A 72,089-nucleotide genomic window follows, 5' to 3' on the forward strand; every position below is an offset into this window, starting at 1 on the left:
TGGGCCCTGTTTCGTTCAACATCTTTATCAATGATTTGGATGAAGGAATAGAGGGAATGCTAATTAAATTTGCAGATGATACTAAATTGGGAGGAGTTGCAAACACAGAGGAAGACAGAAACAGGATTCAGGATGACCTTGACAGGCTGAAAAACTGGGCTAAAATCAATAAAATGAATTTTAACAGGGATAAGTTCTGCATTTAGGTAGGAAAAATCCAATGCAAGGTTATAGGAGGGGGGAGACTTGTCTTAGCAGTAGTACATGCGAAAAGGATCTAGGGGTTTTAGTGGATCATACGCTGAACATGAGTCAACAGTGTGATGCAGTGGCTAAAAAGGCAAATGCAATTTTGGGCTGTATCAACAGAAGTATAGTGTCCAGATAACGTGATATGATGGTATCACTTTACTCTGCTCTGGTAAGACCTCACCTGGATTATTGTGTTCAGTTTTGAGCATCACATTTTAAGAAGGATATAGACAAGCTGGGACAGGTCCAGAAGAGGGCGACAAAGATGGTGAGGGGTCTGGAGACCATAGGACTACAAGTCCTATGAGGAAAGGTTGAAGGAGCTGGGAATGTTTAGCCTGGAGAGGAGGCGGCTGAGAGGTGATATGATCACCATCTTCAAGTACTTGAAGGGCTGTCATAGAGAGGATGACGTGGAATTGTTTTCTGTGACCCCGTAAGGTAGGACCAGAACCAATGGGTTGAAATTAAATCAAGAGTTTCCACCTCAACATCAGGAAGAACTTCCTGACCATTAGAGCGATTCCTCAGTGGAACAGGTTTCCTCGGGAGGTGGTGGGCTCTCCTTCCTTGGAGGTTTTTAAACAGAGGCTAGATGGCCATCTGACAACAATGAAGATCCTGTGAATTTAGGGGTAGGTATTTGTGAGTTTCCTGCATTGTGCAGGGGTTGGACTAGATGACCCTAGAGGTCCTTTCCAACTCTATGATTCTATGAATGATAATAGAAATGGGGAAGATCATAATAACAAGTCCACTCTGAGGTTGCTCAGTGTCCTTGTATTGAGGGAAGGATTAATACTACAAGATCGTGCTTTTGGGGTGTGAGCAAGAGAGCATGAGCAATAGAAAAAGGGTACAAAAATGAGGACCTGCTGGGGAAACAAATTGTGCTGTGCTTTCCTTGTCCACGGGACATTGGCAATGAATATAGTTCTAGGCATATTTCAACTTCCTCAAACCTCTCTTGGCTCCAGACTTGCAAAACAATATTTCCCATAGATCGTGTCAATCTGAAGGGAGTCACAGGCGCATGTCTTATTTATTTATTTATTTATATTGGGATTTATACCCCGCCCTTCGCACCGAAGTGTCTCAGGGCGGCTTACAACATGATAATTCAAATACTACAATTTAAAACACTTACAAGTAAAATTAAAACCATAAATTAATAAAAGCAAGATAGATAAAAACCGGCGGTCTACAGATGCATTTTGTTCCATCCAAAAGATTTCCTTGTCAGTCAGTATTATAGGCCTGCCGGAAGAGGGCTGTCTTACAGGCCCTGCGGAACTGCCCTAGGTCTTGCTGCCACTCAGCCATTACACAGGTGAAACGTATTCCTGTTAAGAGCTCTTTTCATGTGTACATTCCTCCTCAGCAAGCAGATGATGCAGCAGGAGCTCGATGTTCATTTTTCTTTCAACGTGGAGGAGGAACCACACCTTTAGGAACGACAAGTGGGTAAAAGTATGTAGGTAGGGCTGCCAGAAACAGGCACCGATGAGGTCTGTAGCGGTAATAAGCACAGAATCTAAACCTAAGAGGACTGATGCAGCAGTGTCCTTGTTCCATGCAAGACAGCAAGATGAGATTCCTGTGGTTTCTGGCATCAGGGATCCATTATCTGTTCTTCCTACTGTTTTCCATCTTCTTAGCAGGTAGGTCATCTGAACACAGGGCAACACAAGTGGTTAGCAACTGGACTAGTCAGGGCCATAGGTTGCTAGCTCTGGGGTGGGAAATTCCTAGATAGTTGGGGCAGGAACCTGAAGAGGATGGGGTTTGGGGACAGGATGAACCTCAGCAGGGTATAATTCCATACAGTCCACACTCCAAACAGCCAGTTTGGGTCAGTCACAGTTCTCTCAGATCTGTTCTCTGAAGAGCAGTTCTCTCAAGAGCTCTCTCAGCCCCACCAACCTCATAGGGTGTCTTTTGTGGGGAGAGGAAGGGAAGGAGATTGTAAACTGCTCTGAAACTCTGAGTGAAGGATGGGGCATAAATCCAATCTCTTATTTTCTTCTTCAAAGTTGCTGGTTTCTCCAGGGGGACTGATTGCTGTAAGCAGGAGATCTCCAGGCCTTACCTCAGGGCCGTAGCCAGGGTTTTACAAGTCGGGGGCTTTTTAAAAAGTCAAGGGGCACCCTTTCCCATTCACTGCAGGGCTTGCCACTTCTCAGAAGCTTTGTGGAGTAGGGGCAAAAGCCGGAGGCTCTGAATGTGGACAAATTGAGACAGCCAACCCTAAAAATTTGGAGTGAAGAAGGGACTGCACCTTGCGTGCTAGCTGGAGGGGGGGGCGTTCCTTCCACTCCTTCTCTCCCACCCTGGCACTTTGCAGCCAGCAGCTCTATCCATCCTCCCCTCCCCAGCTCATTCCACATTGCTTCCTCTGCCTCCCTCCTCTCTGCCTGTTGCTTTTGCTGCCACAGTGGACTGTGCCCTGCTTAGCTCTCCTGGATCTGGATGCCACTGATGATGCTTTGCCGGCTCAGCCATGGCAAAAAGAAAATGAAAAAAGCAGACTGCATGCTGGAGGTCCCCTGGAAGTTGGGGGGGGGGGGGCCTGCCTGGATGTCAGGGGGCAGTGCCCCCACAGGCCCCTCCTGTGACTACAGGCCTGCCTTACCTGGAGGTTGGCAACTCTGGCAAGAAGCAAATCTTACCCTGAGCTCAGGAGTGAAGGACTTCTTTTCTTCCCTCTTCCTTTCTACTGCCTCATACCTTTAGAGCCAGGGTGATGCAGGTGAAGGTAGCTGGACTGTGCCAGGGGAGGCCAGGATGCAAATTCATGCTTGGCCTTGATGCTGACTGGATAGTCCTGGGTCAGTCGCTGACAGACAATGTTTGCTGCTGTGAACCTTTTAGAAGACATGATAAAACTTAAACGAACAACTGGAGGTGAAGAACCCCAAACTAGCATTCTCTGCCCATCCTGAGAGTATATGAAACACAGGAAATGGAGTTAGTGTATATCTGGCAGTGTCTCCTCCTAGTAGTTAGGGCCTCTTCTACTATTTATTTGTTTATTATTGTGAGCATAGCCAAATGAAGGGCTTTTTGTGTGGTCTACAGCAGGGGTCCCCAACCCCTGGTCCGTGGCCTGTTAGCAACCGGGCTGTGAGTTGTATAATTATTTCATTATATATTAGAATGTAGTAATAATAAGAAGAAGAATAAGAAGATATTGGATTTATATCCTGCCCTCTGCTCTGAATCTCAGAGTGGCCACAATCTCCTTTTCCTCCCCACCCACAACAACACACAGCCTATGAGGTGGGTAGGGCTGAGAGAGCTCTCCCAGAAACTGCCCTTTCAAGGACAGCTCTGCGAGAGCTATGGCTGACCCAAGGCCATTCCAGCAGCTGCAAGTGGAGGGATGGGGAATCAAACCTGGTTTTTCCAGATAAGAGACCACACACTTAACCACACACTTAACTGTCACGCCGAAATAAAGTGCATAATTGTATCATCCTGAAACCATCCCCCCCACCCCCTCACCCCGGTCCATGGAAAAAATGTCTTCCACAAAACCGGTCCCTGGTGCCATAAAGGTTGGGGACCATTGGTCTACAGTGTCAATTCAACCGACCAACCTGAGTTTGGATAACCAGCCAGTTTGATGTAGTGGTTAAGTGCACAAACTCTTATCTGGGAGAACTGGGTTTGATTCCCCATTCCTCCACTTGCAGCTGCTGGAATGGTTTTGGGTCAGCTGTAGCTCTCATAGGAGTTGTCCTTGAAAGGGCAGCTGCTGTAAGAACTCTCTCACCCCCACCTACCTCACAGGGTGTCTGTTGTGTGTGTGGGGGGGGGGGAGAGGTAAAGGAGATTGTAACCACTCTGAGATTCAGAGTATAGGGCAGGATATAAATCCAATATCTTCTTCTTAAGGGTTTATTGGCCATTCATCAAGAATGTTCCACTACATCACAACTTTTTCTTCACTTATGCCCAATACAGAAATGAACCATAATTGCAAGGGGTTATTTCAATACCCAGAGAAGTGCTACATCTATAATTGCAGATCTATACACTTTAAATGGAGGAAGCACATTCAATATCCAGTAGATAGCAAAAAACATGACACCAATTCTTGTAAATCTTTAGCTACAGACTTACACCCAGGGTGGGGAAGAGAGAATTTCCAGAGGTACAGAAGGCTGAACTGGAAAGGAAAAAGAGGGAAGACTAAACACTGCATAAGTTGAAATTAGTAGGACTTACTAAATAGTAAATGTGCATAGTAAATGTGAACTTTAAGTGTAATTTTAAAAAAGGGGTTTCTAGGGTTACCAGCCTCCACATGGGGCCTGGAGATCTCCTGCTTTTACACCTGATTTCCAGCTGGCAGAGATCAGCTCACCCAGAGAAAATGGCTGCTTTGGAGGGTGGAGTATGTCATTGTTACGGTTGCCAAGTCCAATTCAAGAAATATCTGGGGACTTTGGGGTGGACCCAGGAGACATTGGGGGCGGAGCCAGGAACAAGGGTGTGACAAGCATAATTGAATTCCAAGAGAGTTCTGGTCATCACATTTAAAGGGACAGCACACCTTTTTAAATGTCCTCATTCCATAGGAAATAATGAAGGATAGGGGCACCTTCTTTTGGGGCTCATAGAATTGGACCCCCTGGTCCATCATTTTGAAACTTGGGGAGTACTTTGGGGAGAGACACTAGATACTATACTGAAAATTTGGTGCCTCAACCTCAAAAAACAGCTCCCCCAGAGCCCCCAAAACCTCCAGATCAATTCCCCATTATACCCTATGAGAATTGATCTCCACATAGGGAATAATGAAGTGCTCAGCAGACGTTTCCCTCCCCTTTCCCTCCCCCTCACCCCGTTTCAGGCGAGTCTGAAGCAGGGGATTGGCCTCTCTACTCACGAGTTGCTGCCAACTTCTTCATAGCAACACAGACACACCATCCCAAGCCTTTCAATCAGAGACTGAAGCCTCCGGAGGTGCAAAGGCACATGGTCCTCTGGGGGTGGGTGGGGCTTCCCTCTGCCAGCCAGCTGACTGGGGGTGGAAGGAGTCTGGGAAAGCGGAAGAACCCCCGCTGGGACCTGGGGATTGGCAAGCCTAGTCATTGTACTATGCTGAGCCCCCCCCCCCCCCAACCTCACCATCTCCCAGATCCACCTCCAAAGTCTCCAGGTATTTTCCAATACAGACCTGGCAACCCAAGTTTATACATATTTAAGACTTATGAACAACTCTGAGATTTAATTATTTTTTAAAAACAAATATTCCAGCCAGACTGCTGATGTGGGACAGTAGTTAGAATATTGAGTTGGTGCTATTCTGGTGGCGACGGCCTTCTTTCACTTCTCTTAAATACTGGTGCCGAGTCAATTGAATGCCAGCTGGAAGAGGACAGTCTTACAGGCCCTGCGGAACTGCACAAGGTTCCGCAAGACCCTCACTTCATCTGGCAGTTGGTTCCACCTGCAGTGGGCTACTATTCAGAAGGCCCTGTCTCTGGTTGATTTCAATCAGGCCTCCTAATAGATTTTGTGATCCCCATTACTAATAGATTTTGTGATCCCGATCTGAGTACTCTTTGGGGAACACGTGGGGAGAGACGGTCCCTAAGGTAGGCAGGTCCTAGGCCATATAGGACTTTAAAGGTAATAACCAGCACCTTGTAACAAATCCGGTATACTATTGGCAGCCAGTGCAGTTCCCGCAGTCCTGGCTGAATGTGCTCCCACCTGGGAAGCCCCAATAACAGCCGGGCGGCCACATTCTGCACTAGCTGCAGCTTCTGGGTTTGGCACAAGGGCAGCCCCATCTAGAGGGCATTACAGTAGTCCAGCCTCGAGCTGACCATTGCATGGATCACTGTTGCCAGGTCACTGCGCTCAAGGAAGGGGACCAACTGCCTTGCCCGCCTAAGATGGAAAAATGCGGATTTAGCAGTGGCTGCTATCTGGGCCTCCATTGTCAAGGCAGGGTCCAGTAGCACCCCCAAGCTCTTGACCTTGTGCGCCATTGCCAGTGGTGCACCGTCAAATGCCGGTAGGGGAATTTCCCTTCCCAGACCACCATGACTCAAGCAAAGGACCTCTGTCTTCTCTGGCCGTCCATCAGTAGATAGAGCTGGGTGTCATCAGCGTACTGGTGACAACCCAACCCATACCTCAGGGCAATCTGGGCAAGGGGGCGCAGATGTTGAACAAGAGGGAGAGAGCACTGGCCCCTGAGGCACCCCACAGTGAAGCGTGTGCATCCGGGACAGTTCACCCCCAAGCACCACCCTTTGTCCCCAACCATCAAGGAAGAAGGAAAGCCATTGCAAGGCCAGCCCCTGAATCCCTGCGTCAGCGAGACAGCGGGTCAGCAACCGATGGTCGACTGTATCAAACACTGCCGATAGGTCCAACAACATCAGTACCACCGAGCCGCCTCGATCCAGAATGAACCACAAAACAGCCATTTTTAGCAGAAATCACAATTCATGCTTCAATTCTTGCCCGTCCCTAGGGAAGAACCAGGGTAGAAATGCACAAAGTAAATAAACTTTTCCCACCATTCCTTCAGAGGCATTAGGGCAGCATACAATGTATCGTTATAGTTAAAGTGTTATGCTTGAATTGGGAAAACCCGAATTCATATTATACCTCAGCAGCAAAACTCCCTGGCTAGAGTCAGTTATCAATTTAGAAACATGTAACTCTATTTAGGATAGAGTTGTTGTGAGATAATAGGGGCAACAGAATCATGTACACTGCCTTTAACTCTTTGGAGGGAGGGCAGAATAAAAATGTAATAAATGAAATGTATGGTTCCTCAGACACAACATAGCTTCATAGTAACCCTGTAAGAGTGCATTAGAGATTTTTGCTTACATCCATTCCAGACTTGCAAATTTATGTTCTGCATTTTCCTCTGCAAATCCAGATACGAAATATGAATTAATCCTGACTTGGAATCCTGTTCTGTCGATATCCCCAAGGATGTCTTGCCACAAAGTCAGAAATCTCTAATTACCCCGTGGCGCAGAGTGTTAAAGCTGCAGTACTGCAGTCCTAAGCTCTGCTCACGACCTGAGTTCAATCCCCGGTGGAAGCTGGGTTTTCAGGTAACCGGCTTGAGGTTGACTCAGCCTTCCATCCTTCCAAGGTCAGTAAAATGAGTGCCCAGCTTGCTGAGGGGAAAGTGTAGATGACAGGGGAAGGCAATGGCAAACCACCCCATAAAAAGTCTGCCATGAAAAAGTGAAAGCAACATCACCCCAGAGTCAGAAACGACTGGTGCTTGCACAGGGGACCTTTCCTTTCCTCACCAGCGAAAAGGGAAAAAAGCTCTACCAAAGGTATCCACTAGATGTCAGTATTGTCTGAGGTGCTATTGAGCTTTCGAGTGTTTTCCCAATTGAAAGAGCTAGTTTGAAACTGTCACTTCAAAAGAATACTTCTTCAATTGAATGTGCTTTTTAAAGAAGAGAAGCTGGGAAGGACACATTTTTAAGAAAGAAGGTTATGGCTGAACCTGTGCCTCTGGTATCTCTTTTTTCATGTCAGATCTACTGCCAGCAACATGAGAAACAAGAGAAGAGCTCTTAGTAAATTCTCAGATTGTCTGCCAATATATGATGTCACATAACTGTAGAGTTGTTGAGTGACTAGTGTCACCACCTTTTTAACTTCAGTTCCTGTGCCTTTTAACAGCTTTTTGCTGTAAGAATTTAGACTGTGAAACTTTTCCCTGTCATTGTGTCTGTAACGTATGCAGTCACTTGGGAGTAAGACCCATTACTCAGGGGTGTCAAACATGCAGCTCAAGAGCCAAATCATGTCCCAAGGGGGCTCCTATCAGCCCCCCGAGCAACTGGCTGTAATCTGCTTCCTTCTCCCTCTCTTGTTTTCTTTTGCATCACAGCTTGCTTTGCCAGGCTTGCTCAATCACTCAGAAGCAAAACCTCCATTTTCTCCATTGCCTGAGGCTCCTCCCTTGGGGAGGAAGGGGGGAGGGATAACTTGCTTTGCCAGGCTCTCTCAATCCCACAGCAGAGCTACTGAGCCAAGCCTCTCTTCCATCTATTGGCTGAGGCTCCTCCTCCTCCTGGTCTCCTGATGAAGGAAGGAAAGAGCCAGAGCTTCCTTTGCCCAGTTCCCTGGATCCCATGGGAAAGATGCAAAGAAAGCCCGTTAAGACCAATGAATGCTAATATTTTAATCATGTTTTATTTTAAGTTTTTTTTAAAAAAACTTTGTATTTTTCTGTGTCCTTTATAAAGTTTATACCTCTGCTATCTGGCATTACATTTTATGACACAAATGGCCTGGCCCGACAAGGTCTCATTTATGTCAGTTTTGGCCCTCATAACAAATGAGTTCAACATCCCTGCACTACATTGTGTCAGACTGCTGTCAAAGGGATAGTGTTTGAAAAAGTGGTAACCTCCTGCCAGTTTAGTGCAGCATGGCTCCCATGGACCGACACCTTTATTGGTGCCTACTGAGTGTTTTTAGACAAGGGGTGGGGCCACAAGGGGATTTTGCCCAACTAGGTTTCTGATTGGTCACTGGAAATGTTGGCTGTGCAAATCTGTGAATATGTTTTTGTATCTGTAAATATGCCAATTTGTGACTGGCTCCACCTCCTGCAGCAGCTATTTTCATTTTGTGAAAGTGCCCATCATGCTGTGTCAAAATTCCAAAAGTAGCTGGAGGTTCAAAAAGGTCAGATTATTGCTATTTAGAAAGGTTTTGCCTATTCCTTTAAAGATAGAACTCAGCTCAGAATATTGTAATAATGATGTTTTATTATCTGCTTCTACATCTGAAACATTTACTTTTATGAATACAGTTGATTATACTTGTAATTATTCATAATATCTGAAAATTTCTAATAGATTTATATTTTCCCTACTCCTTTTTCCCCTTCTGTACCCCACCTTTTAAGAAGAAAACAAACTTAAACATGACAAAAAAACGGTTGGGGACACCTGATAGGGTTGCCAATCCCCAGGTGGGGGCAGGGAATCCCCCAGTTTGGAGGCCCTCCCCCCGCTTCAGGGTCGTCAGAAAGCGGGGGGAGGGGAGGGAAATGTCTGCTGGGAACTCTGTTATTCCCTATGGAGATTTATTCCCATAGAAAATAATGGAGAATTGATCTGCGGGTATCTGGGGCTCTGGGGGGGCTGTTTTTTGAGATAGAGGCACCAAATTTTCAGTACAGCATCTAGTGCCTCTCCCCAAAATATCCCCCAAGTTTCAAAACAATTGCACCAAGGGGTCCAATTCTATGATCCCCCAAAGAAGGTGCCCCTATCCTTCATTATTTCCTATGGAAGGAAGGCATTGAAAAGGTGTGCTGTCCCTTTAAATGTGATAGCCAGAACTCCCTTTGGAGTTCAATTATGCTTGTCACAGCCTTGATCTTGGCTCCACCCCTGATGTCTCCTGGCTCCACCCCCAAAGTCTCCTGGCTCCACTCCCAAAGTCCCCAGATATTTCTTAAATTGGACTTGGCAACCCTAATGCCTGGTCTAGTAAATGGTTTGATCACTTCCTCAAAAATGTACAATTTCCTTTCATTACCAGTCACTGGCACGACAATCTCCACCAATACCGCAGTGCCCCCAGTGGCTATCAATGGTAGTACATCACAGGCTAGAAGTACCACCCTGGCACCAGCAAATCCTAATTCTACCAAGAGTCCCTTCAGTGGCCCAACTGCACGGTCGGTCAGCACTACCATCAGCACTGCTCCTGAACCTTCACTGTCCACCAACACAGCTGTACCTACAAGAGAAGACATCACAGCTGGTAATTCACCTCTTTCTTATTTGTTTCAAGTTTTAACTCACTGACGATCTATCCAGAGGATCCTTGTATGTAGAATGAACTAGGTGGGTGGGGAGGAGAGTGAGCTTATGCCTGCTGGGACCAAGGTGCAACCTTGATGCACTATTTTGAAACATCATGGAGTCTCTCCCAACCTTTATAATGTGCCAGTGAGGTTTTGCTACTGGTACTGGAAGAGAGCCAATTTGGTGTAGTGGTTAAGTGTGCAGACTCTTATCTGGGAGAACCAGGATTGATTCCCCATTCCTCCACTTACAGCTGCTGGAATGGCCTTGGGTCAGCCATAGCTCTGGCAGAGGTTGTCCTTGAAAGGGCAGCTGCTGGGAGCGCTCTCTCAGCCCCACCCACCTCACAGGGTGTCTGTTGTGGGGGGAGAAGATATAGGAGATTGTAAACCGCTCTGAGTCTCTGATTCAGAGAGAAGGGTGGGGTATAAATCTGCAGTCTTCTTCTTCTGTCTTGGGTAGAGAAGACCAGGGCGTTTTTTGAGCAGGAATGCACAGGAACACCGTTCTGGCTGGCTTGGCTTTAGGTTGTGTGGCCTAATATGCAAATGAGTTCCTGCTGGGCTTTTTCTACAAAAAAAGCCCTGGAGAAGACACGGTTGTCACCCAGAAAGAGCAGAGGTCCTTTTCAGTGGCCATGAGGAACTCACTCCACTGTGATGTTCACCTGAGCCCTTTGTTTGGTGGTTTTCAGAGAAAAGTTAAGATTGACTTTTTTAGTTGAATACTTACAATTCAGACCTGTGCTGCTGGTTGTGCTTTGATTTTTGTAGTGTTTAATGATGATTTTATTAAGTTTATTTAATATAAAAGCAGGTCTACATAGCAGAATGGATGAATAGGCTGAAATAAACAAACAACATCACTATGTCAAATAACATTGTCAACGCTATCAGATCATCTTTTGCCACCACAGTTACAGCGCTGGCCACTAATGGCTCCCAACTATCAAGCACAAGTGGCATCACTGCCCCACCAATGGACAACACTGCACTGCCAGAGGACAACATCTCAGCTCCATCAGCTGGAACCAGCACTAGTAACACTGCATCAGGTAAAGAAACTCTTCTACCACTATTGCTGAAGTAAACAGAGAAGATCTATAATGGGGGACAAGCTTCCTAGAAGAACTGCTTCTTTTCTCCCCATGTGCTCCATAGAGGCCTTGTACACCATATATGTAGGTTAAGGGGCCAAAACACATAGGAAAGCAGAGTCAACCAAATGTGCTGGTCTCATCCCATCATTCATATTTCCCTCATTCTATATGTAAAGGACTAAGAACATAAGAACATAAGAGAAGCCATGTTAGATCAGGCCAATGGCCCATCCAGTCCAACATTCTGTGTCACACAGCGGCCAAATATATATATATATATATATACACACACACACACTGTGGCTAATAGCCACTGATGGACCTCTGCTCCATATTTTTATCTAACCCCTTCTTGAAGGTGGCTATGCTTGTGGACGCCACCACCTCCTGTGGCAGTGAATTCCACATGTTAATCACCCTTTGGGTGAAGAAGTACTTCCTTTTATCCGTTTTAACCTGTCTGCTCAGCAATTTCATCGAATGCCCACAAGTTCTTGTATTGTGAGAAAGGGAGAAAAGTACTTCTTTCTCTACTTTCTCCATCCCATGCATTATCTTGTAAATTTCTATCATGTCACCCCTCAGTCGACGTTTCTCCAAGCTAAAGAGCCCTAAGCGTTTCAACCTTTCTTCATAGGGAAGGTGTTCCAGCCCTTTAATCATTTTAGTTGCCCTTTTCTGAACTTTCTCCAATGCTATAATATCCTTTTTGAGGTGCGGCGACCAGAACTGCACACAGTACTCCAAATGAGACCGCACCATCGATTTATACAGAGGCATTATGATACTGGCTGATTTGTTTTCAATTCCCTTCCTAATAATTCCCAGCATGGCGTTGGCCTTTTTTATTGCAAACGCACACTGTCTTGACATTTATTGCAAACGCATAGAATGTTTTCTAGACTATAGAATGTTTTATATTGTCTGTCAAAAATTCAGGTCCTACAGGATGATTTTGAGGCCCAGCATGTCTAACCAGTGTTCCACATACATTATGTGAACAAGAACATGCTGAAAAATCTAATGCTCAGGCCTTTCTGTGGAAGATGCTCAGAGAAGTCAATGTGGAAGTCAGAGAAGTCAATGCGGAAAGTACTTCCTTCTCAAACTTCACAAAGTTTGAAAGTCACTTATCTGTGGGATGTACCATGTAGTTTGGCTTGAGATAAAGCAAAGTCTGCAGTCTTTCCCTGTTCACAAATTACAGTGAACATGTGTCCAGTCTATGTGCAAGCATACATTTATTTTTTTCTTATTTATGTGCATTAAGTAATTCCCATGTTACTTTCAATGCATGTACAGCTGAATGTGTGATTGGAACTGGTTTCATCTGTAAAGTCAGGTCTCATTTTGGCAAGGAGCTCACAGGATCGGAGCTCTGGAACCTCTAAATTGTATTGTGCTCTTTCTTACCCTCCCCGCCCCCCCCAAAAAAACTTGCTTCTGGGCTCCATTGTTCAAACCCCCTGTGAGAATTTTGCTGAACTCTAAGATTTGACAAACTTTCTAATATTTTTCCCCACTAAAAAATGGGAAAATAACCAAAACGTATAAAGCAGATGATTGGAAATCTTCATCATGCAAGTGTGGCCACAAAGTAATTGGAATGTACATGAGACCACTGAGATCACTGTGATGTGTAAACAAAAGGCTACATACAATCTGTGCACAGAGTTCACTTGATTCTTCTTTATACATATGTTGAGTAATTTTCATGTTACATTTAATGCATGTACAGTTGAGCATGTGATTGAAACTGCACATTTATCTAGGCGCTGGTGCCGTTTCATTTGTAAAGTGAACACACATTGACTTTTTCTTACAGATATGCACACATACCTGCAGGATGTGTGGGCATTTCTTCTTTAACAGAGCTCAAGATGGCTTACAATGTTAATAAAATTCATAAAATAGATTACATTTAAAAAAAACCCATAACAACCAAAATATAAAATCACAATTTAACCAAACTCAGCCCTGAATAAATGGTCTCCTGAAAAGCAAAAGCGAGGACGCAGCCGAACATGGTCTGCATGTGATTAAAGCCATCTTAAATTGTGATTTTTAAACTTTGGTTTTATGGTTTTTTTATGTATTTTACTATTACTTATTAATATTGGTTGGTAAAGGGAGATGAGAGCAGAGGGCAGCAGAAAGCAGGCTAGAGAGTCTGAAATGTCAATGGATCCTTATTTGCTAGTTAAAATTTCCAGAACAGGTGCTGGCTTGCCCCAGGAAGGTTCGTTCTGAGGGTCTCAGGAAGACAAAAGGCTTTCCCACATTCTCATTTTACTTGCTGGTTCTTTGGGGAAGAGGGTTTCTTTTCCACACCTGTTTTGCTCCCTCTAGTGGTCGATCCAATATCACACAGGTTTATTTCTAGCATAGAAACAGAATCTGCAGGGAGATATGCTGGAAATAAACCTCTTTGATATTAAATTGAACACTAGAGGCAACAAAATGTGTGCAGAACATTACCTCCCCCAAAGAAACAGGAACTTACCAGCACGTAATATGAGAACGTAGAAAACAACTGGAAAAATCCAGCCACTTAAAGGGTCTTTCAGTAGCCCAGGCAAGCCAGATCTCATCAGATCTTGGAAACTATGCAGGGTTGACCAGGGCGTTTTTGCAGAAAAAGCCCAGCATGAACTCATTTGCATATCAGGCCACACCCCTGATATCATTGGAAGTGTCATCACCTATTCAGTAGGTTGTTTTCTGCATATTGACACAGAACAGTACAGTACCATCAGCTGCATTTCATGAACATAAGAACATAAGAACATGTTGTGGCTGCCACCACCTCCTGTGGCAGTGAATTCCACATGTTAATCATCCTTTGGGTGAAGAAATACTTCCTTTTATCCGTTTTAACCTGTCTGCTCAGCAATTTCATCGAATGCCCACAAGTTCTTGTATTGTGAGAAAGGGAGAAAAGTACTTCTTACTCTACTTTCTCCATCCCATGCATTATCTTGTAAACCTCTATCATGTTGTTAGGAAATTAATAATGATAATTAGAATGTTCATTTATTCAATTGTGTTTCTCTATATAAAACATACATTCAACATAGATGAGGCAACAAGAAGCCCCCCCTTGTAAGTATTTTCTATAGAAGCATTGTTAACAAGTTTTGTTTCAGGAGCCAAAGAGCCCCCACCTTTTTCCTGACATTTGAAAATTAAATATGAAACAAAACCACCAACATCACACCTAGCCTATAAAATAAGACCGCAAACACAAGAGCATCTGGCCTATGCTAGTTTCCTGTGACTTGTGGGCAAACGCCTTCCTCTTAAAGTTTATTAATAGCTTGCTGACATATGTTGCCTACTGTTCCTTTATAGATTTTAGCTCTATATAATCTTAGATAAATAAAAATGCTTCTCATTTGCTTTAAGGCTTGCTAAGAAACAAGGCAGAATCAATATTTAGCATGATAAATGAATAACTAGCAGGGACGCCAAGTATCGCTTCTCTGACCTATTAAAACTGTGTACCTATCCCTCTGCTGGCAGCAATTTCCGGCCTTTGTCTGTGGTTAGACCGTTTCCTCTTGAAAAGTTTCATAGCAACGTAGAAATGAGAGCTAAAGGTCTGTTTTAATTGCTTTTTATTCTCTATGAGTTCAGTTTAAAATGAATAAAGTAAAAAGCATTTTTAGAATCTTAGTAAGCCAAATCAGTATGATTTTGACAAGTAGGCCATTAGGACAGGTATTAGTTGTAGAGTTATATTAGGTTTAGAACTTTGAATTTAATAAAATAAAACAAAGGGAAAATGATGCTGAAGGATGTTTACCTTATATGGTTGTAGGATGTTTATATTTGATATGGTCATAACCTGAGCCAGCGGACGGGAGGAGCTAGACTGTACCCTCTGATTGGCTGTTTGCCACAGGGGAAGGGAGGGCCTATTACGTCGGTGATCTATATATGCTCAGGTTTGACCATGAATTAGCCAGAGGGAGACAGCATTGTACTTGATCTTCCTCTCCTCTTCTGCAGAAGTGAAAATAAAGCTGTTTCTCTGAACAACAAAGCCTACCGCCTGGTGATTGTTCTCTCGGGTGGGGCATTGCCCCAAAAACCGGTTGACAATTTACTGGTGTCAGAAGTGGGATAAAGAAGCCCCTTTTGGGGTTGGGCCCCTGGTCCATTGGAGAGCAGAGCGAACGTTCTTCTCCTGTGATTTTGGAGGGATCCCCGGCCGAGTTTGGCTGCCAACTCACTGTCTGAGGCGCGGCGCCCTGCTCCCCAAGAACCCACACGGAGGCGTTCAGCTGAAAACAGCCCACCGGAGGAGTCTGCTGTGTGGAACCGGTGAGTAGAAAATAAAATTGGGCAAAGGAAATTAAAATTAGTTTTGGGTGTTGAGGCTTGTTTGTTGGTGTGAGTGCTGTGTGTGTGGACTTCCGCAGTTCTCTCTGGTGACCGTGAGCTCCGGGGCCAAGAGTCGGGAGTCGTGTGAAACTGTCAAAACCCTTGTGTGTCCCGGCTTTGAGGAGCCCTTACCTCTTTGCCAAACTCCCTCCCTTGTGTTGTTGTCTGGTATTGGGGATGGGAAATAAGACGTCAAAGGTAAAAAAGGCAGGTACCAAGGTAGGTGGGAATTCCGTTGGGGACGCCCAGATCACTGGAAAGGAATGGCCAGGGTCAGAAATTCCCGGAGGCAGCCCGTTGGGAAGGCTGATCTCCCACTGGGATGAGGTCTCTACAGGACATGAGACAAAAGAGGAGATGGTTCGTCTGTGTACGACCATCTGGCCGTATTTCAATATCACGCCACGGTGGCCCCGCTGGGGGTCTTGCGTGTCTAAGCAGGCATATGATATTTACCGCCTGTATCAAGAACAAGAGCCCCTTCCTAGTGTAGGCAAGGAGGCACCATATATTTTGTTATGGATATATTTCATAGGAAAGGGATTTTGCAATCCCATTAACTTAAAGGCAGTTAAGGAAAAGAAACCTATGAAAGACATACCCGTAGGGGAGATGTCTACCTTTGATCCTCTATGCTATGTCATTCCCACTGCTCCCCCCCCTTACCAACCTGGCCAACCTGGGGAAGGTCAGGTGCGAGAGGGTCAGAGGGACCCGTCGCCCCTGGTACTACCTGACCGACCTGGGGAGGGTCAGGTGCGAGAGGGTCAGAGGGACCCGTCGCCCCTGGAAAAAGGAAGGAATGGGGAGAGCAGTGAGGAGGATGTAGAGGAGGACTCACAGAAGGTACTCCCCTCCAGCAAATTGGAGAGAGAGATGAATAGATTGAATACAACACTCAAAAATTGTACCCCCAGAACAAAAAGGAGAATTTTAAAATTAGACAAGGACACGGAGGAAAAGATAAACCCCGAATACCCACTGAGACAGGTCCCAACAAATAATGGTATTGGCTATGTGGAGGTTCCGTTAACCAGTTCTGATATAAGAGTCATAAAATCACAATTACCTCAGTTAATAGAAGATCCTATTGGATTTGTGCAGGGCATCAAGGATGCCTTGGGACCCTCCATTTATACGCCCACTGAATTAATGCACATTAGCAAACAGTTGGCGGGACCTACATATGCCAATCAAGCATTGATAAAAGCTAGAGAAATCTGGAGGGATGAAAACGGGGATAGAACTGCGGATGAAGCTAACGCAGCCTTCCCTGAGACCACCCCACCAGGTTGGAATGTCCAACAACCTGGAGGGCGGGAGAACTGCGACACTTTTCGGAGATATCTGTTACAGGGGTTTGAGAAAATAATCCCTAGACACATAAACACCGAAAAGGCTTTTGGACACCCACAAAAGAAGGAAGAGAGTGCAGTGGAATATCTGGAACGATTGAAGAAGGGGATGCGCCAATATACTGGCTTGAACCCCGATGAGGGCGCTAATGTGGCCACCTTGAAATTGCAATTTGTTGCCGGAGCCTATCCAGATATTCAGAGAAAATTGCAGAAATTTGATGGGCTCCTTTTGAAGCCAATTGAGGAGTTGGTCAATGAAGCTCAGAAAGTGATAGTTAGGAGAGAGGAGGAGAAAGAAAAACGAAAAGCACGGCTTATGGCACAGGCAGTGCAACAAGCAGTAGGAGCCCAGCAAGAAAAAAGGGGCAGACCGCCCCCATGGGCAGGCAATCCAGACCATAGGGGATGGAATGGAAAGAAATCATATGAGAAAAAAGAAACAAAAAACAAAAGACTTCCTCGGGACACCTGTGCCGTTTGTTTCCGGCCTGGCCATTGGAAAAACGAATGTCCAAAGAGGCTGGACAAAGGAGAAACTGAGGAACTAGTGAGGCAGGCAAGATGTTACGAGGATTCTGAATAGGGGGGTCAGGGGCATTTGGCGTTTGTCCCGCCTTTTGCCGAGCCCTTGTTAACTCTAAAGGTGGGAAAGCAGCAACAACAAATTGAATTTTTAGTAGACTCTGGTGCCACAAAATCTACCCTGGACCGACCAGTGTGGCAAGGACCGCCACCTTTGTCTGGGGGAAAGTGTAAGATAATAGGGGTTGAAAATAAAGAATTGGCCGTCCCTATATTACAACCCCTACCTGTAAATTTGCATCACAAACTGGAATTGCACGGGTTTTTGTGGATGCCAGACTCTGGGGTGTGCTTATTGGGTCGAGATCTGATGTGCAAATTGGGATTAGTTCTTACCTTTCAGACCGAGGGTTGCCTGGTTAAACTAAGGGCCTTAAGACTGGAGATTGAAGAATCAATAGACCCTCTAGTCTGGGCAAGGCCAGGAAACCCTGGAAGATTAGATGTGCCCCCAGCCAAGATAAATTTGAAACATGATGTGCCGGTTTATCGTGGCCAATATCCAGTAAAACCTGAAGCAGAACAAGGGCTTCGCCCAGTGGTAAAAGAACTTCTGGACGATGGACTAATTGAACCTAGCAATTCCCCTTATTGCACCCCCATATTGCCCGTGAAAAAGCCCAACGGCACATGGAGAATGGTTCAAGATTTGAGAGAAGTCAATAAGGTGGTGATTCCCCGGACCCCAGTGGTGCCAGACCCCCACACCATACTACAGGGAATTCCACCAGAGCACAGATATTACACAGTGATTGATTTAAAATCAGCCTTTTTCTGTGTTCCCCTGGCCGCAGAGTCCAGGGTTATTTTTGCCTTTCAGTGGCCCCACCCAGACACTGGTCGGTTGACCAGGTTTCACTGGAAGGTTCTGCCCCAAGGTTACACAGAATCACCAACTATTTTTGGGGAAGCTCTGGCTTCTGTACTTGGGGAATGGGACCACGGTCCAGGGACTCTACTGACTCAATATGTGGATGATTTGCTGATAAGTGGGGAAATAGGACAACAGGTGGAGGCTGCAAGCATCAGCCTGCTAAATTTTCTGGGAAGAAAGGGCCTTCGAGTGACCAAAGAGAAACTTCAGTTCTGTGAACCCGAAGTCAAATATTTGGGCACAGTCCTGAAGGAGGGAAAGAAATATCTGGACCCCAGAAGAGTGGAGGGGATACAAAAATTAGAAATGCCAAAAACCAAAAGGGGTTTGAGAGGTTTCCTCGGGACTGTCAACTTCTGTAGACAATGGATTGAAGGATACTCTGAATTAGTACAGCCATTCCTACAGAAGTTGAAAAACAACCAGCCCGACCCGCTTATTTTGGAAAGGGCAGATCACAAACTTTTTGAAAGGATAAAACAGACTCTGTTGTCGGCACCGGCCCTGGGTCTCACAGACCCTAAGTTGCCCAACCACTTATTTGTGACTATTGGAAAGGGAGTAGCCAAGGCAGTTGTTGCCCAAAAGAGATCTGGTTCCTATCAAGTGACAGGATATTTTTCAAAACATCTAGATGCAGTTGTGTTGGGGTGGCCTTTATGCCTGCAGGCTTGTGCGGCAGTTGCATTGATGGTAAAGACTGTAAGGAAACTTTACCCTTGGGAGAACATTATTGTCCATTCTCCCCACCAAATCCGGGCCATCCTAACACATACTGCCAGGAAATGGATGACAGATGCTAGACTGCTACAAATAGAGGCAACCCTGTTGGAACAGGCGGACTTACAGGTCATCACAACTGACCATTTGGGTCCAGCAGACGGACTCTCTGAAAAGATAAAAAAGGAGTTTGGGGAAAGTCATGACTGTATAGGGATTACTGAACTGCAAACCAAATACAGAGAAGACTTGCAGGAAACTGCAATTGAGGGCGGATGGAACCTGTACACAGACGGGTCCTCCAGGGTGATTGAAGGAAAAAGGTACACTGGGTATGCAATAGTCGAGGATGGGCAAGTGGAAGTCGAGTCAGGAGCACTTCCTCCCTCAATGTCAGCACAAACTGCTGAACTTTACGCCTTAAAAAGGGCACTGGAAATAGGATCTGACCAGACAGTCAATATATTCTCAGACTCCAAATATGCTTGTGGGGTGGTGCATGTTTTCGGAAAGCTGTGGTGTGAGCGAGGTTTGCTAACATCTCAGGGAAAGAACCTGGCTCACCACAACTTAGTGAAGGAAACCTTGCAAGCTCTAGACCTGCCTGCCCAGGTCGCTGTTATCCATGTCCCCGGACATACAAGAGGAAACTCTCCAGAAGTGCAGGGAAACAGGGCAGCAGATGAATTAGCTAAAAGAGCGGCCATGGGTCCAAATACGGTCCCTCCCCAGAGGCTGGCCGCACTAATTCCTACAGGAATTGAGCCTAAACCTCCTTTTAAGTACCAAGAAAAAGAAAAAGAACTTGCTGAAAAACAAGGAGCCACATTAGAAGGTGGTGTTTACCGCCTACCAGATGGCCGCCAGTGGCTGCCTGAGGGGGTAGTGAGGGAGGTACTTAAGGCTTTGCATGAGGGAGGACATTGGGGAACTAGAGCACTAGTGCACACCTTCTTGCAGAAATTTGTGGGGCGCCGGGTGTGGTCATCTGCAAACTCCCTAGTAGCCCGGTGTGTCCCCTGTCAAAAGGCAAACAAAAATAACCCCCGGAAAACTGAAATGGGTGGACGACCGTTGGCCGTGCATCCTTTTGAGTATATCCAGTGCGACTTTATAGATCTCCCTAGGGTGGGGAGGTTGAAACACTGTTTGGTCCTAACTGACCAACTAACGGGATGGGTAGAGGCATTTCCCACAACTCAAGCAACAGCGAAGGTAGTAACAAAGCTTCTACTGGAACAAATCATTCCCCGTTTTGGATTACTAAAAGCTCTAAACTCAGACCGAGGAGCTCATTTTACCCAAAAGGTGCTCCATCAAGTCATGGAGGCTCTGGGAATTAAATGGGAACTTCACACCCCATGGCATCCCCAGAGTTCAGGAAAGACCGAACGCATGAACCAAAGTGTAAAGTTAGGGCTGTTAAAGCTTACAGCCCAGTCTCAACTCCCGTGGACCAAGGTGCTTCCTCTAGTACTGTTTGGCATCCAGACCAGGCCACTTCAATCCACTGGCCTTTCACCGTTCGAGTGCTTGTACGGTATGGGAGTGTGGGACATAGCCCCAGGCTCTGGAAATGCCGACTTGCACTTATTAAAGGATGCCTATTTAAGAAAATATTTGCTGGCACTGTTCTCCATTCTTTCTCATAATAGGGAGGTTGGTGTGACCGTACAGAGGGCACCGCTTGAGGCACCAGTCCATTCGTTTCTACCGGGCCAGTGGGCATACATCAAAGCGTGGAAGACAGAGCCCCTAATTCCAAAGTGGGCGGGTCCATTCCAGATTCTTCTAACTACGGAAACAGCCATCCGGACGAAAGAAGCGGGGTGGACGCACCACACCAGGGCAAAACACGCTGTAGCCCCAGAGGCCGAATGGGAAGCCGTCCCTGTTCCTGGAGAAGCACTGAAAACAACCCTGAAACGGAGGAGTTAAAATAAATGCGGGGAAGGGTTTTCTTTACAGGAAAAGTGTGTGATCACTATGATATAAAAGTTCGTCAATTTAGAGGAAGAGGTACCTGTGGGAAAATTGAGTGGAATATAGATTTTAGAAAGAAAGGAAGGGACGAATGGAAACCTTACTTTTGGGGAGTAACTGATAAATACTTGTGGTATGGTGCTGTAAAGCTTGAAGGTCAACTGCTGTTTTACCAGACAGATATAGAAGGAATCCCCAGCCCATATGGTTTAAAAGGCCGAGTCCCGGGGTGGTGGGCCTGGCAACCGAGTTTTTGGGGAAGATATAAGTGTATAAAGTGCCCTTGGAGTCCGAGGTCCGAATACATTATCAACCCGGACGAATACCATTTATGTGGGCACTGGGTGATCCCGAACCCTTATCCTGGACCCCACAGCAGAGATTAGAAGCCGTTGACCAGGCCTGGATAAGCTCAGAACAGGTAAAAGGGTTTACCCTCTGGAAGGGGAAGTGGTGTGCACATTTAGATCTCAATTTGTTTGGTGAATCGCCAAAGGAGGACCCGAAGTCCTTTTCTGATTTTGTTGCAGGTTCAGTGTGGGTGATTGACCCCACCTGCGCCTGGAAACAGTACAGGGAAGTAGGACGCTTTTGCGCCACTGACAAAAAGATAAGATCAAAATCCTGGAAATATTGGAAAGTCTCAAGTTGGACAGACTTTGGTCCTACTACCTGGTTCCATATAGGGGAACTAGCTACAACTAGAGGGCTAGAAAAAGGGATTGTTAAGACCTCGGATAAGTACTTATACCCCCAAGGGGAAGACTTGTTCCACCCGAGTTATTGGGGAGACCTCCTCTGCAACACCTGCCCTGATTCTTTTGAAACCTGGGCTTCCCGTGTAGGAGGGGATCCGGGTGAACGATGCTGGGACCCAGAAAAGAGACTGCCCTCCATGTCCTGGTACCATTTCTGGTGGCCGTAAGTTGGGCCGCCATTAGAGAGGGTGGAGAGGATACCCCCTCATGCCCAGAAGCCTGTATAGTCACAACACGGAGAGGGTCCCAGGTAATTCAAACTATAACTTATAAGTCTTTATATTTTTGTGAGGGCACAGTAACCCAATGTGAATTTCATGACACGAAGTATAGCGTGTGTGACCTTAAAATTTGCTATGATCCGAAGGAAAGTCCGAGAAGAACATGGGTAGAAATGAGAGCATTTATGTGGGGCCTTACCCTCGCTAGGGGACTTAGAAAAGGAAACAAGCCAGTCAGCCTAAGCTTTGATGCCTGCCAACTTGTAAATTCGTTTGGGGATGATAGCAATGGCTGTTGGGGACTAAAGTGGGAACGAACATATAGCAGTAATGAAAAATATATGGGATTTGACGGAGACGGATTTACCAGTAAAGCCATAGACTCTTCTGTCCGTCTTGGATGGGGTGCTGCGGTATGGAATACTGGGAAAAAACAGTGGAACGACTGGGGGGAATTAGGGAGGTCAGTAAAAATGGAAAAACTCCTTGCTAAGGACACTTGCCGGCTGGGCACTTGTAATCCGGTAAATTTCACCATCCTACGGCCAGCCGTGTGGGATAAAGATAAGATCTGGGATCGGAAATTGGTATTACTGATTGCCGGACAGGGAACAGACCCCTCCGTACAGGTTTATTTTGCGCAGAAGGAAGAGTTCATAGTTGGCCAGGATTTAGTAAGGCACCATGCCTTTTGGGCTGAAATTAAAAAGAGCCCCTGGAAGCAGAGCCTAACTGACAAAACTAAAAACCTATTTATAGACTTGGCAGAGAAAATAGCAAAAACAATGAATGTGAAGAATTGTTATGTTTGCGGAGGGACCTTAAAAGGTGACCAATGGCCATGGGAAGTTATAGAATTCGACTATAACTCGCCTTACAATGTGACTGCTTACCCAAAACATGGGGCTAAAGTCCAATGGGAAGTAAACGATCAGTCAATAGGACAAATGTGCGTTCAGCGCACACCCCGGGATTTGGAAACCCCCATTGTTATGGGAGATGCAAACTGCCAGGGGGTCAGAATAATAAATGGGACTAAGGAAAGAAGTTTTTGGGGCAATGTAACTGAATTGCAGCCTTGGAAGAATCTCACTGAAGCTGCACAACAGATATGGCTCAATGGGACAATAAGTGAGGAAGGAGAGGCTCCCCCTGGACTGTATTGGATTTGCGGTTGGAGGGCTTACTCACATCTACCCCAAAATTGGACAGGAACATGTTTTCTGGGTCACATAAAACCAGCTTTTTTCTTTATTCCTCTAACTAAAGGTATTAACTTAGGAAGGTACGAGCTCAGGGCAAAAAGAGACCTCCTAATAGGTAAGGAACTCACAATCGGCCAATGGACCGATGAGTGGCCCCCTGAAAGGATTGTGCAGTACTATGATCCAGCCTCTTGGGCGCAAGACGGCACTTGGGGTTACCGAACTCCAATCTATTTGTTGAATAGGTTGATAAGGTTACAGGCGGTTGTGGAACTATTAACCAGGGAAACGAGTGTGGCACTTGCAGTACTGTCAAAGCAAGGAACCCAGATTCGGACTGCTATTTATCAAAATCGCTTGGCTTTAGATTATTTGCTTGCCAGCGAGGGAGGGGTGTGCGGGAAGTTCAACCTGACTAATTGCTGTTTGGAGATAGATGACACTCAAAAGGTGATATCTGAAATCACCACTAGAATGAGGAACCTGGCCCATGTCCCTGTCCAGAAATGGTCTGGCATTCTGGACACTGGAGGATGGCTGGGGGGAATGTTTGCCAATTGGAAGCAAGGTCTATTTTTTCTGGGAATTGCGTTGTTAGGACTAATGATGCTTCCTTGTTTAATTCCGCTCATTAGGAGAATAGTAGATTCTGCAGTAAAGGCCGCCATGCCTTCTAACAAAATGGAAGTACTACTGACTGAATATCGGCTACTGCCAACACCTCCAAAAGAGAGTTCCTCCCATGTGTATGAAGTACTCGACTCCACTTGGGTGTAAGAAATAAGGCGTGAATAAATGAAGAGTTTATAAAAATAAAAGGGGGGATTGTTAGGAAATTAATAATGATAATTAGAATGTTCATTTATTCAATTGTGTTTCTCTATATAAAACATACATTCAACATAGATGAGGCAACAAGAAGCCCCCCCTTGTAAGTATTTTCTATAGAAGCATTGTTAACAAGTTTTGTTTCAGGAGCCAAAGAGCCCCCACCTTTTTCCTGACATTTGAAAATTAAATATGAAACAAAACCACCAACATCACACCTAGCCTATAAAATAAGACCGCAAACACAAGAGCATCTGGCCTATGCTAGTTTCCTGTGACTTGTGGGCAAACGCCTTCCTCTTAAAGTTTATTAATAGCTTGCTGACATATGTTGCCTACTGTTCCTTTATAGATTTTAGCTCTATATAATCTTAGATAAATAAAAATGCTTCTCATTTGCTTTAAGGCTTGCTAAGAAACAAGGCAGAATCAATATTTAGCATGATAAATGAATAACTAGCAGGGACGCCAAGTATCGCTTCTCTGACCTATTAAAACTGTGTACCTATCCCTCTGCTGGCAGCAATTTCCGGCCTTTGTCTGTGGTTAGACCGTTTCCTCTTGAAAAGTTTCATAGCAACGTAGAAATGAGAGCTAAAGGTCTGTTTTAATTGCTTTTTATTCTCTATGAGTTCAGTTTAAAATGAATAAAGTAAAAAGCATTTTTAGAATCTTAGTAAGCCAAATCAGTATGATTTTGACAAGTAGGCCATTAGGACAGGTATTAGTTGTAGAGTTATATTAGGTTTAGAACTTTGAATTTAATAAAATAAAACAAAGGGAAAATGATGCTGAAGGATGTTTACCTTATATGGTTGTAGGATGTTTGTATTTGATATGGTCATAACCTGAGCCAGCGGACGGGAGGAGCTAGACTGTACCCTCTGATTGGCTGTTTGCCACAGGGGAAGGGAGGGCCTATTACGTCGGTGATCTATATATGCTCAGGTTTGACCATGAATTAGCCAGAGGGAGACAGCATTGTACTTGATCTTCCTCTCCTCTTCTGCAGAAGTGAAAATAAAGCTGTTTCTCTGAACAACAAAGCCTACCGCCTGGTGATTGTTCTCTCGGGTGGGGCATTGCCCCAAAAACCGGTTGACAATGTCACCCCGCAGTCGACGTTTCTCCAAGCTAAAGAGTCCCAAGCGTTTCAACCTTTCTTCATAGGGAAAGTGCTCCAGCCCTTTAATCATTCTAGTTGCCCTTCTCTGGACTTTCTCCAATGCTATAATATCCTTTTTGAGGTGTGGCGACCAGAACTGCACACAGTACTCCAAATGAGACCGCACCATCGATTTATACAGGGGCATTATGATCCTGGCTGATTTGTTTTCAATTCCCTTCCTAATAATTCCCAGCATGGCGTTGGCCTTTTTTATTGCAAACGCACACTGTCTTGACATTTTCAGTGAGTTATCTACCACAACCCCAAGATCTCTCTTTCACATCTCATGGATGTGTGTTCTCACTCAGCCCAATGAGAGATCTTGTTTTTCCCTGCCCCAAACATGGCCAAAGAGAGAGAAAGCCACGTGTGGCAGAGCGGGTAGCAGCAGGTCCAGCATCTCCCAGGAGGGGGCATTCCTGGTAGTGGGATGGCTCTGTGTCTCTTGCTCTCTTTGCAAGCCTCTTTGGAGCTGGATGCAGCATAGAGGACAGAGCACATGGTCTGGGAGCATGTAGTTTGGGAGCTTGTGGCTGCCTAGTGCCTTTCTTCTGCTAGAGTCCTGTTTTTGAGCCAGAGCCCGGCCTGGCCAGGCCTGCCAGAACTGCATTCTTGTGCATTCTTGCTCAAAAAAAGCCCTAGGGTTGACTCTGGTTGCTACCTTCTTGAAATACCAAGTCGGGAGGCAGGGGCAAGATTTATTCAGCCACTTCTCTGAATATCCTCCAGGCTCCCAGTAGGGGTCAGTCACCAAAGGTCAACTTGACTTCCAGGTGCAAACACACACATACAAATACAAAATACCAAAAAAAGGGGAGGGGGTGTCTTCCAGGTTGGCTGAGTCCAGACTTGTGTTCTAGTCACTATGTGAAGGACAGCATCTGTCTATGCCTTTCTAATGCAAGCCTTTGCCTTCTTTCATTTGTAGGCACAAGTCCACAGGAACGATCACTGAAGTACTGGGGAATCATTCTGATTTCATTGGTGGTGACTGCAGCTGCTGTTGCTGGATTTATTGGTTGTTGCTTCTATTGTAGAGTAAGGAGGGAGTTCCAGCTTTGTTCAAATCAATAGTTGGGTTGACAATTTAATCAGAGCTTTATATAACTTTATTGGGCAAAAAGAAGGCACCATTTTTTAGGCAGTTTGCATCTCTATGTCCCTTACAGCAGTTTTAAAGCGTTTTGTCATCTCAAGCAACGTATAACACTACTCATGCACCTATCCTCCTTCACCCTCCTGTTAGTTCCTGCACAACACGGGTTCATGAAAAATAACCTACAGTTTCCTGGGATATAAAGCAAAGCAGAGAGAGAGATTACCCCTGTATTGCTGATGTGAAGGAAAGGAACAGTGAACTTGCACAAGACCTGCGATTTGAATCAGGGTCTTTACCAAGTACATACAGCCACTAAAATAGACTAGCTTTTTAGATCACAAGAATCCTGTAATTTTAGGTAACAAAAAAGCACAAAACATTATTCCATTTGATTTTGAACCAAGTCACCTAGCTACCCTGGAAACTTCAGGAGCCTAACAAGATCACAAGATCACTAAATTAACAACCTCTGGTTTCTTTACACATCCCAGAAACTAGCTGAAAGGCAGCCTTCCATTTCAGATCAAGATGATCACACAAAATAAAAGTAATCAACAACTGAGGTGGGAAATATCTGAGACTCGCACAACTTTTGCGCGGGTAATAAGTGTGGATAGTCATTTTTACCACTGCGTTACCTTCCCAAAGTTGTGTAAGCCTGCAGCACCTGAGAACTGAATTCTCAGCATGGAACTGGTAACAGACCTTTGAATTGGAAAAGGCCAGAGGGAAAACAAAGCATGTAGTTACAGCCCTGACTCCCATCACCACATCAGAGCTCTCCTCATTTCTGTATTTCCTTACCAAGGAAGGTTGTGTGCCTTTCCGGTAGCTGCTGAAGGCACAAGTGACCTCCTAGCAAAACAAAATAATATTGTTTTATATTTTGACATTGTTGCCCGACAAGACAGCCTAAGTTCCTCATCTGAGACCTAAATCCCTGATTGTGGGTCCTTGTAAAATAATCTGTAAGTCTGATCATAATGGGTGGAAGAAGGGAGTCATATGGGATGTGCGGTATAGCTGATCCTGATCTAGTGTCATTTAGTTACTGCTATGTTTTGCATAAGTTTGTCAAGAGACATGGAGAAAAATGTCCTGTCTCTTTAATAAAAAAATAAATATGTGGAAATGGGCAGGTGCAGCCTTTCTTCGCACAGAGGGAATAACACCACCTGGTAAACAGCATTCTGTTAAACTTCTATTAAATGGACAGGACTTTATTTTTTCTCCAGGCAGTTGACAACTCTAATTCAGCATTTGAAATTCCACTTTCCTCTCTGCTAACCAGAATATGTCTTTGTCTTAATTCCAGAAGAATTAAGGCATATGCAAGTCCCAACTCTTCTCCTCAGACCTTCAAATTGTCTCATTCAAGAACATCTTACTTTGAATACAGAGGCAAAGGGATACAAAGAGAGGATCTGCTGTTTTAGAGACGCCAGCCTTCATGTGGGACCTGGGGATCCTCCAGAATTACAGCACATCTCCAGACTACCGAGAGCAGGAACCCACAGGAACGCAGATCCAGCTGGCTTGGTGTCAGGGGGTGTGACCTAATATGCAAATGAGTTCCTGCTGGGCTTCATGTGAAGAAAGCCCTGTGTGGAATCATGGTGACATCAGGGGTGTGACCTAATATGCAAATGAGTTCCTGCTGGGCTTTTTTAACGACCCCCCCCCCCGAAAATCCCATGAAGAGGAGAAGAAGAAGACTCTCAATGTCTTTGGGAAATTCAATTTGATACCTTGTTCACCATAGGAGCAATCCTAAGCATGTCTATTCAGAGCAGGGCTTTTTTTGTAGCAGGAACTCCTTTGCAAATTAGGCTACACCCCCCTGATATAGCCAATCCTCCAAGAGCTCACAGGGCTCTTTAGTACAGGGCCTACTGGAAGCTCCAGGAGGCTGTGGCCTAATATGCAAAGGAGTTCCTGCTACAAAAAAAGCCCTGACTCAGAGTTATTCTATAGAACTTACTCTGAAGAGAGAATCTTTGAAGCTCATTCATGATCTCAGACAAATCAGTCTCTCTCAGTTTCACAGAGTCACAGTGATAATAGAATGGGGGAAACCATATATGTCTCCCCAGTGCTTCTTGATGGAAGGACAGGATAAAAATAAATAAGTAAATAACAGTTTGGCTGCATCCAAACATTGTTTGGGATATTGCACTATTGCTGCACTACAGCAATTGCATGCATCCAGATGCTATTGCATAACAACATTCCAGAAGCCACTACTAATTCTGTTGTTTGTCATCCTTAACTGTGGGTTGTTTTTTTTTCTAAGGTATAAATCTGTACATGAATTTGTACATATGAAACTGGGCGGGGGGATCTGCCTCCTAATAGTAATTGTATAGATTCAGCTTGCAGTACGTGGATTTGTATTAACACAAGGTGCTGCTCGAGTAGAATTCTTGGCCCCTTTTAAAAAAACCATGGCAGCAACTGCACCATGTGGCTTTGTTGTTGTTTTTAATTGTTTCTTCAAGTTGAGTAAAATGTTCTTGCAGTCTCTGTTAAGCACTTACCTACAAATGAAACAGGAACATTATGTAATAACTATTTTAATTTCAGTACGGCATGACTCTTAACTGTGATTGTTCTCCCTAACAGGGAAATATTTCAATGACCCTACTGAGAAATTAACTTTCCATAACAATATATTATAACTGCTTTTTAAGAAGATCATTGTATTCTTTAGCTCGGTTCATGGTGTTCCATTTAAATGTTCTGTTTTCTTTGTGTATGCATCTCTGTTTTCAACTTTAAATGCCATTACTTTAGTGAAGGAGGGTTCTTTGTTAAGCTTACAGAAGACAATCTTAATTTTAATCCTTATAATTTAATCAAAACATTATCAGAATTGAGCATGCCTATCAAATATAAATTATTAGCAGCTGATAATATGATCTTATTTTATTGGTCCTTTATTCATGACATAGCTGAAAAAGCAAAAGTAGCAAGAATGACATTCTTCTCGAGAATCTCTAATCAAATGACTTTTATACTCATTTTTTACCCAAAAATTTGCTTCAGATTATAGGATACTAAAGCAATCTCCAAAAGCATCTCTAAAATGTATTCCATTCAGATGTATTAAGTGCTTTCTCAGTAACCAGGAAGAGAAAAGCAGGATGGATTTTCCAACTTTTAATGACATAAACCTGTCTCCTTGTTTGATCTATGTCAAAATGTCTTGCTGTCATTTGATTCAATTTACTAAATAAGTATGGTGCTAAAGTAAATTAACCCTAATCTGGGAGGTTGACAAACTACTACATTCCTTTGCTGATAACATTACTTATTCCTGTTTTTGTTGCTTTATTCATCAATTCATGATTCATGATAAATTGCCAAGATATTGGGGGCAATCACATCAGAGAGTAGGCGCTGCAGTATCTCGGCTCTGAAAAAGCAAGTTCTCTTTGATCCATGCTCCAGCATTCACACAGCCCCCGCCCTGCTGCCAGGAGAGGCACAGAAATTTGGATCTACAAGACCTAGGTTCAAATCAAGCAGTTTACTGGGGCCAGTCCCTAGCCTAACCTACCTCACTGGGTTGTTATAAGGATTAAACATGGGGGAGAAAAAAAATATATGCTGCCCAAAGTTTCTTGGAAGAAGGATGAGATTTTTAAAGAAATGTGCTAGAACTGTAGGCAAACAAAACCCTCTCTCCTCGCCTTTATCCATGCTTTCCCTCCAATGTGCCAACCTTTTCTCTCAGTTCAGATCCCACTTGGCATAACATCTTCCTTAAGGCATTCCTATTTTACTTTTTAAAATGGTGATTTTTAACAAGAATATACTTCTAGCCTTGGATTCCTACAATGAATTCCAGTCACAACACAAAATCTTTTTTTGCTAACTAGAAATGAAAATAGCTCAAAACTCACTGTGTTCTTCACAAGACCATCAAAGGGAAAAGGCTCTGTTAAAAATATTGCCAGATGGCTGGGTATGTGTTGCAAGATGTCTGTAAAGTTTCATTTCAAGTGGCAGTATTCAGATGGCAGACTTTGATCCCATGGTTTATGCTCACCATCTTTATTCTCACCCAGTCCTAAGACATGGATTGGTTTCTTTAACATAAGCACACTTTCTGACAGGAATGAAGGTGCAGGGGCTTTAAACCAGAGACCATGGTATTAGAAAAATAATGGCAACGATGACTTATGAAAAAAGGACATTTTGCTCCCTTTACCACCAGAGAAGCCTAACTGCAGTATAGAGCAGATCTTTGGCCTGGTCTCAGGTGCTCAACAGCATCTCCTAGTCCTTGGATGACCACTGTAGTTTTTTAATCACAACATGATCAGGTGAGCTGAGGAGCCTGTAAGGTCCCATCTGACCTTTCCATTTCAGCAACTTCTTCTGTGTTATAAAATTCGCTGATACTCATTTGACTACAAGGCTGAAGACTTGTCTGAGGCTTCTGAGCTTCCTTCTAGAAGAAGGAAGGCCATCTCTGAGAGGGGATTAAATCCAGAATCAAAAGGACTCCCAATGGGGCACAGCATCTTCTTCAGGACTCAAGGGCCACAAATGACTCAAGGTTGGCTACTCAGAGTCTGCGTCATCCTGTGCCTCAGACTTACAGGTAAGTCTGAGAAGAAGAGGAAAGAAGAGAATTGTCACTAGTGCACAGTTGCTGGTTCCAATTAAAAAGCGAAAAGCCTTTTCAAAATGGGGAAAGGGATTTAGGAAGCTCTTCTGGAACATCTCAAAATAGGTGTTCTGGATTTTTTACCTCCTCAGCCATTAACAGGGATCTGCTTTATCCCAAATAAATGGATAGCCATTGTAGAAATGAACAACAATGACATAAAAGCTAAAGTATTACAGTAAATTGTGTTATTTATTTAATTTTCAAAATTTACAGTCTGCCTTTCTTGCTAAGGCTCAGGGCAGACATTATATGAACTGTACATCAAATTAGACATCAAATAAACAGAATAATAAATCAAAATATTAGATGTGATGTGTTAAACAGTGCAGGAAAACAGTATATCCTAGGTAAAAAACAATGCAGTGAGAACAGAATCATGCAACAGATACTACATATCATACACAGTGGTACACTCCATAGTTCCATTCCCTTCATAAAAGTGCTTAAGACCCTATTACCTTGACTGAGCGACAGCAGAGAGAGAGAGAGTTCAGTAGTTGGGCTCTGAGCAGGGTTGACAACCTCCAAATGGTATCTATGGTGTAACGTACTGAGACGGGAGACGTTGGTAGGGCAACATGCTTTAATGGAGGCACGTTACAAGAGAGCGAGCATGCGGCCGGGTCCCGCTTATATACATTCCCGGAACTTCTTCCCCGACAGGCCAGCCCAATCCTGGCCTGTTGAACTTCCCGCCGCTGCTGGTGATTGGCGGGCTCAGTGCTTCCCGCGGAGTCGCCTGGGTGTCCCCAGTCGCCTCCGCGGCTACGCGGACTAATGCTATTGCTTCATAACGAAATGGTTGCTGTATTGTGTTATAACGAAATGGTTGCCGCCTTATGCTATCGCAATACGCTACATATGGAGCTCCCAGAATTACAGAGATCAGTTCCCCAGCAGAAAATGGCAGCTTAGGGGGTGCGGGGTGTGTAATTATATCTGCTGAGGTTCCTCCCTTCCCCAGGCTCTACTACCAAATCTCCAGAAATTTCCCCTCCCACAAGATGACTTTGTCAGACAGACTGCCTTATGTATATGGACTGGGAAATCTCATTCCATTCTGTCTGATGAAGTGTGCATGCACCCAAAAGCTCACACCCTGAATAAAACTGTGTTGGTCTTAAAGATGCCATTGGACTTTGTAACATAGCACTGTTATCCACAAGAGCAGTGTCCCCCAACCATTTTCTCCTGAGAACGAATAGCAGATATTCAATTGTGAGAAAAAGAAAAGGGGTGCACTGTGGAGACATGCTTGGTTTGTTGGAGATTAAAATTTGCTCCCGGGCGTGCTGTTCAAGGAAGTGGTTTTGCTCCCTCTTAGCTGCTTTTTCCAGGCAAAATTCAATCTGTCCTAAAGAACCTCAGTAGAGATCTCGGAGAAGTCAGCCTTGACTGATGTGTCCTTGTTCTGGTAGGCTGAATCTCACGGTGAATTAAAGGAGGGATCATCTGGCTAGTGGCAGTGTTTGCAGGGATTCATTAGAATAAGAAATGTTTGTCTTTTGCAGTGGATGCCATAGTATGCACTGAATGTTTTTTCCCAATGCCAAAGGAGGGATGTAACAAGGTATGTGAAGTTACTGGTGCATATTCAGGCTGCATAATCCGGCACATCGTTTCAGGTAAGGACAATTTCCTGGCTTTTGGTTGTTATAGATTTTCCAGGCTGAGTTTCTGGCTCTCTCCACGTCTCTCTCCACTCCTCTCTCCATGTCTCTCTCTCTGTATGTGTGCGTGTTTATACTCTTCCACTGTGGGGACAATGCTCAGAGTGGTAAGTTGTGAAGGAGAAGAGGGATCCCCTATCTTCCCCACTTCTGCCAAGAGGGTTACAGCCAGTATTCCCTCTAAGCTGAGTTAGTGTGAGCTAGCTCACAGTTCTTTAGCCTTTTGCTCACACATTTTTGTCTTACTCAGGAAAAATGCCACCCCCCCAGAGCAAACTAATTTATGCAGTAGCTCACAACTTTAATGCCAGTAACTCACAAAGTAGAATTTTTGCTCACAAGACTCACAGTTTAGAGGGAGTCAGGGCTGGCGCTTGGGGTTCTGCCACTCGAGGCAGCCCCCTGTGCCACGCCTCCCTCCCCCCACAAAGCTCCCTCTATGGTGCTCAAAAGTGACATCATCGTGCAGGGCAGCAGGGACCAGAGAGTTACGGGCAGTGCACAACAGTGCTGCCGTGCCACCGCTTTCCCCCTGCAGTAAGCTCAGTGTGCTGTTTTAGTGGCGCCAGTCACTTTTGGGTTGAAAGCCGCCAAACGGCGTCTTTGAAAGCTTTCAACCTGAAAGTGACCGGTGCCGCTAAAACAGCGCACAGAACTTACTGCAGGGGGAAAGCGCTCCTCCGATCCTCCCTTCAAGGCAGGGTTGGAGGAACGCTGTGCATGAGTAAGGGGGCTCCTGGTGGCACCCCCATGTGGGGTAGCACCCGAGGCCGCTGCCTACCCCACCTACTACCACACGCTGACCTTGGAGGGAGTATTGGTTACAGCTGCTGCATTCCCCATAAGTGTATATAAAACAACCAAAAGGTTATAATGACCAGATAACTAAGATGTAATTCATCAGATGAATTACAATTTGTCCATTGCATCTGATGAATTACATCTTAGTTATCTGGTCACTACAACTTTTTGGCTATTTCATATATGACCTCTCTCCTGCATTTCTCACAAGCTGTGTTCAAGATGCAGATCCCAGAATGGGACTACATAGCAAGCAAAGACAGACTTGATTCTGCGGGTTGTGGAACCTGCAGACATCCAGTGGGAGGGTGATTTAGCCCCTACCCTGTGCTCTTCATTTTTCCTCATGATACTCAGGTGCCCAGAGCTTGCTGACACAGGTCCCCATAACACACACTCCATTTGCCATGGGAGGAGGCTCTTCTGGGAATTAATGTTCATAGTTAATCATTCTGCCTTCTCTCCCCAGTCCCAGAAGGTAAATGGCACAAAACTCAAATGACTTGCCATAATATTGATGACTTCGACAAATGTGGAAATGCTTTGCTTATGGTTGATGGAAGACTGCATCAATTCCAGTGCTGTTCTGACCGAGACTACTGCAGTGACAAATTTGTTTGACTATAATTGAAAAGAAGTACTAGAAGAGGAAGACTGGTACCTGCTGAGTAGAGTGGGTACCAGCATTTCCCTGCTCCCAACCTCCTTGGAATGATCATGAGGGTGGGAGGAGCCAATTGGGGCCTGATGTGGTCTGGCGGTGATAGTTTCCTTTAGGCCAGGGGTGTTGAACTAATTTGTTATGAGTGCCGAATCTGACATAAATGAGACCTTGTCGGGTCAAGCCATGTCAGGCCAGGCCATGTGTGTACCTATTTAAGATGAGGTAGCAGAGATATAAACTTTATAAAGGACACAGACAAACAATTAAATATTTTTTTCAAAAAAATCCTTAAAATAAAACACGTGTAAAACATTAGCACTCATTGGTCTTAAAGGTGCTTTCTTTGTTTTCTCCCAAGGGATCCAGGGAAATGGGGAAAGGAAACTCTGGCTCTTTCATTCCTTCCCCAGGGAATCAGGAGGGGAAGGAGCCTCAACCAAGGGAGGAGCCTCAGCCAATGAAAGAAAATAGAGGCTTTGCTCTGTAGCTCCTATGCAATTGAGCAAGCCTTGCAAAGCAAGCTGTTATGCAAAAGGAAGCATGAGAGAGGGAGAAGGAAGCAGATGACAGCCAGTTGCTCAGGAGCCTCATAGGAGCCCTCCAGGGGCCTAATTCGGCCCCTGGGCCACATGTTTGACACCCCTGCTATGGGCAGTCCGGCTCCCTGCAAGCTCCTCATCCACCCACCCCTGCAAGCTCCTCATCCACCCACCCTCTTTTGAAACCATGTGGGACTAGCTGGTTGCTGGTTTGGGGGCTGAGCAGGATTTTTTTGGCCTCACCATTTCTGCCAAAAGTGTTACAGCTGCTGCATTTCCCAAATTAGCTGGGGGAAGCCTTTTTTTGCCTGCTCAGCATGGTCAAAAAGAATTGAGGTATAAATAGGCCTGGTGAAGCTGGTTAGGCTCTAACTGGGAAGACAGAAAAAGATTTAGGGTTGCCAAGTCTAACTCAGAAAATATCTGGAGACTTTGGGGGTGGAGCCTGGAGACTCAAATTCCCTAAAATAAATAAGTAAATATATAGCAGTGCAGTTCCCCTGAATAGCCTTCATTTCCTAATCCCAAGCAGCTGCACATTCCTTGTACACTCTCTCTCTTTCTCTTACACACACACACACACACACAGAGCGAGAGAGAGAAGCCAAAATAAACAGTTTGCAATCCCACACTTGTGTGGTCTCCCTGTGGCAATTTACTCACAAATTGCTGAAGTTCCAAGTTCTTCACACTAACACAGGAAGCCAAAGGTTCTAGTTTACCCTTTACTATGCAAACAACATGGAGGGTCTGGGCTCCTTTCACAGCTACTGGGAGCAGCCATGTTGTTCTACCGGCTCACACCACCCCCATTCAGCCTGGCTTCTAGATTTAAAGGCACAGACACACTGTCTAAACTATAAGTCTTTCCAAGCCTCTTCTTAAGCCTTCTGAAATGGAAAGGCACATTGTGGCTGTTGGGGCGGGGCTTCCCACCGCTGACCAGCTCATTAACCCCTGGAGAAGCTCACTCCACCCTTTCTCCACTTCTTATGTGATTGTGGGTGGTGGGTGGCTTGCTGGTATTTTGACTGGGGGGGGGGCTGTCAAGGAGAGCCCCAGACGAGCGAGGCCTGCTTGGGTTGGCTGGATCTCTAGCCAGCCCGAGCAGGCCTCGCTTGCCTGGGGCTCTCCTTTCTTGCATCGGGTTGCTTTCGGCTGGTGGGGGGCAGCATATGCTAATGAGTTATGCTAATGAACTCCACCACCTATTCTTCTACAATACAAACCCTGGGGGAAAGCCGACAGGAGATGAAATGTCTCTGGTTCGGGAGGACTCGTCTCAAAGAGATGAAGGGTTGGCTGCTATTTTTATACCGGGTAACGGACCAGAGTTTTCCACTGTAAAGGTGACAAACAGTATGGACTGTCTGCCAGAGTCTCAAGGCGGCAGAAGGAAGGTGGCGGGACTAGCTTGCCTGGGAAATTATAGATGTTTGTATGCAAATGCTAGAAGTGTTCGAAGTAAGATTGGTGAATTGGAATGTTTAGTGTTGGGAGAAAACATAGACATTGTGGGAATTTCAGAAAGTTGGTGGAATGAGGAGAATCAGTGGGACACGGTGATTCCTGGATATAAGTTATATCGGAAGGATAGGGAGGGAAGGGTTGGAGGTGGGGTGGCTCTGTATGTCAGAGAGGATATACGGTCCAGTAAGACTGAGGTCAGAGAATTAGATTCCCTTTTAGAAATGCTTTGGGTTGAAATAGAGGGCCCAAAAGGAAATTTAACTATGGGAGTTTGTTATCGCCCACCAAATCAAAAGAGAGAGGACGATTATAATATGACGGAAGGCTTAAAGATAGCGGCTAAACATAAAAACTGTGTTGTAATAGGTGATTTTAACTACCCGCAGATTGATTGGGTCAATATGTTTTCTGGTCGAGAGAAAGAGATTGAGTTTCTTGATGCTCTCAATGACTGTGCTATGGAGCAGATGGTCTCTGAACCTACCAGGGGTGGGGCGATCCTGGATTTGGTCCTAAGTAATGCCCAAGACTTGGTGAGAGATGTAAAAGTGATTGCGCCACTTGGGAGCAGTGACCATAATGTTATTGATTTCACCGTTTGTATAAATAGGGAGTTGTCCAAAAAGACTGCCACAACCACATTTAACTTTAAAAGGGGTAAATACACTGAGATGAGGAGGCATGTGAGGAGGAAACTGAAAGGAAAGGTACATAGGGTCAAAACCCTTGGGGAAGCTTGGACACTATTTAAAACTATAATCCTAGAAGCTCAGATAAAATACATACCACAAGTTAGGAAAGGCACAAACAGGCATAAGAAAAGGCCTGCATGGTTAACAAACAAAGTAATGGAAGCTGTAAAAGGTAAGAAGGACTCCTTGAAGTGGTGGAAAACCAGTCCTAGTGAGATTAGTAAAAGGGAACACAGGCAGTGGCAAATCAAATGCAAGACTGTGATCAGGCAGGCAAAAAGGAGGAGCATATTGCAAAAAACATAAAGACCAACAATAAAAATTTCTTCAAATATATTAGAAGTTGGAAACCAGCCAGGGAGGCAGTGGGGCCCTTGGATGACCATGGGGTAAAAGGATTACTGAAGGAGGATAGGGAAATGGTTGAGAAGCTAAATGAATTTTTTGCCTCCGTCTTCACTGTGGAAGACGAGAACTTTTTGCCCGCCCCAGAACCACTAATTTTGGAAGGGGTGTTGAAAGACCTGAGTCAGATTGAGGTGACAAAAGAGAAGGTCCTACAACTGATAGACAAATTAAAAACTAATAAGTCACCGGGTCCGGATGGCATACATCCGAGAGTTCTGAAAGAACTCAAAGTTGAACTTGTGGATCTTCTAACAAAAATCTGTAATCTTTCATTGAAATCTGCCTCCGTTCCTGAGGACTGGAAGGTAGCAAATGTCACCCCCATCTTTAAAAAGGGTTCCAGAGGAGATCTGGGAAATTACAGGCCAGTCAGTCTGATTTCAATACCGGGAAAGTTGGTAGAAACCATTATCAATGACAGAATGAATAGGCACATTGATGAACATGGGTTATTGAGGAAGACTCAGCATGGGTTCTGCAAGGGAAGATCTTGCCTCACTAACCTGTTACATTTCTTTGAGGGGGTGAACAAACATGTGGACAAAGGAGACCCGATAGATGTTGTTTACCTTGACTTCCAGAAAGCTTTTGATAAAGTTCCTCATCAAAGGCTCCTTAGAAAGCTTGAGAGTCATGGAGTAAAAGGACAGGTCCTCTTGTGGATCAAAAACTGGCTGAGTAATAGGAAGCAGAGAGTGAGTATAAATGGGCAGTCTTCGCAGTGGAGGACGGTAAGCAGTGGGGTGCCGCAGGGCTCGATACTGGGTCCCATGCTCTTTAACTTGTTCATAAATGATTTAGATTTGGGAGTGAGCAGTGAAGTGGCCAAGTTTGCAGATGACACTAAATTGTTCAGGATGGTGAGAACCAGAGAGGATTGTGAGGAACGCCAAAGGGATCTGTTGAGGCTGGGTGAGTGGGTGTCAACGTGGTAGATGCGGTTCAATGTGGCCAAGTGCAAAGTAATGCACATTGGGGCCAAGAATTCCAGCTATAAATACAAGTTGATGGGGTGTGAACTGGCAGAGACTGACCAAGAGAGAGATCTTGGGGTCATGGTAGATAACTCACTGAAAATGTCAAGACAGTGTGCGTTTGCAATAAAAAAGGCCAACGCCATGCTGGGAATTATTAGGAAGGGAATTGAAAACAAATCAGCCAGTATCATAATGCCCCTGTATAAATCGATGGTGCGGTCTCATTTGGAGTACTGTGTGCAGTTCTGGTCGCCACACCTCAAAAAGGATATTATAGCATTGGAGAAAGTCCAGAAAAGGGCAACTAGAATGATTAAAGGGCTGGAGCACTTTCCCTATGAAGAAAGGTTGAAACGCTTGGGACTCTTTAGCTTGGAGAAACGTCGACTGCGTGGTGACATGATAGAGGTTTACAAGATAATGCATGGGATGGAGAAAGTAGAGAAAGAAGTACTTTTCTCCCTTTCTCACAATACAAGAACTCGTGGGCATTTGATGAAATTGCTGAGCAGACAGGTTAAAACGGATAAAAGGAAGTACTTCTTCACCCAAAGGGTGATTAACATGTGGAATTCACTGCCACAGGAGGTGGTGGCGGCCACAAGTATAGCCACCTTCAAGAGGGGTTTAGATAAAAATATGGAGCACAGGTCCATCAGTGGCTATTAGCCACAGTGTGTGTATATATAATTTTTTTGGCCGCTGTGTGACACGGAGTGTTGGACTGGATGGGCCGTTGGCCTGATCCAACATGGCTTCTCTTATGTTCTTAAGTTCTTAATCTGCTTCTATAGTAGCATGGAATTGTAGTGGTAGGGACTCTCCAGGGACTCAGGCTGAGGTCTTTCACTTCATTCGTGACCTGATGATTTTTTAAAAAGTTTTCAGCAACCGCAACACCCATTTTTGTGTCCATTCCATGATATGTTCCTACAATAAAGTCTACTAGGATAGCACTACAAGACAGATTAAGGTTCATATCTTTGAGCACCATTCTCATATTAAAAATCATAATTTAGATGCTCTGCAGAGTGTTAAAACTGCAGTCCTAAACTCTGCTCACAACCTGAGTTCAATCCCCAGTGGAAGCTGGGTTTTCAGGTAGCTGGCTTGAGGTTGACTCAGCCTTCCATCCCTCCAAGGTCAGTAAAATGAGTACCCAGCTTGCTGGGGGGAAAGTGTAGATTACTGGGGACGGCAATGGCAAACCACCCTGTAAAAAGTCTGCCGTGAAAACGTTGTGAGAGCAAAGTCACCCCAGAGTCGGAAACGACTGGTGCTTGCACAGGGGACCTTTCCTTTCCTGATGGAACATTTTTTCCCTAATGATCACACTGTGGATTATATGAAATTCTGTATACTGTATAGACATCTGAGCATACCTGGTATGAGTCTGGATGTTCACAGAGTTCTTTAAAAAGAGTCCTTCTGGATTCATAAATTAAATTCTATTGCTCCAGTTGGTCTGAATTCACATATAGGGCGTTTTCGCACTGACCTTCAAGTAGCGCGACCACCCTCTTCACACCGGAGGATCTGCCCGGATTTCGCACAAGAAGCGCCGGCGCACCCAAAAGAGCCGGCTACTTCCGTCGCGAAACCCGCTCCAACCAAACCGCCAAGAAGCAGGAAAACATTTGAGCGGGTTTCGCGATGGAAGTAGCCGGCTCTTTTGGGTGAGCCGGCGCTTCTTGTGCGAAATCCGGGCAGATCCTCCGGTGTGAAGAGGGTGGTCGCGCCACTTGAAGGTCAGTGCGAAAACGCCCATAGATTACACATATTAGATGGTATTACATGATTATGTTCCTTTAAGAAATTGTTCAGGTGTGTTTAATTAACATAGGTCTATATGTTGCAATTGCTAACTGAGATTTTTCTCCACTAAGATGCTTGAGACTTAGCTGTCTGTATTTGAATGGCAAGACCTTTCACAATATGATGGGTATTGTGTATTTATAAATTGCATATTTGTATACTGGCATGGCTCTCTGGTTGTATTTTGTAGAAATAGACTCCAAATGGTGCCTCTTCAATAAAGACAGAAGGAGAAATGGTTATTTAGTCGGCAATACCTCCAGAGGCTTATAGATCTGGGCCCATGCTTGTATTTCAATGTGAAATTTACAAGATACAACATCAAATTGAACTTTGTAAGAACTTTACTTAAAGGCTGGAGAGCACAAGCAGTTTTCTGAAAGAACAAAGGAGTGGAAGGGAAAACCTACTTACTTCAGAAGTCGGAAGAGTGTTGCCTTTCTTGAAGCTTCATGAGGATTTCTGTTATTAGGACTTGGTACCTGTGCTTGGCAGAATGACAGTTTGCTTTCCTCCCCTACTCACCCACCTTTCTCCCTTGGCTCTTTATATATTTTTAGTTAGTTAGTTTATTCAATTGGTATCCCGCCTTCCCTGCCGAAGCAGGCTCAGGGCAGCTAACAGCACGCAATAAAATCACAACAATTAAATTGATCATTAATTAAACAGTTTAAACAGTTTAAAAACAATTCAGTACTAATTACCATTTAATTACAGATGGTGTTCAGTATTCTTAGGCATCCTATAAAGCTAATATATTGGCAGTTTCAGTTAAAGGCTAACTGAAATAATGTTATCTTGCAGGTCTTGCAGAACTGCGTAAGGTTTATATGTATGTAGAGATTTTTATTTAACTGGGGGGAAATCTGCCTACTGATAGTAATTGTATAGATCTAGTTTTCAGTATGTGACTCTGAATTAGGGTAGGGTGTTGCTTCGCTGGACTCCTTGGCCCCTTTTCAAAAACCGTGGCAGTGGCCTGCTTCTTGTGCTTTTTCTTTAATTGTTCCCTCAGGTTCAATAAAAAATTCTGGCAGTCTCTTTTAAGCACCTACATACAAATGAAATGGGAACATTGTGCAATAAGTATTTTACTTTTAGTATGACATGACTCTTAACTGTATAAAAGGGATATGCTTCAATAGCAATACTGAAAAATTAATTTTCCATATCAATACATTCATTTTTAAGGCAATCTTTATGCTCATTTGCTCAGTTTAACATATTGCATTTCTGTGCGTACATTTTTATTTGCTATTTATTCTTTTCTGTGCATACATTTTTATTTGCTATGTGTGGAAGAAATTTTCCCTTTTCCAGTGAATATGCACTTTTCCAAACCACGATTCCCAAACAATATGGCATTCCCATGGAACCAGTACGTGAGACCCAATAGCAAATTTCATAAACAACTGATAAACTTTATTATACTGCAGATCTTCTCACAGGACAGCAGTCCTATACTATTAGGAAAGCAAGAACAATTAGCAAACAAATTCACATTACACTTCCAGTTAGCTCGAATACATAATTTTCAGTTAGGCTAAATTCTTATACAGGCAAAATCCAGTTAATACAATTAGAAAACTTCCCAGTTTCAGTAGTTAGCAATTTCAGTAGTTAAACTTACTCTATGTCTTAATTAAATACTACTTATATAACCATATATCTGCTATCACTGAATTTTCTAAAAATTCTAAAAATGCTCAATATCTGTTAAAGATCTTTAACCCAGTTTTGTGGCTGACTTGCTCAAAAACACCATTTTGGATTATCTGACTCAAGCGAGTTAGTGCGAGAATTCTAAACCTTATATAGTTCTCTAGTCTAAGAATCTAAATCCCTAATAAAATCTTTTCCCATAGTCTGCTACCAGCAGGACACACAGAGATGGTGCTGGCTCGTGCCCATGGACCCTCTTACCTATATTTCCATCAACTCCAACTCATCAAAACCCTGTCCTGAAGTTAACTTTCATTCTACTTCCTTTCTACTGACCTAATTTTCTATTTCAGCAGCTAAAATCTAGGAACTCCTAAGCATTAGTGTAACTTCTAAATGTTCTAAACAATATAAAGACATAAATTGTGAAATAAGTGAACCAATTTTAATTTTTTCTGCAACATTATGTAAACTGCCACCTTGTGGACCCTGGTTGGGTTGGAAAGGCAACATTAAAATATTTAATTTTAAAATATTTAATCCAGCTTGTGGGATAGGACAGGGTATAAATAAAAAATTAAATTAAATATTTTAAATAAAATAAACAAAATTCCAAGACCTTGGGGCATTTTCTTTATTAATCTTACAGCTGAGTAACATACCAAAAATCCTTGTAATTCCACCAAGTAGATTATTATTAGAATTAATTATATCTATCAAACACAACATCAGCAGCAAATAAAGTGATCTTTTATTATTTTCCTTGATGGAAATTCCTCCAGAAAGAAGAGACATAGTGAGTTGTTCAACAAAGTGATTTTTTTGATTGAAATAGCAAAAGTAACAAGACTGACATCCTTCTCTAGAGCCTCTCAAATGACTCTAATATTGAGCTGTTAGTCAAAACTCTTGCTTCAGGTTATGATTCTTATAATATTTAAAGCAGAACTCAAAATCATGCCCAAACATTATTCCATTCCAGTGTATCAAACACTTTCTCAGTATTCGGGAAAAGAAAAGCAGGATGACTTTTTCAACTTTTAATGCGATTATAAAACTGTCTTTCTGTTTGATCTATGTCAACTTCTCTTGCTATCTGTATACTTGCTCTGTATTTTTGGTGTGTGAGAGGGGGGGAGAGTGGGAGGGTTTCTCAGGTTCTGGCCCCACTGGTGGACTTCTGAGGGTATCTGCATTTTGCTCACTTTGTGACACAGAGTGTTGGACTGGATGGGCCTTTAGCATGATCTAACATGGCTTCTCTTATATTATCATTTGATTCAACTGAATAACTAAGAACAGAGATAGAGTTATATAATCTAATTGCAAAACTGGAAAGGACTATTTCACATTAATTCATTCTTTCTCTGGTGTCCCTATTAATATTCTCCATCTCTGTTTACATTTCTCTATTCACCCTTTCTCATTTTTGTCAAAAGTGACAAATTCTCAAGAAGAAGTGCCCTTTCAAAGCTCTGCCTCCTGGTATTCCTGGAGGACAAACAGTCATAAAAGGAAAGAAGAATGTTACATTGGGATACCTAAAGCCTGAAGGAGTCAAACCCACCCTTGCAAAGTGCTATCTTACTGGCTCAAATACTCCTCAATTTTGCAAGTTTGGATGAAAATTAAATATGTCTCAACATACTCTTCTCCCTTCCAATCAATAGATCAAACTTACATTTTTTTTAAAAAAAAGAAGAAGCTATTTTCATTGGAAAGAACAGATAAATGAATAAATAGATAGATGCATGAAAGAATGTGTTCGAACATTAATTGAAAAAACCATGGACGCAGAATAAGAATGCTTGAGTCAGCAGGTATTGACGTGAAGTTTAACTGGTAACTGTGGGAAGATGGGCTTGGTCACCCAGTCCAGGGATAAGGATTTTCCTGGTACTCTCTGCACTTACAGAGGAACTACATCTTTGTATTGCAGAAGTCCTCATCTGAACAGCAGTGGGTTTTATAAACGTCTTTAGGTTTGGGTTTTTTACAGTGTTTCAAATGGTCCCGGTCATAGCAACCCAGCCACTTTGCTATCTCAACAGAACCTGCAAAATATTTATTTTGAACACTTATACACCCTATTTTCTCCCGAGTACCACAGGACCCCAAGGCAGGTAATAACAGTATCAAAAACACTCTGAAAATAAACACTAAAACAACTTATATACAATATCTTTAAACCATATTAATATCCTATCTAAGAGCATTACTGGTTAAATATTTCCCCTTGGCCAGGCTCAATCTGCCCCCCCCCCCCCCCAAGCTCTCCAGAATGAATGATAGGAGCCTTCCTGACCTCTTCTGGGAAGCTGTTTCACAGGCATGGGACAACAACAAAAAAGCCCAAGCCATGACTGTTGCGGAAGGCACGTTAGACAGAGGGGTTGCTGACAGTATCCCTTCCGTACTGGCTTTGTCTCTGTGTTGGCTGTTAACCGTAATCATGCATCAGATGGTGAATGGACTGTATATTACAGGGAGGGATCTATGCCAGCACGAACCAGGCCTTAAGTGTCAAGGCCTTAAGTGTCAAGGGAGAAAGTGAAGTGGGCTTTGGTGGGAGCTGAAGGTCTCTTTTTCCCAGGTGTCCCCAGTGCTCACAGCCTGCGGGATCAACCTTTTTTTTTTCTTTCTGCTGCACTGTCCCTTTCTCAGTTCCATTTCTGGGATGCAGCTTGCCAAAGGAAAAAAAAAGAGTGACACATGTAGCAGTGTTCTTTTTTGCACAGGGACAGAACCTGTTCTCCTGAGCATGGCCTCCACAATGGAAAAATGTTTCTTTTTAAAAAAACAAAAACAAACAAAAAATTCCGTGCCGAGCCAATCCATACTTCTTAGCTGTCAGACCCTTCTCCTCATTGAGGGTTAGTTTATTGATAGAAAACCAGAAATGCCCTTCCAAATATCATTTCAAATAAATGCAATGCAGTGCCTGGCCCAAAATGGCTGTCACCCAGAGACAAGCCCAGAGAAATACATAATTTGGACAATGGGACTCCCAAGAAAGATACTGCCTCAACGCAGATTAACCTGGTCTCCACCTGATCTCACTTCTCCTAACCCATTTATCCTACTTTAGCAAAGCTTAACACTATTAACGAAACCTGGTAGTTTTTCCTATCTGGTATTAAAGAGTTATCAACCACCTATAGCCCACATCAGGTAAACCTTTCAACCCTCTCCCAAATATTGTTCAGCTCCGAAAAAAAATAAAATTATTCTTTCAGGGCCAGAAACACCCACATTGCCCCACGGAGTGTTTTCCCCTATAATTTTGGGACCTCACTCTATAGCATTCTCTGTGTGTTCTTGGATTTATACATGTACCTCCAATTTCATTTGGGTCTTCTCTTCTTTGCTCTGTGAAATGCTGGTTGTTTGCTGCTTCTGTCCACCTCAAGACTGGTAACTATTGCCTTCCTCGATATTGCTGTTTCCTCTTAACTAGCCTTATATGTTTTTATGTGTATTCTGCCCTCTTATTCTATTTTCAATAAAACGTCTTTCTGGTGAAACATCTGCCTGTTAATTTTTAGAATTTTCTAAGGGAAAGATCCCCATATACACAGGTGGAGAATCCCAGTTAACCCTTCTTGCATAGCTTGTCTCCTTTAAAAAGCTAATTTTTCCCAGTCAAGTAGGAGACTGCCTATTTGGGTAACATACCTTCATATTTTTTCTTTGCAAAGCAGACCGCATGTTTATCACTGGTGTCACATTCGTTATCACATTCATCCTTTGGATTATCAAGGATACACTTTGAGCATTTAAGAGCATCTGCTGCAAAAGAACAGAATTTTAAAATTCTAATGTATCTCTGCATGAATTGCTCCTAGCGGAAAGGCCACCAAAGTTAATGAACATAGTTTCATTGGGTAGCCATACTGGTGTGCAGTAGATCAGCCAGACGAGACCTATAGCACCTTAGAAACCCACAAGTGTTGAGAGGTATAACTTTTCAAAAGTCAGAGCTCTCTTTGTCAAATACAAAGCAAAGGAGATCTCTTTAAAATAACTGTGGCACCCAATGTACCTTGATTAGACATGGCTAAGTCTGTTAAGCATCTGTGAGGACGCAAAATCAGTTGCTTCTTTGATCTTCCCATTACTGCAAACAGCAGGAACAAGCAGCGGGTTGAACTCCAGAATCATTTGTGTCTCCGCATTCTACCCTTTTCACAATTGTCTGCCTGGTATTCATTCTTGGGAGGGAACGGGTGGTGGTGGAGTTGCTCTTGGAGACAATATGGCAGTGTGGGCCACACTAGCCAGTTCCCACTGACAAAGACATTGGAAGAAAGCCCATGTCCCTCACAAATGCAGCTGTAGGATAATAAAGGAATAAGTTACTGTGGATGACTCTACTGGTGCTAAAGAGGAGAGATCTTGGAGTCAAGATAGATAACTCACTGAAAATGTTGACTCACTGTGTGACCAATTAAAAAAGCAAATGCTATCCTAGGGGTTATTAGTAAGGGCACTGAAAACAAATCAGCCAGTATCATAACACCCCCCTATTAATCATTTGGTACACTGAGTACAATTCTGGTCACCGCATCTTTAAAAAAAGATTATAGCATTGAAAAAAAGTGCAAAAAAGAGCAACTAAAATTATTAAGTGAATGGAACATTTTCCTACGAAGAGAGATTAAAGAAGTTAGGACTCTTTAGCTTAGAGAAACAATGTCTGAGGGGTGATGCGATAGAAAACAAAAAGTATGCATGGGACAGAGATGGTAAAGAATGAAGTACTTTTCTCCCTTTCTCATTATACAAGAACTCCTGAACAATCAATGAAATTGATGAGCAATAGGTTTGGAACGGATAAAGGGAAGCACTTCTTCACCCAAAGAGTGAATTCACATGTGGAATTCACTGGCACAGAAGCAGTGACAGCTACAAGCACAGACAACTTCAAGAGGGGACAGGATAAACACATGGAGCAGAGGTCCATCAGTGGCTGTACACCACAAGGTAAAGATGGAACACTCTGTCTAGGGCAGTGATGCTCAGTATTCTTGGTGTTCTGGGGGCCACGCTGTGAGGGCTGCTACAGTTCTGGCCCCACTGGTTGAGTTCCTGATGACACTTGGGGTTTGGCCACTGTGTGGCACTGGGTGTTGAACTGAATGAGCCCTTGGCCTGATCCAGCATGGCTTCTCATCTTCTTATGTTCAGCTTCCTCAGAGCCAGGTCAGCCCTAAATGGCAGAAATTTGAAGGGAAAAGAGCTGGATGTGGGAACTGGATATCAAATTGGAAAGGTGGGATAGAGATATACGTGACAGAAGGGAAGGGGAAGAGAGGAGGGATAGAGATTTACAATTCTCATAAAATGATTCTACACGGATGTTGGGGGTGGTGTTATATTTAGAATCAGGAAATGGTGGTATTTACATTTTTGTGTTCATATTGTAGTATCAGTTGATATTGTCAGATCTTGGAAGCTAAGTATAATATAGTGGGTTCTATGGATCGATGAGGTGAAGTGGTAGTGAAACATCAGCTCTTTATTGATGTCAGCATAGTAAAGGCTAAACATAAGACTGGAGACTGGGCCAACAGAGTCAACTATATATACACGTCAGAGTTCCCATGCAAGCACTCTATTGGTCCATTAAACCAGCTGGGGGGCCGTGATTGGAGCAGGGGAGCAGGGATTAGGATCCTGCTGCCCATTGATCCCAAGTCCCCAAGTCTGGATCCTGCTGCCCATTGATCCCAAGTCTGGTCATCTGGCTCCAATGAGCCAGGCAGGCACACCCCATTCAGTTCTCACTTGAGTCCACATACATAACACTAAACAAGGGCTTTTATTGGTGCTAGTGATCCTGTCCTGAGTTTTGCCGTCCCTTAACACTAAACTACCACCAAGCACTTTTGCTTTCCCCATAGCAGCAAATTGTTGTTGCTATCCCTTTATTTCTGATCCAACCAATACCTGCTGTTCCAATAACGGTGGTGGGAGGTTGTTAAATATTGCAAACCTGCAAACAAACTTGTTTCAGATATTCTTACCTCCCAGTATGAGGCAGAGGAAAGCACAGACTCCAAGTAGCCAAGCCTGCGCCATGTTTGACCAAATTCTTAAGAAGAAGCTGTGTTATACAGGCTGTCCTTTTGGCTCTGGTTTTAATTGCACCTCAGGGATAGCAGCTGATCTCTGAGAAGGAAGCTCAGTAGCCTCAGAAGAGTCTTCCAACTTCTGTCCCATCAGTATTAGCCCAATACTGATGGACGGTTCAAATGGAAAGGTCAGGCCTGAGACATCAGTTATATAAGGATAGGAGGCCCTTACAGGCTTCTGAAGTCACCTGATGTTGTAATTGAAGGTTGCAGTGGCCCTTCAGTTAACTGAAGGGGAGGTGCTGCTGAGACCAGGCCAGAGATTCCCTCTTTAGTTAAGCTTCAGGTGATACAGGGAGCACAATGTCCTCTTGCAGAAGTCATCTTTGCCATTACAATGTGCCAGGATGTCCTGATCCCGGAATCAAAGCTCCATGCATCTTTCATTCTTGTTACGAAGTGTGCTTCTGTTCAGGAAACCAACCTGTCCCTTAGGACTGAGTAAGAATAAACATGGTGAGCATAAACCATGAGATCAGTGCATGCCATTTTAATACCAGGACATGAAATGAAATGAAATATTAAAATGCCCTGGAACTTCACTTGCTGGCAATGCATGCTTGCATATTGCTTCCAAGGGAATCCTTAAACCAACAGAGCTCACAAGAAAGAAGAGTTGAACATGGGGCCTGTGGACAATGATAGATTTACAGTATCACCTTCAGATATTTGATGAATCCTATCACTACACACACCCTATTCCATGCTCATCTAGAGGTTTGGTTAGATAAGTGCTAACTGAAATCCAAACAAATCATTCCCTTTCTTTAACCCAGTGCTGGGGTGTCAAACATACGGCCTGTGGGTCAGAACCAGCCCACCCACAGCTTTCATCCGGCCATTGAGCTGCCTCCCTCATATGTAGTGTTATTAAGAAAAGAGTTAAAATCAAAACATGGTTTCCTCCCCACTCCTGGCAGCAAAGTGGCATCTGAGAAATAAACAAGGCATTGCAAGAATATTAATATTTTAAACATATTTTATGTAAAAATAATGTAATTTTTTTGTCTGTGTCTTTTATAAAGTTTACCCTCCAGTACCTGGCTTTAAGATTCCCATGGTGCAGAGTGGTAAAGCTGCAGTACTGCAGTCCGAACTCTCTGCTCATGACCTGAGTTTGATCCTGGCAGAAGTTGGGTTCAGGTAGCTTGCTCTAGGTTGACTCAGCCTTCCATCTTTCCGAGGTCTGTAAAATGAGTACTCAGCTTGCTGGGGGTAAAGTGTAGATGACTGAGGAAAGCAATGGCAAACCACCCCATAAAAACTCTGCCGTGAAAACGTCGTGATGCAACGTCACCCCAGAGTCGGAAATGACTGGTGCTTGCACAGGGGACTACCTTTACCTTTTTACCTGGCTTTACATTTTATGACACACATGGCCTAGCCCAACAAACCCATTGATGTCAGATCCAGCCATCATAATGTATAACACCCTGATCTAGTGAATACAGCTGATTCAATATTTGCCAGCAATTGCAGAAACATATCTGATCCTTTTTATTTAGAGCATTTTCATAACATTAAAGAGTTGGAAGGAACTTCCAGGGATATGTAGTCCAATCCTGTGCACAGTGCTGGAAATTCACAAATACATTCCCGCCCCCGTCCCACACACACATGCATACCGAGTGACCCCTGCTCTATGCCCAAAAGATCCAAAAGAACTCCAGGTTCCCTGGTCTGGAGAAAAATTGTTTCCTGACCCCAAAGGGGTGATCAGTATTTCTTGGGCATATAACAGAACACTGATGCAACCCTTCCTGCCCTCCCTCTAATGATCCATCTAAGTTCACAGAATCATCATTTCTATCAGATGACCATCTAGCCTCTGCTTAAAACCTCCAAAGAAGGAGAGCCCACCACCTCCCAAGGAAGCCTGTTCCACTGAGGAACCGCTGTAACATAAATTCAGCTGGCCTACATCTCATTAAATTTTGCTTTCAGTTCAATAGAGTATGGCTGAATGGACTTGCCTGTTTCCCTAAAGCCAGAGAATTCACTTAATAATAGGAAGTAGCGTAATTGATTACTTTCTAGTGTCTCTTCTTTTGGAATCTTGCGTTTTGAACTTTGAGATTGGGGATTTTGTTATTAGTGACCACTTGAAGAAGAAGATATTGGATTTATATCCCGCCCTCCACTCCGAAGAGTCTCAGAGCGGCTCACAATCTCCTTTATCTCCCTCCCCCACAACAGACACCCTGTGAGGTGGGTGGGGCTGGAGAGGGCTCTCACAGCAGCTGCCCTTTCAAGGACAACCTCTGCCAGAGCTATGGCTGACCCAAGGCCATGCTAGCAGGTGCAAGTGGAGGAGTGGGGAATCAAACCCGGTTCTCCCAGATAAGAGTCCGCACACTTAACCACTACACCAAATTGGCTCTCACTTGCCTCTGATCCTAACACTCAGAACCAGCCTTTTTGCTGCCCCTTTCCATCCACCAGTTTCTCTGACCTCTGAACCAGAAATCTTACCTAAAATTGTATGGAATGACCATTCTATGCACATGGCATCTCAACTACTTCAACTCAGATCTTTTTCTGATCTTAGAGTCTCTATAATTGATAGTATGGATCCCAAAGATCTCAGCTTACAATACTCTGATTTCCCATTTTTCTCAGTCACTCAGTATAAAACTTAATCATTCCACAAAGAAGAGCAATAGGGGCATCAACTCTTGGTTCACTGAAGACTGAAGAGTATTAAAAACTCAATTACATAATATCTATAGCCAATTCCGAATCTCTAACAACCCCTCTTTTCTTTTAGAGTACTTCCAGGTAAAAAAAATAGCTAAAGGAGAGCATGACAAGGAAAAAATTAGAGTATTTGCACCATCAGTGGGATCAACTATACCAAGCCACTATTCTAAACAATTCTAAGACGTTCTGGGCTATAACCTCAGGGTCTGAATGTGTGGGGCCTCTCCCCATGACTGTGATTCCATCATGTGTATGGTTTCAATATTTCTCTGACTTGTTTCAGCAAAACCAAGATCATACCATTAAGCCATGTGATTTTTATGATAAGGACTTACCAGCTTGGCCACCTGTGACACCAGATGAAGTAATAGAATTAATCAACTAAACTGGGAAAGCTCCTGGGCCTGATTTGATTCCCCCAGAGCTCTTAAAGTTAGATCCAAAATGGTGGTTTGTCCCTCTTGCTTCCCTTTTTACCATGATTAATCAAATGGGCCTTATTCCTGATGCTTGGCGAAATGCAATTGTAGTCCTGATCTACAAGAAAGGTGACTACAATTCCTTCTAATTACAGGCCAATCAGCCTTCTTTCCATTATAGGCAAACTATACACCAAGCATCTATTAACTAAATTAACTTCTTGGATGTCTCAGCAAGGAGTCTTCGGCCCTGAACAAATTGGGTTTAGTTAGGGTAAATCTACTGTAGATCATTGTATCACTCTAGCACATCTGGTTGACAAATATACTACCCCTAGGAATTCCAAACTTTATGCAGCTTTTTTGGACCTTAAAGGACCATTTGACTCTGTAGATAGAGAGTGACTATGGATTAAACTGCATCAACTGGGCATTGATAAGAGACTTCTCAAACTAATCATAACTCTACATTTCTTCACCACTTGCCAAATCAAAACTTCAACTACTGGGGAACTGACACCTAAAATTCCCTTCAATAAAGAAGTTAAACAAGGATGCATACTTGCTCCTTTTTTATTCAATCTATTTCTCAATTATTTGCCTCCTGTACTAACAGAAATAGACTGCCACCCCAAAAAATTGGGCTCTAGGCGCGGACCCATCTTGCTATACACGGATGACACAGTACTCCTTTCTCGTACAAGGATTGGGCTTAGACGACTGTTGAATAGATGTCTCAGTTTTTTTCAAGAAAAACTGCATCTGAATTACGAAAAATCTAAGATTCTGGTTCTTGCTAAGTCTTGTAAAATCCACAAATGGCTATTCGATGGGAAAGAAATAGAACAGGTCAGGAATTTTAAATACCTAGGTCTCCATTTTAGTTATTGTATGTCCTGGTCATGTCACCGTAAATCTGCAGTTAACTTAGCAGCCATTACTGAATCAGCCATTTCCCGGTTTTTCTTTAATAGAGACAACCAGTTTTTCCCAGCGGCTTTAAAAATGTATAAGGCCAAAGTAATCCTGCAGTTATTGTATGGTATTCCAACTCGGATTAGTGCCTTTGGGTCTGATATCGAAAGAGTTCAGTCCAAATTTGCTAGGAAAATTATGGGCATACCATGCTGTGTCTCATATGCCACTCTTTGTCTAGAAACAGGCCTCAATATGTTAGAAACTAGAGCATGGCTTATATCAATCAAATATTGGCTACGTTTGCACTATTCTGCCAACTGTGGGAATTATTTATATCAAATGCTGTCTGAATCCTCCTCGTCCAAATGGATTTCCTGCATAGAGAGAAAAATAATCACCTTAGGTTTGTCTATGGATTCTCTTTACATGCTTCCTCTTACAAATGCATACTATGTAATTAAATGCAGAATTTTAGATAACGAATTACAAAAACTAATGAGTGCTGCGAACAAATCTTGCTCCCCTCTGAATTTTGGAATTTCCCCAACTATTGGTCATCTGCCTTCTTATTTATCAACTCTTCATGTTCCAAAATTGCATAGAGCATTTACCCTTGCTAGATGCAATACAACCATCAGCAGTTACCTATGGTAGATATAAAAAAACCCCACTTTCATTAAGACTATGTATATGTAATTTAAAACAAGTTGACTCATTGTCCCATATTCTTCTTTATTGTCCCCTATATGATACTGTACACCTTAGGTTTCTAGATCCAGTTCTGTTCAATATGACAGGCTGCTCAGACGTTGTAAAGGTCTGTCGCCTTCTGAATGATTTGTCATCTGAAATAACTGAAAGGGTTGCTTTATTCTTGAGTCTGGTAATCAAGGATCAATTGTCCAATGTATAGCTGCATATGACTGTTTTATTATTTCTGTAGCTGTTTATTTATTTGTTTATAATCTGATATATGCCAATAAAGGCTTTTGATTAAAAAAAAACCCGCTGTAACAGTCAGGAAGAGGTTCCTAATTTTTGTTTGACCTTCCTGATTCTAAGTGGGTTATAATGGTGTTAAAAGTAACATACATTTAACAGTCCGTACAAAGTTGATAAGAAGAGGAAAATGGTGTGTGTGAATGATGTGACCTCAGTTCCAGGCAAGTACCCAGAAGTGATCTCACCACTACCACAATGCTCTAGGAATCCTCTCCATCTCTATGGTAAAAAGAGTAGCGATATGGGGAAGCTCCTAGAGCATCACATATGCAGTGATCGGGTTCTACTACCACCCTATTTTTCCCCTGCTACTCCATCAAGCAAGAGCAAGAGATGGGTGTGTGGGTGGCCTATTCCCCCACCACCAGGGGGTTGGGGGGTTCTGTAACTTGGCAATTGAATACAACATTTAAAAGATGATATATAACAATATACCTCATAGCCTAACATACTTCACAGGGTTGTTTTGAGGATAAAATGTTGGAGAAGCATGTGCACTGGCCTGGGGTCCATAAAAGGGCATTCAGTACAAAATAAAAATACCTAATGGCAGCAATTATGGAGACAAAATGCACTGTACAGTTTGATTTTGTTGCTTTAAATGTTTCTATCTTGCATAGTCTTATAGCTCAAAGCAGCAATCAGCAGCAACAGTATGGAATTATGTGCTGATAACAGGAAAATTGGGAAATTCAATTAGATACCTTGCTCATTATAGGAGCAATCCTAAACTCATCTGCTCAGAGTAAGACTCTGTGCTTTTGAAGCTCATTCATGATCTCAGACAAGTCAGTCTTTCTCAGCCTCACACAGTCATAGTAATGATAAAGTGTGGAAAGCCATATATGCCCCCCCCCCAGTGCTTATTGATGGAAGGACAGGGTAAACAAAAAAAATAAGTAAATCCTAGTTCAAAGCATCTTATGCTGTTGTTTTTGAATTTTTTTCTGATAATAATAATAAATAATAAATTTTATTTATATCCCGCCCTCCCCGCCAAAGCAGGCTCAGGGCAGCTAACAGGACATGGTATATACCATGATTATTATACAAAGCAATTGTAAAATACGGTTAATAAATACATTTAAAAACAGTTACATAAAAAAATTTTCTAAAGAGATCACCTTGACTACTTGCAGTTTTTGATACGATAAACATGGTTTGAGGCATATTAAGTTGTTTGGGACCTTCTGTTTGTTTCTGGATTTTTAAGTTCTGGATACTGATACATTTTTGTTCTTTTTCTCTTATCTTCCCCCACCCTCCCATTTGAGATGAGAATGTATCAAAGGGGGACTATATATAATGCATGGATAACAGTGGCTGCATCCACACATTGTTTGGGATATTGTACTATTGTCACACTACCGCAGCCGCATGCATCCAAAGGCTATTGGATAACGATATTCCAGAAGCTGCCATTAATTCTGTTGTATTCTTTGTAATCCTTAACCATGGGTTATTTTTTCATATATATGTGTGTATCTATGTGTATAAATTTCCATAAAACTGGTGGGGGAGGAATCTGCCTCCTAATAATAATTGTATAGATCTAGCTTGCAGTATGTGCTGCTTTGGTGGACTTCTTGGCCCCTTTTTTAAAACCATGGCAGTGCTGCAACTTATTGTTTCCTGAAGTTGAATAAAATGTTCTGGCAGTCTCTGTTAAGCACTTAACGATAAATGAAATGGGAACTATTTTAAGTTCAATACAACATAACTCTTAAAACTGTTCATTCTCCCTAAAGAGAAACATTCCTATGATCTTACTGAAAAATTAATTTTCCAGGTCAACTTATTCAAATTGCTTTTAAGAGAAGCGTTCTAGTCCTTTGTTCAACTTTATAGTGTTCCATTTAATTGTACTGTTTTCTGTGCACACATCTTTATTTTGGGGGTCAAATGCCATCTTGTGGACCCTAACAGAGTGGAAAGGTAGCACTAATGTTTTCAATGAAATAAATAATTAAAATGTGGTCACTGGAAGGCTTTTTCTCTATTAAGCTTGCAGCTGACTATCTTACTCTAAATCCTTGTAAGTATGAGAATTTATGACTATCAACTATGACATCTTCAGTAGATAATATGATCATATAATATTTTCCTAGAATGAAATTCCTCCATAAGCCTTTAAACTTCATGGCAGACATAACCAATCATGTTATCTATTGAAGTAAATATTTCAACTGAAGTGACATAATCAGTTCAGCATGAGGTTCTAGGATGCACACCAAACTCTAGGGTTAAACTACAGACATTTTGGTGAATTCTAGATTGTTGAGCTGGCACAATGACATAACTTCTGGTCCTCTCCTCTTAGGGGTTTTTGGCAGTGATTGCTGCTGTTTGTGTTATTTGGAGTGGTTTGTTTGCAAGAACTTTACACTTCGAATGCTGCAGTTGTCTTGATCTCAGGTCCCAGCCAAGGCCTATATTGGATTTGGCTGGATGGAACAGCAGAAAATTTCACTCCATTTCTCTCTTTGAAAAATGACTTTTATCAAAATGGCTTTAGGTCTGTCTCATTGGTTTTAGGCCTTCCTTAGTCTAATGGTATGTATAGAAAATCTGAGTCCGGTAGCACATTGGAGACCTACAGAATTTACAAGGGTATGAACTTTTGTGAATCAAAGCTCACTTTGTCACATCTCAGTACCCGAAGACAATGGCTATGCCCTCTGCAAAGGACTGAAACACTAACTCTAATTTAAATACCATTCTTTAAAGACCAATGGTCTTCAAAGTGTTTCAGTCCTTTGCATAGGGCATTGCCAGTAGACTCTAAGAGGTTTTTGCATTCAGCAGAGGCACAGAACTGGCCTGCTTAAAATCATACACTTAAGTGGCTTTGAGCTAATTTATCGTCAAAAGAATGGCTTGATCAAAATTAAAATTAAAAATAAATAAATAAATAAATATAGAGAGTAGAAGAGCGATTGGCCATCTAAAAGAACAGCTTGTTTCTAGTAAAAATATTGTAGAGAGCTATAAAAGCCAGCAAACTCCAGAAGGCTTGTGCATCTGGTTAAAAGAATAAATCTGGATGCGCTTAAGCTCCAAATATAAATACATGCACTTAAGTGTCATTGAGTGGATGAGAAAACTTGACGTAGAAGATGTTGCAAAAGAGCATTTACATTGTGTTGTTACAAGAGGCTGGGAACCCTGGAAGGATTACTTCTGAGGAAGTCCACTGACTAAATGAGACTACATCCAGGTGATCATAGGACTTTTCTTGTAATATTGAAATGTGAGAATGAACCTCTGTTATAATATGAAGTATAAAAAGATAATTTACAAAGGTTTTTAAATGGTTTTATTAAATAGTTAGCCAGCACATCACAGTATTTAACTCCCAATTCTTGACAGAGCACCCCTGTCACTGGCACCATCAGGAGCCTGGATATGGCTCTGGAAGTCAACCTGTCAATGGAGACTCAGGTCATGAAAGTTGCCAGACTGGCATTCTTTCAACTGCACCAGGTTCAGCAACTGGTACCCTACCTGGCCCACTCTGACCTCACTATGGCAATCCACACAACGGTTACCTCCAGGGTAGACTACTGTAATTCGGTTTTCACAGGCCTTCCCTTGGAGCTGACCCGGAAGCTCCAGTTGGTCCAGAGTGTGGCTGTGTGGGTCCTAACTGGGACCCCTCCAGCAGCACATATTCATTCTGTGATACATGAGCTGTACTGGCTTCCAGTGGGACACCAGATCAAATTCAAGGTGCTGTTTTTGACCTTTAAGGCCCTTCATGATCAGGGATCTGCATATATTCAGACCACCTCTCTCAATATGCCCTGAATACAGTGTTAAGCTCAGGTACTAAAAATCTCCTGGTGATCCCTGGCCCAAGAGAGATCTGGTTGTTGATATGACTTGATTTAACTTAGATCACTAAATTTTGTTCTGATGTAAGCTGCTCTGAGCCCATTATTAAAGCCCAAATAATAAACAAACAAATAAATAGACAACAGACAGTGGTTTGTTATTTGTTGCTTTGTATATGTTTCCATGTGTACAAATTTATACAAAATGGGGGGGGGGGGGAATCTTCCTACTAATAGTAACTGTATAGATCTAGTTTGCAGTATGTGAATCTGCATTAGAATAGGGTGTTGCTTTACTAGACTCCTTGGCCCTATTTGAAAAACCATGGCAGCGGCCCATTTCTTCTGCTTTTTCTTTAATTACCTCAGGTTGAAAAAATGTTCTGGCAGTCTCTGTTAAGCACCTACCTACCTACAAGTAAAATGGGAACATTGTGTATTAACTATTTTAATCTTAGTGTGACATGACTCTTAACTGTGTAAAAGGGAATATTTCAATGACAATATTAAAAAATTAATTTTCCCTATCAAAATATTCCATTTGCTTTTAAGACAATCATTATGTTCCTTTGCCAAGTTTATGGTGTTCAATTTAATTCTCCTATTTTCTTTGCGTACATCTTTATTTTCCAGTTTAATTGCCTCCTTATGGATCCTGGTTGAATGGAAAGACAGCATTAAAATATTTTAAATAAAATAAACATACTGACCTTGTGGCTTTTTCTTTATTAATCTTACATCTGACTAATGTACTCTAAATCCTTGTAATTCCACCAAGTACATTATTGGAATTGATATCTAGTAGCAGATAAAGTGATCTTTTATTAATTTCTTTTATGGAAATTCCATTGGAAGGAGGAGATGTAGTGAATTGTTCAACATAGCAAATTCTTCTATTGAAATAACAAAAATATAAATAAATAAAACTCTTGCTTCAGGTCTAAACATTATTCCATTCCAGTGTGTCAAATACTTTCTCAGTATCCAGGAAGAGAAAAGAGGGATGAATTTTTCAACTTTTAATGTGATTATAAAATTGTCTTTCTGTTTAATCCCTGCCAACATCTCTTGCCACCTGTATTCTTGCTCTGTATTCTTTTGCATAGGGGGTAAGAATGGGAGGGCTTCTCAAGTTCTGGCTCTGCTGGTGGACCTCGTGATGTCATCTGGGTTTTGGCCACTGTGTGACACAGAGTGTTGGACTGGATGGGTCTTTCACATGTTCCAACATGGATTCTCTTATGTTCTTATCATTTAATTCAACTGAATAACTAAGAACAGAGATAGAGTTATATAACTGTAATCTAGTTGCAGAATTGGCAAGGACAATATCACATTACTTAATTCCTTCTCTGGTGTCCCTATTAATAGTATTTATCCCTGTTTCCATTACTGTATTCACCCTTTCTCTTTTTTGTAAAAAGTGACAAAATCTCAAGAAGAAGTACCCTTCCAAAGCTCTGCCCCGATACTCCTAAAGGAAAGAAGAATGTTACATTGGGATACCTAAAGCCTGAAGGAGTTAAACCCATCCTTGCAAAGTGCTATCTTACTGGCTCAAATGCTCCTTAATTTAAAGGGTGGGGAGGTGATTCTGCCAGCTTGTATAAAAACTAAATATGTCCTGACTGCTGCTCATGATATAAGAACATAGAGCATAAAAGAAGCCATGTTAGATAAGGCCACTGGCCCACCCAATCCAACACTCTCACACAGTGGCAAAAAACAAAACAAAAGCACAAGAGGTGCCATCAGGAGGTCTACCAGTGGAGCCAGGACACTAGAAACCCTCCCACTGCTGCCCCCACCACATTTTGAAAGAAAGACAGAACAAATAAATGTATAAATAGATAAATGCATGAATGAAAATGTTCAGATGTCACTAAATGCTACTAAATGGCAGACAGTCTTGCTGAAGTAAAACCAATGATTGAGTCAGCTGGTATTGACATGTGACGTGTAAGTAGCTGGTAACAATGGGGAAAAAATGGCTCACCTCTCCCCACTGTCCAAGTATGCGAATTCTCCTGGTAGACTCTCTGCACTTGCAAAGGAACTACAGCTTGCTGCTGCAGAAGTCCTCATCAGAACAGCACTGGTATTCATGACGGCTTCCATCTGCTGGAGTCCAGGTGGTGGAACACAGGTGGAGATCGTGGATATCATAGCAATTCAGCCACCTTTTAATCAAATTATCACCTGCAAAATATTAATTTAAAATACTTATACCCCCACCTTTCTCCAAAGCACCACAGGACCCCAACACAGGTAATAACAGTATTAAAAATAATTGGACAAGAAACACTAAAACAACTGATATACAATATCTTAAAACCATATAAATGTCCAGTCTAAAAGCACCACTGGTTAAACATTCCCCCTTGGTCAGGTTCAATCTTCCCCCAAAGTTCTCCAGAATATCTGTGTCTTACAGCCTCACTTGCAAAGCCAGGAGGGTAGGAACCTCTCTGAGTTATGCATATGGAGCAGAGGTCCATCAGGATAAGCATATGGAGCAGAGGTCCATCAGTGGCTATTAGCCACAGCTTATTGTTGGAATTTGCTGTCTGGGGCAGTAATGCTCTGTATTCTTGTGCTTGGGGGGGGTGGGCACAGTGGAAGGGCTTCTAGCCCCACTGGTGGACCTCTTGATGGCACTTGTGTTTTTTGGCCACTGTGTGACACAGAGTGTTGGACTGGATGGGCCATTGGCCTGATCCAGCATGGCTTCTCTTATGTTCTTATTTTGGGAGACTGTTCCACAGGCATGGGACAGCCATTAAAAAGCCCAAGCTAAGACTGTTGCAGAAGGCACACCAAACAGAAGGGGTGCTCACAAGACACAGTATCTCCTCCACACTGGTTCTGTCTCTGTACTAACCTTAATCCTGCAGCAGACACCCTTATGTTGAACAGATTGTGTATTACAGGGAACTATACCAGGAAGTGCTAGGCTTTGAGTGTCAAGGGAGAAAATAAGGTGGGCTTTGGTGGGAGCTGAAAGTCTCTTCTTCCCTGATGCCCCCAGTGCTCATAGCCTGCAGAATCAATCCTGTTTCTGTCTGCTGCACCGTCCCATTCTGAGTCCAGTTTCAGGGACACAGCTAGCCGAAAAAGAGTGAAACATGAAGCAGTGTTCTTTTTTGCACTTGGCTATCCTGAGCATGGCCTCCACAGTGGAAAAATGTTTTAAAACACACACACCACACCTGGCCAGAACATTCTCCATACCTTCAAAGACTTTCCTGACCATGCAGCCCGAATATTCCCCATTGACTTCACACGTTTCTTCACATGTCTCATCTGAATTCTGGAGCATACAGTGTGAGCACCTGAAAGCATCGGCTGCAAAAGGGCAGAATTTTAAAATTCTAATGCATCACCTCATAAATTGTTCCTAGCAGAAAGGCCACCAAAACAAATGAACATAGTTTCAGAGGGTAGCCATGTTGGTCTCCAGTAGAACAGCCAGACTTGAGTCCAATGACATCTCACAGACCCACAAGTTGGAGAGGGGGCATGTGTATTAGAGTCAAAGCTCCCTTTTGCCAGATACAAAACAAAGGAATTCTCTTTCAAATAACAATGGCATCCAATATACCTTGATTAGACATGGCTGGGTCTGTTAAGAGTCCACCCCCTCAAGGTTTTGTTATTTGAGATAACTATTGAGTTCTTTAGGACTGATTGAAGTCTTACTGGAAAGCAGCTGTGAGGGGGCAAAATCAGTTGCTTTGTCTAATTAATGCAAATGACAGGATCGAGCAGAATCACTTGTGTCCCCGCAATCTACCTTTTTCTCAGTTGTCTACTTGGTATTCATTCTTGGGAAGGAACGAGGTGGTGGTGGAAGTGGAGTTGCTCTTGGAGACAATATGGCTGTGTAGGCCACACTATCCAGTTCCCACTGACATAGACAGTGGGAGAAATCCACTATCAGATCCTTGGAAACTAAGCAAGGGCTGTAATTGGTGCTAATGATCCTATCCTGGGTTTTGACCTCCCTCAGCACTAAACTATCATCAAGCACTATCGCTTTCCCCATAAAAGCATATTGTTGTTGTTCCTCAGCCATCCCTTTATTTCTGAAAAGACAAATACTTGCTGTTCCAATAACAGCTGTGTGGGGGGGGTGTTAAGTTTTGCAAACCTGCAAACAAAGCTTGTTTCAGATGTTCTTACCTCCCAGCATGAGGCAGAGGAAAGCACAGACTCCAAGTAGCCAAGCCTGAGCCATGTTTCCTTCGAATTCTTAAGAAGAAGCTGTATTGTGCAGGCTGTCCCTTTGACTCTGGTTTTAATCCCACCTCAGGGATAGCAGCTAGTCTCTAAGAGGGAAGCTCAGTAGCCTCAGAGAAGTCTTCCAAATTCTGTCCAATCAGTATTAGCACAATCTATGCTACAGAATGAACAGTTCACATGGAAAGGTCAGGCCTGAGACATCAGTTATATAAGGTCAGGCGGGACCTTACAGACTCCTCAAGTCACCTGATCCTGTTGTGATCCTGTGGAAGCTGCAATGGCCCATCAGGAAAGTGGAGGAGGAGGGTTGCTTTTATATTCTGCCCTTCACTACCCAAGGGAGTCTTAGAGCAGTTTAAAATCACCTTCCTTCCCACTACACCCCAATAGCCTGAAGAATAAGCAGAGATTGAATTTATACCCTGCCCTTCACTTGGAATCTCAGAACGGCTTACAATCTCCTTTCCCTTCCCCTCCCCACAACAGACATCCTGTGAGGTAGGTGGGCTGAGAGAGCTGTGACTGACCCAAGGACACCCACAGCTGTCTGCACGTGGAGACATGGGGAATCAAACCTGGTTCTCCAGATTAGAGTCCGCTGCTCTAAACCACTACACCAAGGGTGGACAGCGGTAGCTCTCCAGATGTTTTTGCCTACAACTCCCATCAGCCCAAGCCACTGGCCATGCTGGCTGGGACTGATGGGAGTTGTAGGCAAAAACATCTGGAGAGCTACCATTGGCCACCCCTGCACTACACCACAGCTGGTCTCTCAGGTGTGGAGAGATGCTACTGAGGTGAGCTGTTACCGAGCACCTGAGACTAGGTCAGAGATTCTCTCTTTAGTTAGGCTTCTCAGGTGATACAGGGAAGACAATATCCTCTCATATAAGCCATCTTCGCCATTATAACACGTCAGGATCAAAGCTCCATGCATCTTTCATTCCTATTAGAAATATGAAATAATAAATAAACAAATATTGGGAAGTGTGCTTATGCTGAGGAAACCAAGCCATCCCATAGGACTGAGTGAGAACAAAGATGGTGAGCATAAACTATAAGATCAGTGCTTGCCATTTGAAATTGTCACTTGAAATTCAATATTAAAATGCCCTGAAACATCACTGGCTGGCAAACCCTGCTTATGTATTGCTTCCAAGGGCATCCTTAAACTAGCAGAACTTACTAGTAGAATAGTTGACAACTGTGGACAATGATAGACTTACGGTATCACCTTCAGATATTTGAAGAATCCTATCACTACACACACCCTATTCCATGTAAGAGCTAACTGAAATCCAAACAAACCATTCTGCTTCTTTAATCTAGTGAATACAACTGATCCAATATTTGGCAGAAATTGCAAAAACATATACATTTGTTTTAATTTAGAGCATTTTTGGTCTACCTTTCTCCCAATCCTGACTCTAAGTGAGTTATAATAATGATAAACTTTACATTTAATAGTCCATATACAGTTGACAAAGATGGAAAGTGGTGTGTATGGATGAGGGGTTGTTATTTGTCCTATGCATTTGTTTGTATGCATACAAATTTATGTGAAACTGAAAAACAAACAGCCTAGTAATACCAATATAGATCTAGTTTGCAGTATGCGAGTCTGCATTAGGGTAGAGCGTTGCTTCAGTTGATTTCTTGGTTTCTTTTGGAAAACCATGGCAGTATCTGTTCCTTTTATTTTGTTTTTAGTTGTTTCCTGAAGCTGAATGAAATGTTCTGGCAGTCTACAAATGAAATCAGAACATTATGTAATAACTCTTTTAATTTCAGTACAACGTGACTCTTAACTATGTTCTCCCTAAGAGGATATATTTCAATGACCATACTAAGAAATTAATTTTCCATATCAACGTATTCAAATTGCTTATAAGAAGATCATTATATTCCTTTGTTCGCTTTATGGTGTTCCATTTAATTGTCTTGTTTTCTGTGTGCAAATCTTTATTTTTTTAGGTCAGATGCCAACTTGTGAACCCTAACTGAGTGGAAAGTCAGCATTAAAATGTCTTCAATAAAATAAATAATTAAAATGTTTTCATCTTGAGGGTTTTTCTCTATTAATATTGCGGTTCACTATCATACTATAAACCCTTGTAATTATCAGAATTTATAATGTCTATCAACTATAACATTTTTGTTAGATTTGTATATTATCTTCTTGGATTGAAATCTATAATAATAATTCCCGTATGGTGGTGGCCAAATAGAGCTCTCCCATTGGCTTATGGGTGCATTCCATGCACTCAACAAATAAATGACCCATCATAGCTCACTCAGCATCTCTGGCCTCCCATTGGCTGACTCCCCTGTCCCCACCTAGGAATGATGAACAAACCACCAAAACAGTCTTACCTCAGAGACAGACACATCTCCTCTGTGTCCTCCCTGTTAACCGGCCTCATGAAAAGCATCACCGGCAGCAAAACTCTGCCGCCCATCAATGGCCCACAGAAACAGCCTCCCAGCACATGCATCCTTCAAAGGCGCCAAAATAGCCACCGCCTAGTAATGTGACTAGGCAGCCAGGCCTGGCCGCACCAGGAGTGTTTCCTCGCAGACCATGGCTCTTTTCTGTCACTCCCTCTCTCCCTCTTCCCCTCAGCCTTGCCGCTAGCCAGAGGTCATTGCTAGGCAACCAACTTTTGTCACTTAAGGGAGTGGCCTCATGTGAATAGAATGTCATTCAGTACACCCTCACCAGGATGGGGAGAGATTCCTGTTGTCTGGAGTTCAGTTGTGATCTCAGGAGATCTTCAGGCTCCTCTTGGAGGTTGGTAGTATTCTCTGGGTGACTTAAGAACATAAGAGAAGCCATGTTGGATCAGGCCAATTGTCCATCCAGTCCAACACTCTGTGTCACACAGTGGCCAAAAAAACCAGGCACCATCAGTGGGGCCAGGACACTAGAAGCCCTCCTTGACTTGATATCACCTGATTGGCATGACTTAACTGAGCCTGGCTGCTTGCTTCTATTCAGGGTGTCAGGGGGAAATGGCCTGTGTATTGTATGTTGTTGTTATTTATATCCCACCCTTAGAGGAAGGAAGGAAAGCAAATAGATGGGGAGGGAAAGGAAAAGGAGATTGTAAACTCCTCTGAGACTGAGTGAAGGGTGGGGTATAAATCCAATCTCTTCCTCTTCTCTTCTTCAATGCATTGTTCCCATCTAAGGTGTCTATTATCAGAAGTGTCAGTGGTAAACATGTTGGGCAAAGTTTATTTCCCTAACCTACCTTGCAGGGTTGTTATAAGGATTACAAATTGGGGGAGGGAAAACCATGTATGCTGCCCAAAGTTCCTTGGAGGGAAGGATGAGATTTTTAAAATGTGCTAGAAATACAGGCAGACAAAATTCTCTCTCCACCTGTGTCCCACACTTTCTTCCCTTCTCTCTGCTCATATCCCATTTGGTGTACCATCTTCACTGAGGTATTCCTATTTTATTTTAAGGCCTTGGCTATCAACAAAGAATTCCATTCAAAATTAAAATGTCTTCAATCAATTGATCAATGAAAATAGTTCAAAATTCACAGGGCGTTTTCACACTGACCTTACTTAGGAACGACGTAAACTGGCCAAAAGCCAGTTTACATTTGCGACGCAAAAGCCGCGGGACTTTGCGGCTCTTCCGGGTTCTGCGAAGCAATTAGTGTGAAATCCACGCAGATGCTGCGCGGTGAAGAGGGACGTCGCTCCCGAGTAAGGTCAGTGTGAAAACGCTCACAGTGTTCTTCACAAGGCCATCAGAGGGTAAAGGCTCAGTTAAAAATATTGCCAGATTGCTGTGTCCACATTCCAAGATGTCGGTAAAGTTTCTAACAAGCAGCCTTTCCTTTAAAAAGGTAAAGGTAGTCCCCTGTGCTTGTTTCCCAGTTGTTTCCAACTCTGGGATGACATTGCTTTCATGTTTTCATGGCAGACTTTTTATGGGGTGGTTTGCCATTGCCTTCCCCAGTCATCTACACTTGCCCCCCAGCAAGTTGGGTACTCATTTTACTGAGCTCGGAAGGATGGAAGGTTGAGTCAGCCTGGAGCCGGCTACCTGAACCCAGATTCCACTGGAATCGAACTCAGGTTTTGAGCAGGGAGCTCAAACTGCAGTACTGCAGCTTTACCATTCTGCTCCATGGGGCTCTTTCCTTATCAGGCTGCAATTTCTCAACTCATCCATTTTATTACTAGGTAGATCAGTGTTGACTGCCTGGCACTCTCCCCTGCCCACACAAGCCTCAAGCTGCTCTTTGTCCTGCGATTTGCTTTTCTTGCCTGGGTGAGACTGATATCCTTAAGGGAAGAGAACTTTAATGTGATAGAATTAGCTGTGTCATTTGTGTGCAGGGCTTGCCGGCAGCATCATATAGGTAATAAACAGGCATGTGTTTGAAAATATGATAGCACCTTGTAAAGTCCCTTCTCCAGCATGGAGGTGAATGACCCCTTGGAGAATGAAAGATTCAAGTGTTATCAACTCCAAGGCCAGCTTCCCTCTTTGACACTTACCATCTGGCCCTCTGTTTTGTGAGGTATGCCCTGCACATGGGTTGCCAGCCTCCAGGTGGGGCCTGGAGACCTCCCACTTTTACAACTGATCCCCAGCTGGCAGTGATCAGCTCCGCTGGAGAAAATGGCTGCTTTGAGGGGTGGATTCTATGGCATTGTACCATGCTGAGGCCCCTCAAACCCCACTAGGGTTGCCAAGTCCAATTCAAGAAATATCTGGGGACTTTGGGGGTGGAGCCAGGAGACATTGGGGGCAGAGCCAGGAACAAGGGTGTGACAAGCATAACTGAACTCCAAGGGAGTTCTGGCTATCACATTTAAAGGGACAGCACACCTTTTTAAATGTCTTCCTTCCATAGGAAATAATGAAAGATAGGGGCACCTTCTTTTGGAGCTCATAGAATTGGACCCCCTGGTCCAATCGTTTTGAAACTTGGGAAGTACTTTGGGGAGAGGCACTAGATATTACACTGAAAATTTGGTGCCTCTACCTCAAAAAACAGCTCCCCCAGAGCCCCCAAAACCTCCAGAACAATTCCCCATTATACCCTATGAGAATTGATCTCCACATAGGAAATAATGAAGTGCTCAGCAGATGTCCCCCCCCCCCCAATTTCTGGCGACTCTGAAGCGAGGGATTGGTCTCTTTACTCACAAGTTGCTGCCAACTTCTTCTTCCAAGTAACACAGACACACCATCCCGAGAGGAAGCCTTTCCAATGGGAGACTGAAGCCTCCGAAAGTAGAAAGGCACATGGTCCTCTGGGGGCAGGGCTTCCCTCCGCTGGTCAGCTGACTGGGGGTGGGAAGGAGCCTGGGAAAGTGGAAGAACCCCCACTGGGACCTGGGGATTGGCATGCCGAAACCTCACCCTCTCCTGGATCCTCTCCCATAGTCTTGAGGTATTTTCCAACACAGACCTGGCAACCCTGCCTGCACTAAATCGTGTGTCCTGTCCTGACTAGTGCTCCAGACTTCTGATGGTGTCAGATATGTGTACTACAATCTGATATCAGTGTGATATCAGATTGTCATGGATCTCTGAAAGAATTCTGGAAGCTGTACTTTTGGTGGGAGTATACTATCAAATTCCTTCACAGAGCTATGATTGCTTGATTTTCTGAGGGCCATACTAGACATTAAATCTGGAAATGAAATGAAATAAGGAAATCTGGGTGGTGGACAAGGTGTAGGAAGGAACAGGGGAATTAACTCTCTCTCCCAATCTGTTGTGATTGGTGTCCCCTTCCTGGGCTTCTGTTCGCTAAGCATACATGTGTTTACAAACATACGTCATAACTCCTGTCCAGATCAGTCAGAGACCCAAGCCTGGGCCCCCTGGGTTATTGCTCCTTATCCTTTGAATAATACTCAACCTCGTGGAACCATGAGGTCAAATGCAATTGAATAAAGCAAACCTTTTATATATATACTCTGCTCTGCTAAGACCTCACCTGGATTATTGTGTTCAGTTTTGGGCACCACATTTTAAGGATACAGACAAGCTGGAACAGGTCCAGAGGAGGGCGACAAAGATGGTGAAGGGTCTGGAGACCAAGTCCTATGAAGAAAGGTTGAAGGAGCTGGGCATGTTTAGCCTAGAGAGGAGGCAGCTAAGAGGTGATATGATCGCCATCTTCAAGTACTTGAAGGCAGCAGGAGGAAGGTGGCGGGCCTAGCTTGCCTGGGAAATTATAGATGTTTGTACACAAATGCTAGAAGTGTTCAAAGTAAAATTGGTGAGTTGGAATGCTTAGTGTTGGGAGAAAACATAGACATTGTGGGAATTTCAGAATCTTGGTGGAATGAGGAGAATCAGTGGGACACAGTGATTCCTGGATATAAGTTATATTGGAAGGATAGGGAGGGAAGGTTTGGAGGTGGGGTGGCTCGGTATGTCAGAGAGGGCATACAGTCCAGTAAGACTGAGGTCAGAGAATTAGATTCCCTTCTAGAAATGCTTTGGGTTGAAATAGAGGGCCCAAAAGGAAATTTAACTATGGGAGTTTGTTATCACCCACCAAATCAAAAGATAGAGGATGATTATAATATGATGGAAGGCTTAAAGATCGTGGCTAAACTGTGTCGTCATAGGTGATTTTAACTACCCGCAGATTGATTGGGTCAATATGTATTCTGGTCAAGAGAAAGAGATTGAGTTTCTAGATGCTCTCAATGACTATGCTATGGAGCAGATGGTCTCTAAACCTACCAGGGGTGGGGCGATCCTGGATTTGGTCCTAAGTAATGCCCAAGACTTGGTGAGAGATGTAAAAGTGATTGCACCGTTTGGAAGCAGTGACCATAACATTATTGATTTCACCGTTTGTATAAATAGAGAGTTGCCCCAAAAGACCAGCGCAACCACGTTTAACTTTAAAAGGGGTAAATTCTCTGAGATGAGGAGGCATGTGAAGAGGAAACTGAAAGGAAAGGTAAATAAGGTCAAAACCCTTGGGGAAGCTTGGAGGCTATTTAAAACTACAATCCTAGAAGCTCAGATAAAATATATACCACAAGCTAGGAAAGGCACAAACAAGTATAAGAGAAGCCTGCATGGTTAACAAACAAACTAATGGAAGCTGTAAAAGGTAAGAAGGACTCCTTTAAGCGGTGGAAAGCTAGTCCAAATGAGATTAATAAAAGGGAACACAGGCAATGGCAAATCGAATGCAAGACTGATCAGGCCTGCAAAAAGGGACTATAAGGAGCATATTGCAAAAAACAAAAAGACCAACAATAAAAATTTCTTCAAATATATTAGAAGCAGGAAGCCAGCCAGGGAGGCAGTGGGGCCCTTGGATGACCAAGGGGTCAAAGGATTACTGAAGGAGGATAGGGAAATGGCCGAGAAGCTAAATGTATTTTTTGCCTCCGTCTTCACTGTGGAAGATGAGAAGTGTTTGCCTGCTCCAGAACCACTTTTATTGGAAGGGGTGTTGAAAGACCTGAGTCAGATTGAGGTAACAAGAGAGGAGGTCCTGCAACTGAGAGACGAATTAAAAACTAATAAGTCACCAGGTCTGAAAGAACTCAAAGTTGAACTTGTGGATCTTCTGACAAAAATCTGTAATCTTTCATTGAAATCTGCCTCCGTTCCTGAGGACTGGAAGGTAGCAAATGTCACCCCCATCTTTAAAAAGGGTTGCAGAGGAGATCTGGGAAACTACAGGCCAGTCAGTCTGACTTCAATACCGGGAAAGTTCGTAGAAACCATTATCAAGGACAGAATGAGTAGGCACATTGATGAACACGAGTTATTGAGGAAGACTCAGCATGGATTCTGTAAGGGAAGATCTTGCCTCACTAACCTGTTACATTTCTTTGAGGGGGTGAACAAACATGTGGACAAAGGAGACCCGATAGATGTTGTTTACCTTGACTTCCAGAAAGCTTTTGATAAAGTTCCTCATCAAAGGCTCCTTAGTAAGCTCGAGAGTCATGGAGTAAAAGGACAGGTCCTCTTGTGGATCAAAAACTGGCTAATTAATAGGAGGCAGAGAGTGAATATAAATGGGCAGTCTTCGCAGTGGAGAACGGTAAGCAATGGAGTGCCGCAGGGTCAGTACTGGGTCCCATGCTCTTTAACTTGTTCATAAATGATTTAGAGTTGAGAGTAAGCAGTGAAGTGGCCAAGTTTGCAGATGACACTAAATTGTTCAGGGTGGTGAGAACCAGAGAGGATTGTGAGGAACTCTAAAGGGATCTGTTGAGGCTGGGTGAGTGGGCATCAACGTGGCAGATGAGGTTCAATGTGACCAAGTGCAAAGTAATGCACATTGGGGCCAAGAATCCCAGCTACAAATACAAGTTGATGGGGTGTGAACTGGCAGAGACTGACCAAGAGAGAGATCTTGGGGTCGTGGTAGATAACTCACTGAAAATGTCAAGACAGTGTGCGATTGCAATAAAAAAGGCCAACACCATGCTGGGAATTATTAGGAAGGGAATGGAAAACAAATCAGCCAGTATCATAATGCCCCTGTATAAATGGATGGTGCGGTCTCATTTTAAATACTGTGTGCAATTCTGGTCACCGCACCTCAAAAAGGATATTATAGCATTGGGAAAAGTGCAGAAAAGGGCAACTAGAATGATTAAAGGTTTGGAACACTTTCCCTATGAAGAAAGGTTAAAATGCTTGGGGCTCTTTAGCTTGGAGAAATATCGACTGCGGGGTGACATTGTAGCAGGGAAACCCTATTTATACATTACCAAATTCTGCCGGATCAATAACGGAGGCCGCGGAGACGAGGAATCAGGAAAACAGCTTCTTTATTTAACGTGCATAAGCGCTCTATACACGGGCATCAGAGAGAGAGAGTCTGGACTCTGGGCTCTGAGCAGCGAATTACAATTGCCTGCCACCTTTTATTGGGTTTTTTCTCCCCAATTGCCAACTCAATATACTACATTTTCCACTTGTGGGAAGAGGCCTACGTCACATTTTAACCACATTTTCACCACAATTCGGGTTGTTTTTCAGATACTTTTGGGTTCTTCTTAGGACCCTTCTTAGGGCTTCTGTAAATCCTAGTTCCTCTTTCTCTAGAAACATTCTACCCACACGCCCACGATTCTTGTTCCATCTCCTGCACCTGTTTTGCTTCTTCTTAGGCTCTGTTCTACCGTTTTCAGCTTGTGGTTTTGACAAGGTCAATGACCTGTCACAGTTCCCTTTTTCTCTCTGCAAGCTAACACTCCTTTGTTTCAAGCTGCTATAGAAGATTATTTCTCAAAAGCACTCTTACATATTTCTATATTGATTAAATATTGGTATTAATTCTTGTTCTTATTGATCCACTGCTATAACATGATAGAGGTTTACAGGATTATGCATGGGATGGAGAAGATAAAGAAAGAAGTACTTTTCTCCCTTTCTCACAATACAAGAACTCATGGGCATTCAATGAAATTGCTGAGCAGTCGGGTTAGAACGGATAAAAGGAGGTACTTCTTCACCCAAAGGGTGATTAACATGTGGAATTCACTGCCACAGGAGGTGGTAGAAGCTGCAAGCATAGCCAGCTTCAAGAGAGGGTTAGATATCATCTTGGGAAGGGCGGGATATAAATATGAAATAATAAATAAATAACATATTCTCCTAATTCTCCACACACATCTGGTTACTCAGCTGAGAGCAGGTTCTCACGATTAACCAATTATCACATTCTTGCATCCAATCTTGAAAGAGATAAGGGAGGTAGGAGATAAGAGAAAGGCCAAAATCATGGTCATTTGTGAGCCAAACTAGGCCTTCTAATACTCGTGTTAACCCTTGAGGGAAATTAGGGTGCAATTCACAGATCTCCACAGCTAATGTGATATGTGAGAAAATGATCTTAAGGGAGAAAGCTATTGAGATGTTACATTACTGGCACCTCTCCCCAGCTCGATTCACAGGAATTTTAAGAATTATATTAGGAATTGCTCTTGGTAATTGTGTTGTATTCTCTCACACCTCAGTCTAACCTTCTGCTTGTCACAGGACCTACAGTCAGAATTCCTCTGTCCAGAATGCTTACGCTGCTCTTTCCAGAGAAAGTAGTTGATGCATGGGGGTCTGGGGGGGGGGTGTCATGGGTGCTGGGGACCCTGTAGAGGAAGTTGAGCCTGCAGCAGAAACTGTGCCCCTGCCACCTGCACCAGTGCCCCTGCCTCCTGCTGGAGAAGATCCCAGCCCCCCTGCCTCGCCCTCTCGGGTGGCGCGTGTGCGTGACCGCCTCCGTCAGGACCTCAGGGATCGGAGGAGGGCGGCACGCTCACAAGCAAGACGCTCCCTGAGCCCTGAGTTTTGAGAGGATTCTGGCCCTTCTAAGAGCAAGGATGCTTGAGTTGCAACAGGATCCTGGCTGCCTCTCTGAGCCAGCAATTAGCCCAAATGGGCAACAGCCAGCAGAGGGCTATATAGCTGTAGGCTTTGGGAGGAGGCTTTGTGGAAGCAACTAGTCATCTACCTGATGTCCTAGCATCCACTTCGGCTTTTGACTTTGGACCTCCTGACCTTGGCTTGACTTCTGGACCCCCTGACTACAGCTTCTGAACCTCTGACCTACGATACCTGGACAACGATTTGGCTTTGGCACCTTGGACACTCTTGCTCACCGGTTACAGACCTTGGACTGCCCCTGGACTTCGCCTGGCCTGGCCCCAGCTCGTGACAGATTGCTTCCACCCACACAAACACCCATTCCACAGGATGGATGCTGAAGCAAGTGGAACCGCAGGACTACTGGCTGCCCTCCAAGCCCAGGTACAGCAGCTGACACAGGCAGTAGTGCACTTGCAGCAACAGCCTGCAGCCAGTGCTCCAGCCAAGTGCCCAGTTCCCCCACCTGACAGATTTGGGGGTGCTGTGGAAGAATTTCCTGCGTTCCTGGCACAGTGTCAGCTGTACTTTGAACTAAGAGCACGGGACTTCCCCAATGACAAGACGAAGGTGTGTTTTATCATAGGTCTGTTAAAGGGGCAGGCGGCCAAGTGGGCCACACCCCTACTGGTTGGGTCCTCTCCCCTACTGACTGATTACCAGGGGTTTGAGGCCCACCTGTCTGCTGCCTTCTCCAACCCAGTCCAAGCAG

At 43.5% G+C, this 72,089-nt stretch overlaps 1 protein-coding gene across 1 annotated transcript; it reads left to right on the forward strand.

Annotated features, from left to right (window-relative positions):
• Nucleotides 1-1,762: 1,762 nt before the first annotated feature.
• On the forward strand, nt 1,763-26,908 carry LOC132571964 (mucin-5AC-like). Its single transcript, XM_060238757.1, has 5 exons — nt 1,763-1,913; nt 9,814-10,038; nt 10,999-11,136; nt 26,193-26,302; nt 26,855-26,908. Exons 1-5 carry the CDS (start codon nt 1,805-1,807, stop codon nt 26,906-26,908), a joined length of 636 nt encoding a protein of 211 aa, XP_060094740.1. The 5' UTR covers nt 1,763-1,804.
• The last annotated feature ends 45,181 nt before the right edge of the window (nt 26,909-72,089 follow it).

This window comes from Heteronotia binoei, chromosome 5 (genome assembly GCF_032191835.1).
Source record: "Heteronotia binoei isolate CCM8104 ecotype False Entrance Well chromosome 5, APGP_CSIRO_Hbin_v1, whole genome shotgun sequence".
Lineage (NCBI taxonomy): Eukaryota > Metazoa > Chordata > Lepidosauria > Squamata > Gekkonidae > Heteronotia > Heteronotia binoei.

Excerpts from the sequence above, each read along its gene's own strand:
- LOC132571964 (XM_060238757.1), top strand. The coding sequence starts at position 1,805 with ATGCAGCAGTGTCCTTGTTCCATGCAAGACAGCAAGATGAGATTCCTG. Across the intron at positions 10,039-10,998 it reads AAGAGAAGACATCACAGCTG|TTACAGCGCTGGCCACTAAT; the intron begins GTAATTCACCTC and ends TTGCCACCACAG. Across the intron at positions 11,137-26,192 it reads CACTAGTAACACTGCATCAG|GCACAAGTCCACAGGAACGA; the intron begins GTAAAGAAACTC and ends TTTCATTTGTAG.